General features: G+C 43.7%; 1 protein-coding gene across 1 annotated transcript; it reads left to right on the forward strand.

Annotated features, from left to right (window-relative positions):
• Positions 1 to 5384: 5384 nt before the first annotated feature.
• Positions 5385 to 28258, forward strand: LOC117668291 (class I histocompatibility antigen, F10 alpha chain-like). The gene is made up of 9 exons (XM_060685058.2): positions 5385 to 5612; positions 10208 to 10483; positions 12715 to 12990; positions 14860 to 15141; positions 17539 to 17631; positions 19043 to 19084; positions 21996 to 22037; positions 23239 to 23281; positions 24407 to 28258. The coding sequence occupies exons 1-8, from the start codon at positions 5543 to 5545 to the stop codon at positions 23265 to 23267; spliced, it is 1110 nt and encodes a 369-aa protein (XP_060541041.2). The 5' UTR covers positions 5385 to 5542; the 3' UTR covers positions 23268 to 23281; positions 24407 to 28258.
• The last annotated feature ends 22321 nt before the right edge of the window (positions 28259 to 50579 follow it).

A 50579-nucleotide genomic window follows, 5' to 3' on the forward strand; every position in this document is an offset into this window, starting at 1 on the left:
GACTGGCCCCGCCTCCATCTATTCTCTGCCTCCCAAGTCCCAGCTGATTGGGAAGAAATGGGGATTTTGCAGTAACCTTCCCCTGGAGTGAGGTGGGAATGGAGATTTTACAGTATCCTTCCCCTGGAATGGGGTGGGAATGGACATTGTACAGTATCCTTCCCCTGCCACGCCCACCAAGCCATGCCACACCCACAGAACCTGTAGTAAAAAATTTTGAAACCCACCACTGGAGCGTACATCTTACTAGGCACCAGAAAATCGAAATGGGAAAGAAACACTATTTGCCTAGAGCAGTTTAACAATTTAAGAAGTGTGGATTTCAGCTCCCAGAATTTTCCAGCCAACATGCTGGCTGGGGCATTCTGGACACTGGAAGTCCACAGTTCTTGAAGTGGTTGAGAAACAGTGGCCTAAAGTCTACGGAAGTTCTCAGTGATCCAGATCATGGTTGTCCCAAAGGTGCTTTTTTTTTCCTGAGGCAACTGGACTTTCTGCTTTTTTTCCTTTGAAGACATTTGGCTTCTCATCTTGAGAAGCTTCTTCAGCTCTGAGCTGAAGTTTTTTGGATGAGAAGCGAAATGTCTTCAAAGGAAAAAAAAGAAAATCCAGTTGCCTCTGGAAAAAAAAACACCTTTGGGACAGTGGCCTAAAGTATGGATGGAGTTTCAGTTCCATCACAAGCCTTGTGTCCCCATCAGAAGCTTCGCACCAGGGAGAAACCATACAACTGCTTCAGGGGTGGGTTCTAAAATTGTTTTCTACCGGTTCTGTGGGCGTGGCTTATTTTGTGGGCGTGGCTTGATGGTCATGTGACAATTCTTTAGGATTTAGCAGAGGTACTGGTCTACCAGGCTTTTAACTGCTTGCAGAGCTGTACCGGTCTACCCATTTGTTTTTGGAGGCACCAGTCTACCCATTTGTTTTTGGAGGCACCGGTCTACTCATTTGTTTTTGGAGGCACTGGTCTACCCATTTGTTTTTGGAGGCACTGGTCTACTCATTTGTTTTTGGAGGCACTGGTCTACCCATTTGTTTTTGGAGGCACCGGTCTACTCATTTGTTTTTGGAGGCACCGGTCTACTCATTTGTTTTTGGAGGCACCGGTCTACCCATTTGTTTTTGGAGGCACCGGTCTACTCATTCGTTTTTGGAGGCACCGGTCTACCCATTTGTTTTTGGAGGCACCGGTCTACCACCACACTGCCTTTTAACACTGATCAGCTGTGGGGCGGCCCTTTGAAATCCCGCTGCAAGAGTTTAAACAGTTTTTCCCCTTCTAGCCACAGCTGGGACTCGGGAGGCAGCAATAGATTGGGGGTGGGGCCAAATAAAAGGTAAGAATAACGCAGGGGGGGCTCAGCTCCCAGCTCCCAAACAAAGAGAACCGATTTGGTGACATCATATCGTCACTGTTACTGGCTCGGCCAAACCGGGAGGAACCCACCACTGGGTGGGTTGCCCCCGGTTCGGACCGGTTCGCAAGAACCGGTAGTAAAACCCGCAGGAGGCCCCACCCACCACCCAATGTCATCATCGGCGATCTGCACATGTGCAGAAGCTAGGCACGATCCCGTTGCGAACCAGTAGTAAAGGTAAGTAGAACCCACCCCTGAACTCTCTACATGGGGCTCCCCTTCGGGTGTATCCGGAGGCTGCAGTTGGTCCAGAATGCGGTCGCGCATGGGATTATGGGAGCAACAGGGCGGTCACATATAACACCTCTCCTGCGCGAGCTGCACTGGCTTCCTGTGGTCTTCTGGGTGCGCTTCAAGGTGTTGGTGACCACCTTTAAAGCGCTCCATGGCTTAGGGCCGGGGTATTTGCGAAACTGCCTTCTGCCGCCGATAGCCTCCCACCGACTGGTTCGCTCACACAGAGAGGGCCTCCTCAGGGTGCCGTCGGCCAGACAGTGCCGGCTGGCGACTCCCAGGGGGAGAGCCTTCTCTGTGGCAGCACCTGCCCTCTGGAATGACCTGCCCCCTGAGATACGCACGATACCAGACCTCTGGATTTTTCGTCGGGCCCTGAAAACACACTTATTCCATCCAGCTGGGCTGGCTTGATCCCATCCTCTCAGTTTTTAATTTGAATTCGGTTTTAATTGGTTGTTTTAAACTTGGGCCAAAATTATTTAATTGTTTTTTTAAATGTTTTTTAAATATTATATGCTATGTTTTATCTTGGCTGTACACCGCCCTGAGTCCCGCAGGAGAAGGGCAGTATAGAAATAAAATAAAATAAATAAATAAATAAACTGCTCGGATTGTACCATGAGTTTGTGGGTAAAATCGAGTTACGAGACACCACACTTGGAGAAAACCATGCATGATTTAACTGTGGAATGAGGGAGATTTGACTTTACGTCGGAGAACCCACATGGGCGAGAAGTCTTATAAATGGTCTGAGTGTTACAGTACAGGTTGTCCTCGACTTATGACCTTAACTGAGTCCAACATTTCTGTTGTGAAGCGAGACATTTGTTAAGTGAGTTTTGACCCGTTTTACCACCTTTCTTGCCCTGGTTGTTCAGTGAATCACTGCAATCGATAGGTTAGTAAGCCGGTTATTGAGCGACTCTGGCTTCCTCATGGGTTTCGCTGGTCGGAAGGTCAGAAAAGTTGATTGCCATAACCTAGGGCATAGCAATGGTCATAAGCATGAACTGGTTGCCAAGCGTCTGAATTTTGACCACCTGACCTTGGGGATGCTGCGAAGGTGGTACCTGAAAAATGGTCATAAGTCACTTCTTTCAGTGCCATTGTAACTCTGAATGGTCACTAAATGAATTGTGGTTAAGACGAGGATGACCTGTAATTTGGTCAGGGAATAAACCTGCCCTCACACCATAAAAGAACCACTTCAGAAATCTCCCCAAGAAAATTGCAGGGACTAGGCCAAGTGAGAGTCAAAAAGCACAAACGAAAGGTGCAACGTACACACAGAAACACCCCTCACTCCACCTTTCCTTCAGCAGTATGCAAACACTTAACGACAAGGGGTAAGAAAGTGAGATAGGAGATAGGATTGGTTTTGCAAGGAAAACAATTTTTGAGAGATGTGGGTTTAAATGTTCAGGAGCACAGTGTGTTGTGGTCCACCAGCAACTTGCGGAGCTGGCAGCGGAGTCGGACAGCGATGAGGCTGAGGAAGAACAGGGTCCAGTCCTGGAGGCTGGGGAAGGCCCGGATGAGGGCTCTGCGTCGGAGGCAGAGATGGGGCCAGGGCCATCGGGGAGTGATGTGTGGACTTCAGAGCCTCTAGACACAGTGGTTCTCAACCTGTGGGTAGGGACCCCTTTGGGGGGGTCGAATGACCCTTTCACAGGGGTCGCCTAAGACCATCGGAAAACACATATTTTCACTGGTTTTAGGAATAATTTTATGGTTGGGGGTCACCACAACATGAGGAACTGTATTAAAGGGTCGCAGCATTAGGAAGGTTGAGAACCACTGCTCTAGAGGCTAAGAGTAGAGAGGCAGAGGAACAGGAGGAGCCTGTTCCTAGTGCATGTATGAGAAGAGCTGCCAGAAGGCAGGAGCAGCTAAAGCAAAAAGGATCACTCGGGAGTAGGGCCAAGAGATGATCGGCCCCTCCCATAAGGCTTAAAAGACCAGCAACGGCTTCCCAGTTACCTCCTGGGAAGGGGCTTTGTGGTATCCGAAGCAGAACAACTGGATTCTGGAATAGCTTTGTACCACATAGTATCGACCTCGTTCATTCACAAAAGACTCTTTTTTCTGTATTTTGTATTCAAAATGGACTGCGATAAATATTTGTTTATATACTATAGGTGTCTCTCTCTGTGTGTATTCAAATGTTGCAGGTCCAATTGGCAAAAGAAAGCTCAGGACCATATTGGTTGGAAACATGAGGAAGAGGCCTTCATCCTGCAGTGGGTAGACAATGGCTAAGAATGAGGATGATGATATAAATATATATAAAACCATCATTTTAGCCAGTCTATCCACTACAGGGTGAAGGCCTCTTCCTCACACCATATGTATATCTATCTGTATATATAAAAGCCTGAGTGGCATAGGAGGCTAATGCCTCCTAAGGCAGCATTTAACATCCAGCTGCCTGCAATTACTGCGAGTTCAATTCTCACCAGGCTCAAGGTCGACTCAGCCTTCCATCCTTTCTAAGGTGGGTAAATTGAGGACCCAGTTTGTGGGGGCAATAAGCTGACTTTGTATAAATATACAAAAGTATGAAGGCTATTGCTTAACGCATTGTAAGCCGCCCTGAGTCTCCGGAGAAGGGCGGCATATAAATCAAAATTTTTAAAAAAAAAAAATACCACTCACTCATCACAAAATCTCCAGAACTGTAAAGTCTACAAACTTGAAAATTGGCACGTATGTTCCTCTTGGCTTCTAGGTGATTGCTAAGAAAGGATTTTTCGAAATGACCATCAGATCATTAGTATTTCTTATATTATTATTAACACACTCTGATGCTAAGGAGTTACACATTCTACATAAATTTTCAAGCTTTTCAGTGTCAATGGATCAAGCCCGATCACAAAGTTTCATAGTGAAGCACAAGTATTCAGCTACTAGTATATATATATGTATATACACACATATATTGGGATTGCCCACCGAGCTCAGGACAGCCCCCGACCTTCTTTCCTTCCGTCGCGAGCTGAAGTCGTGGCTCTTTCGTCAACTCAACTGATCCGTTTGGGGGTACACTGTCATAATTTTAAATTGTTTTTAATAGGGTCGCTGATTTTATTTCATTGTGATTTGTATCGCAATTTGTCATTTTGTAAGCCGCCTTGAGTCCCCAGGGAGAAAAGCGGCATATAAATTGCAATAATAAATAAATATATGCACACACGTGTGTATATGTGTGCGTGCACGTATGTACATGTACATATGTATATGGGTACATATTTATTTTGAAAGCGGGCATCAGACTTTCATTTTTTTTAACGTCTGCCAGTGTGCTCACAGAAAAAAAAGTGACAATAAAGGTTATCTTATTTTCAAATTGTAGCCGCTGACAGCCTTCAAACAAAAGCTCAACTTGAAAGGAAGGCGCCTGCAACCCTGAGCTGCAAATTTTCCCCCTTTATTGAATATCTTCCCTTGGTTACTAAATTTATCCCCTCTTTTCTGTCCCCAAAATACAAGGAGTCTCGGCTTAGCCCAACGCTAAACCACAAAAGGGAGTTTGACACTAAGGCCGCTTAGTATGCTGTGCCAGGGCCAATGCCCGCCCGTCTCGTCTGAACGCGGATCGTGTTACTTCTTTTACCCCCCCCCCCAATTCTGATCTGCGCAAGGCAGTTTTTCCCTTCTAGACTCCAGCAGGCCACACCTCTCGCGGTGTTCACCACTCCTCCCCCATAGCCCCGCCCCCTCGTCATTGCGTCACGCATGACAGCGTTCCAAGCGTCGACTCGTTAATTATTCACAACTCAGAGGGATTTTCCCGCGTTCCAAGCTCGTCGGGGAATTCCGGTTCGGAGCGCCTGCGCAGTCGGGAGCGTTTCGTTGCAAGCAGCAGCCCAGCGGGACCCGCCGAGGCGATGCGGCCGCGTTGGGGGCTCCTCTGGCTTCTCGGGGCCGCCGCTTCCTTCCTTCTGGAGGGCAGCCGCGGTGAGTTCCGTCCCGTGGCGTAGTTGGAGGAGCGGGGGCGCAATTAGCTGAAACTGGGGTCGGGAGAGGGTGGGTGGGTGCGTCACAAGGTCTTCAGGATGGGAGGCGCAACCCGCGATCGGACCACCGTTCTAGAAGATTTTCCCACCCCCCCCTCCGCTCCCCGGAAATCGCTGAAGGCGAGAGTAGAGGAGAGGAGTAGAGTGTGTAGAGGAGAGGAAGAGGAGAGGAGAAGGAGATGAGAGGAATAGTAGAGGAGAGTAGGAGAGGAGAGAGTAAGAAAGTAGAAAGTAGAGTAGAGGAATAGAGGAGTAGGAGAGGAGAGGAGTAATAGAGTAGAGTAGAGTAGAGAGTATGAAAGTAGAGAGTAGAGTAGAGGAATAGAGTAGAGGAGTAGAAGAGGAGTAATAGAGTAGAGTAGAGTAGGAGAGGAATAGAGGAGAGGAGTAGGAGAGGAGAGGAGAGGAGAGTAGGAAAGTAGAGAGTAGAGTAGAGGAATAGAGAAGAGGAGTAGGAGAGGAGTAATAGAGGAGAAGAGGAAGAGAGGAGAGGAGGAAGGAGAGAATAGGAAAGTAGAGAGTAGAGTAGAGGAATAGAGTAGAGGAGTAGAAGAGGAGTAATAGAGTAGAGTAGGAGAGGAATAGAGGAGAGGAGGAAGGAGAGAATAGGAAAGTAGAGAGTAGAGTAGAGGAATAGAGTAGAGGAGTAGAAGAGGAGTAATAGAGTAGAGTAGGAGAGGAATAGAGGAGAGGAGGAAGGAGAGAATAGGAAAGTAGAGAGTAGAGTAGAGGAATAGAGAAGAGGAGTAGGAGAGGAGTAATAGAGAGGAGGAGAGGAGGAAGAGAAAGGAGGAAGGAGAGAATAGGAAAGTAGAGAGTAGAGTAGAGGAATAGAGGAGAAGGAGAGGAGTAATAGAGGAGAGGAGAGTAGGAGAGAGGAATAGAGGAGAGAAGTAATAGCGGAGAGGAAAGTAGGAGAGTAGAGAGTAGGAAAGTAGAGAGTAGAGGAATGGAGGAGTAGGAGAGGAGAGGAGTAATAGAGAAGAGTAGGAGAGTAGATAGTAAGAAAGTAGAGAGTAGAGGAATGGAGTAGGAGAGTAGTAATAGAGTAGGAGAAGAGAGGAATAGAGGACAGGAGAGGAGAGGAGTAAGAGAGGAGAGGAGGACTGTAGAGAATAGAGTAGAGTAGAATATAGAGTAGAACAGGACAGGACTTCTAGTCCGTCCCCCTGCTCTGGCAGGAGAGCCTGGCCTATACCATCTCAGACAAGTGACCGTCCAGTCTCTTCTTTAAAACCTCCAGTCATGAAGGGCCCACTCTTTGCTTGGATGGGATCACTGAATTCATGAAATAATTAATTGTACCAATAAAGGAGAATATTTGTAGCTCAGGGTTGAAATGAGACGTCCTTGGCGCTCTCTGAGCTGGCTTGTTTTCTTGCAGACGTTTCATTACCAGGACTTGGTAACATCATCAGTACGAATCCTAGCACTGATATTCATGTCCTAGCACTGATGATGTTACCTTGTTTGGGTAACGAAACGTCTGCAAGAAAACAAGCCAGCTCAGAGAGCATCAAGGGCCCCTCAATAATTAATTTGTGTAATTTATGACAGTTGAAAATGCCCTGTTTGATTTCCTGGTGTTTTCCTTTCAAATCACGATGTCTTTTATTTTTTAACTCTTGTGTAGTCATTTCTTGAATTCTTGAAATGTTTTAAAATATATATTTTTTTAAAAAGAAAAGAGTGGACAAGAAGGGAGATTGCTATTATGGGCAGTTTGTCAGTGGGTGGGAGGAATGGACTGTCTCTTTGCAGCCTTTCCTAAATAAGCAGAGCTAAACAGGCCGTGGACATCTAATACTTAGTTTCACTTTTTTTAAGTTATTGCGATTGTGCGCACGAAGCAAACCGGTGGAAATAGCACTTAAAACCCACCTGTTGTACATCAATTGCAAATCCTTTTTGAAGCAAAATAGCTACACTTTTAGTTTTTGTCAAAGTATCTGTGAGGTAGACCAGTCCCATCCAATCCTTGGTTAATATTTATTTTTTCCCATTAAACGAGTTTCTATAAGCAGTGTCTGCCTTTAACTATTTTAAATATGCCAAGTTTACATTTTTTATTTTTTATTTTTTTGCTTTCTTGCATTACTTTTACTGTACATTAGCTTTATCTATTAATTTGTTTGGCCCATTTATCAATATTTTCACAGTTCCAATTCATTTTGTAGCCTATACCATTTAACAGACATATCTAATGATAAAGCTTTCTATATTTACCATATTTTTCAGAGTATAAGAGGCACCTTTTTCCCTCCTAAAAGAGGATGAAAATTTGGGTGCGTCTTATACACCGAATGCCCAGCCTCTGAAACAGAGGGGATTACAATATAGCAGTGGTGTCAAAACCCGATTTCATTGAGGGCCGCATCAGGAAAGCTGGGTGGGCATGGGGGTGGTAGGCTTGGCCAGCTTGACATCACTCATGTCAGGGGCACTTGTGGTGGCCCGGGCGGGGCTGGGGGGGATCCATTGTTTCCAGCAGAGGAAGGCGAGGCCAGGGAGAGCACCAAATCCTTGTCCTCCAGAGCAGAGGTCTCCAACCTTGGCAACTTTAAGACTTGTGGACTTCAACTCCCAGAATTCCCTTCAACGCCCTTCAATTCTGGGAGTTGAAGTCCACAAGTCTTAAAAGTTGCCAAGGTTGGAGACCCCTGTTCCAGAGGAGCCTTGCCGTCTACTGGTGGACAAGTGCTAAGGCAGGACTTTCCTTCCTTCCTTCCTTCCTTCCTTCCTTCCTTCCTTCCTTCCTTCCTTCCTTCCCTCCCTCCCTCCCTCCCTCCCTCCTTCCTTCCTTCCTTTTCTTCTTTTTCCTTCCTTCCTTCGTTTTCTTCTTTTTCCTTCCTTCCTTCCTTCCTTCCTTCCTTCCTTCCTTCCTTCCTTCCTTCCTTCCTTCCTTCCTTCCTTCTCTTCTCTTCTCTTCTCTTCTCTTCTCTTCTCTTCTCTTCTTTTTCCTTCCCTCTTCATTTTTCTTTCTTCCTTCCCTGCTTTCCTTCTTTTTCCTTCCTTCGTTCCTTCCCACCTTTCCTTTTTCTTTGTCTTTCCTCTTTCCCTTTCTCCTTTCCTGTCCCTTCTTGGATGCTCAAATGCAAAAGGGGAACACATTTCTTCTTTTGCTTTGTTTTGCTTTTAGTTTGTTTTGCTAGCCCTATGCACGCGTACCCCACCCCACCCCACAACCATGGCGGGCTCCATTTTCGCCAACAAAGGCACCGCGGGCAGGTCCTTTGCCATTTCCATGGCTGTCCTGCAGGCCAGATTTAAGCACCCTGCGGGCCAGATCCGGCGCACAGGCCTTGTGTTTGACACCCCTGTAATATAATAAAGCCAGAACTGAAGATCGCATGCCAAAATTTCCTGGTTAACTTTCCCCAACCAGTTGTTCTCCATCCCTGGCCCCTGCTTGTCCCAATTATATTTGAGTAAACCAGGGGTGAAATGCTCCCGGTTTGGACCAGATCGCCCGATCAGGTAGCGATGGCGGCGGGTGGTTCGGAGAACCGGTAGCAAAAATCCCTGTGCACCCCACCCCCATCATGCCCAGCTGAGCCACAGGATCATCAGAGGCTTTTTTTTTTTTACTTTTAAAAGCATTTTTTCTACAACCTCTTCCGACGAAAAAATGCTTTTAAAAGTAAAAAAAAAAAGCCTCTGATGATCCTGCGGCTCAGCTGGGATTGTCAGAGGCTTCTCAAAGCGTTTTTTTCTGCAACCTCTTTTTTTTTTTTTTTTTTTTGATTTATATGCCGCCCTTCTCCGGAGACTCAGGGCGGCTTACAATGCGTTAAGCAATAGCCTTCATACTTTTGTATATTTATACAAAGTCAGCTTATTGCCCCCACAAACTGGGTCCTCATTTCACCTACCTTAGAAAGGATGGAAGGCTGAGTCGACCTTGAGCCTGGGGAGATTCGAACTTAGAGTAATTGCAGACAGCTGGTGTTAATCACAATGCTTTTAGTCTGCTGAGCCACCAGGCCCAATCTTGGCCGAAGCGGTGGTAAAAAAAAAATGCTTTGAAAAGTCTGACGATCCCAGCTGAGTAGCCTGATGGTAGAGAGGCATTTTTTAAAAAGCCTCTCTGACGATCCCAGCTGAGTTGCCTGATCGGCAGAGGGTTTTCAAAGCATTAGAAAAAATGCTTTGAAAAGTTTTTTTTAAAAAAAAAAGTTGGCCACGCCCACCCACTCTCATTACCCCACCACCACCAAGCCACACCCACAGAACCGGTAGTAACGAATTTTATATTTTACCCCTGGAGTAAACCGTTTTTGCAGCAGTCTTGCATTCGTCTCTCAGGGTAACGACCTTGAAGACTCCGGAGTGTCTCTTGAGAGGCCCACTTCTTCCCGCTTCCCTCCCTCCAGAGTTCACAGCAGGCTGACAGCCACAGAATGCGAAGCTCAAGGGTATCATGGCAGCTCTTGACAGCCCCTTATTGCACCTCATGATGCAACTCCTCCAGAGTCTCAGTCTGCAACCCGTTTCCAAGCACCCCCCTAACTCCACCCTGCTCTTGTTTCTCCCTAGGCTCCTCCCCCCGCATCATCCGTGTGAGCTACTCTTCTGCGACTGAGGTTTGTCCGGGACTGCCACTCTTCTCCGCCGAGGGTTATGTGGACAATCAGCTCATCACTCGCTACGAAAGCCACACCAAGAAGATGCATCCTCGGGTACACTGGATAAATACACTGGAGAAGGACGATCCCAAATTCTACAACACGTACATCCGGATTTTGCAAAAAGACCAAGAGGACTTTCAAGAGAATGTGCAGATGCTCCAGAAACGCTATAACCAAAGTGGAGGTGAGTGAGCAGTGAGAGGGAAGTGGATGCTATCCTGATTTTCTGGATGGATGTTCTGATTTTTTTTTTGCCAATGTGTAAGACAGAGCATTTCTTAGATGAGATTTGAAGTTGCTACTTGTTTGACCAATCTGACACATAGTCAAGGTCTGTTGTGACTCTGTCCTCCGAGCCTATCTTATCGGAGGAAGAAGGCTCCGAACATGAAGGAGAGGAGTCGGCCAGGCCTCCCTCTCCAGGCCCCTCCTCTCTGGCAATGCCTCAGGTGCCGGCCAAGGAAGAGGAGATTAGCCAGGAGCCAGGTGTCTCCGATGATAGCAAGGGAGGCGATCTGTCATTCCTGGATCCACGCCAATGAAGGCGTGATAAACGGTTGCAGCAGTTGAGGAGGCATGCCAGGGATTATAACTGAGTCACTGGACCACACCCCAGAGACTATATAAGAGAGTGTGGTGGCTATTTAAGACTCTGTGACGGACAAAAACTAACTCTGGCTAGTCACTTTGAACAACGCCTAAATCTGCCGAAGGTTTCTTGTTTTGAACTGGACTATTTGCAAACTGTGTGTATTGCTGTTTATCTGGTGAAGGGATATTAAGTAAAAGCACTTGGCAGTCAGTGCTCGTATTGCTGCCAAGTTTCTGATAACAAACTGTGTGTGTGCCAAGTGCTTCCTTTAACCCTCGGCTGGCTGTGTATGTGTGTGGAGACGGGGACAGAACAAGGTCTTTTTGAAGGGTAGCAGCATTGTCGGTGGTTTTGAATAGCTTTACATCATCAGCAAAGAGAACACAGTTACTTTTAATATGATCACAAAAGTCATTTATGTAAAGTATAAAGAATGCTGGTGCTAAAACCCTGCCTTGGGGAACACCGCTGTTAACAGGTACAGGATTTGATAGAGTGCTTCATATTTTGTTGCCTGTTAGACAGGAAAGCAGCTATTCATTTATGCAGGAGTCCAGAAATGCCATAAGATTTTAGTTTTAGAAGTAGTTTGTCGTGTACCACTGAATCAAAGGCTTTACAGAAGTCTACATAGATTGCGTCTATTGCTTCGCCCTGATCGAGATGTGTAGGTTATATGTTTTTGCAGTGTAGTAGTTGCAGATTACAGGATAATTTTTTCATGAAACCAAATTGTTTATTGGAGAGTAGGTTGTTTGTCTCTAGGTGGAGGGTAGTGGATTGGTTAATGATAGATTCCATGACTTTGCAGGTGACGCAACATAAAGAGATTGGTCTGTAATTTTCAACTATGTTGGAGTCTCCCTTTTTGAAGATAGGGATGACCGTGGTTAGTGACCATAGGTTGGGCAAGGAGCTGGTTATTTATTTGAAATTATTTCTTATTTTTTATTATTATTTTTTATTATTATTTTTTCTAATAAATAATAATTTATTATTATTTGAAATAATTATTTGAAAGTGATCTCAGGAAAGGCAACCTTGCTCCAGTGCCAGGAGATTTGGGCCTCCAAGTAATCCTGTCTTAATTAAGGAGACTTGGACACTGAAATAATAGAAAATATGTGTAGCTTGGATTTTGGCAGTGGTTTGTTCTCCAAGCTTGTTTTGAATCTTGGACACTGCACAAGGAATTTCCCAGCCTTGTGCCAGGCTCCAAATAATGCACCCATCACAAATCGAACTCCAAGGCATTGCTCCTCCTCAAAGAACAAATTTATTTAGATACGTCATCTTGGCACTACTGGTGAAAAGCCAGTACTAAAATTCCCGGACTTTTCACCCCAATATAAGTTTCAGTTTCTCAAGTTTCCAAAACAACTGTTACATTGTCCAACCAAGGTGGGAACTGGTTGCTTGGCAACATCTCCTCCTTCTCCGGTCAGCCAGCTGTTGGAATGTGGTCGACTCATCAGTTAGGAATGCTGTTTTGACTGAAGGCTCCATCCCCACTTCAGCTCCAAACTGTCAAACTGAATCCATGTCAGAATGCCCAAGGATACAAACAATCCTACACCCCAATCAATTTCAGGCTTGACACCTCATTTATAGTGAGTTCCTTCATAGTGAGGCTGAGATCTTGTCTTACAGATCCCACGTTCTGTCTTGACCTCGGCTGGTCTCCAAGATCTCTTCCTGTAATCCCTGTCTTCCTTGCTTTCTTGTCTTAGCAGTCACAGATTCTGGAGCCCCCCGCAGGGAGCGGCTTTCCCCGATCTCCCAAGAGAGCTTTTCCTCCTTAACTCTGGTGATGCTTCTTTCAGGGTTTCACATTGTCCAGATGATGATCTCCTGTGAAATACGGGAAGACGGGAAAAGGAGCGGTCGCTGGAAATACGGCTACGACGGGCGGAATTTCCTCGAGTACGACATGGAGACCGCCATCTGGACCACAGCCGACAAGGAAGCTCAGGGAATCAAGCGGAAATGGGAGAGTGAAACGGCCATCAAGCAGCGCTTCACGGGCTACCTGGAGAGCACCTGCCAGGAGTGGCTGCAGAAGAATGACCACTACAGATCGAAGTCGTTCTTGAGGAAAGGTACGGAGAAAGTGTGTGGGAGCTGCATCTGCTACTCCACATATAGCTTCGGTGTGTTCAGGCCTTGTAAGGTTTTATCCTGTTCATTGCTTGCCTGGCCTTCAGACGTTGTGGGCAGTTCATCACTGGAGGTTTTTAAGAAGAGACTGGACAGTCACTGGTCTGAAATGGTACAGGACAGGGGTGTCAAATTCAAGGCCCGAGGGCCAGATCCAGCCTGCAGGGTTCTTAGATTTGTCCCATAGGGCCACCCTGGAAACAGTGAAGGTGCCTCTGCCTGTGAAAAGGAGCATGGGAGGGCAGCATGCAGCTCTCCTGAAGTCCGTTTTCACTGGCAGAGGGTTGCAGGAGGTCGGCGCAGCCAAAAACAGAGCTCTGGAGCCTGTTTTCGTTGGCAGAGTGTTCGGGCACCACCGGCGCAGTGGTGAAATCCTACCGGTTCTGTCCGGTTCGTGCGTACTGGTGGCGGTGGCGGGTAGTTCAGCAAACCAGTAGCAGTGGCGGCACGAGGCTCCGCCCACCTGCCCAGACGTCGTTACTTCCTGGTTTTTAACCATCTGCGCATGCACAAAGCCTCCTGCACATGCGCAGAAGGTCAAAAATCAGGTGTGACACACACGTGCCGAACATGCAATTCTGAACCGGTAAGGAAGGTAAGTAGATTTCACCCCTGCACCGGCGTCCCCAACACAGGTGATGTCGAGCTGGCCACGCCTACCCCGGCCACACCCACCCTGGACCCCAAGATCAAACACAATCCTGATGTGGCCCTGAATGAAATTGGATGTCAGCGTTCCAAATTAGGCTCTCTTCCAGCGCTGACATGAACGAAATGAAGCAGAGAGCAGAAGCGTTGATTTATTGCTGAGATGAACTTTTACCTAGTTTTCTGCATGCAACAGATAGTGTTACCTGGGTGATGGAGGGTGGGGGGCACATTCCTGTGAAAAGAACGTGCCGGGACGTAGAGATGGATCTGCATGATGGCCAATGGGACATTGGGGTTGGAGAGCGGAAGAGGAGGGGGTTGGAAGGAGAGGCCAGTTTGGCTGCAACTTGAATCAGGAATGTCGGATTTTTTCTATTCTTAAATAAAAGTGATTCATTAGAGACTTTGCGTTTGAGAATGAAGTTTATTTAAGATAGCACCGAAGCCTGACATTGAGTTTGACACCGCTGGTATAGGATCTCCTGCTTGAGCTGGACTAGAAGACCTCCAAGGTCCCTTCCAGCTCGATTCTGATTCTGATTGCCTTTGCTCACCAGAACATTGTCAAAGGACTCTGGGACACTGCAACAATCATAAATCTGAGTCAGTTGTCAAGCATCCAAATGTAAAACACGTTACCGTGGGGATGCTGCAACTGTCGTAAGTGTGAAAAATGGTCATGAATTACTTTGTTCTGTGCCGTTGTAGCTTTGAATGGTCACTAAATGAACGGTTGTAAGTCGAGGACTACCTGCATTTAATAAAGCACTTTTATGTTTGTTTTTCTGGCTGAAAGAAACTGTTCAAAGCAACTTGGGTCTATTTGGTGACTCTTAGTTCTGGTTGCACGTGTGATAGCAATAGCACTTAGACTTATATGCCGCTTCACAATGCATTACAGCCCTCTCTAAATGGTTTATAGAGTCAGCTTATTGCCCCCAACAATCTGGGTCCTCATTTTACCCACCTTGGAAGGATGGGAGGCTGAATCAACCTTGAGCCTGGTGAGATTTGAACTGCCAAATTGCAGGCAATGGGCAGTCAGCAGAAGTGGCCTGCAGTACTGCACTCTAACCACTGCTCCACCGCAGCTCATGATGCACAAGTCATGATGATTTCTGGGGAGGCTCAGTTTTGATCCTAAACCTCTTTCTTTTCAGAGCGTCCAGTGGTGGTGATGAGCAGCAGGACGGAGGCCGAGGATGGGATGGAGACGCACGTCTGCCGAATCCATGGCTTCCACCCCAAGGAGATCGATGCCTCCTGGAGGAGGGATGGGGAGGTCTGGGAAGAGGAAACCTTCCGTGGGTTTCTGGCCCCCAATGCAGATGGGACCTACTACTACTGGATCAGCATCCAGATCGATCCCAAAGAGAGGGACCGCTATCGTTGCCACATGGAGCATGACAGCCTGCCGGAGCCTCTGGACTTGGAACTGAAGGGTGAGAAGTTGCAGGGAGGGAAAGGCTGGGCTGTTTTTCCGACTGGAAGATTGTGGGAAAGAAATTGCGCCCAGATATTACCTTATTTTACCATTGTTTCCTTTTATGGTTTGTGGATGTACATTGAAAAGTCCACGGAACTTCCATGGAATTACTGTACGGACGCTCAGATAAATCTATCTATGTATCAGCCAGCCGTTGAATATTTAACCATACCATTCCATGAAGGATGTTCCATGAGTGAGATAAGCTGACTCAAATTTATTAGGATATTTGGGTTAAAAATTTGAGGATCACCTTGTCCCTGGATGAGCATATCTGCTGTTCTGCCCCAGCTACGGACCCCAAAGAACGCAGCACACACAAAGTCCGTTCAAACCTTAGTTTACTGAATAAACCAGTTTTTTACAACAACGGCTCTTAATTAATTGCATTAACAGCTGCCAAGAATTCAAAGAATAATAACTGAAAACTTACTATGGTTGGCAGAATGCCCAGAAGCAATTTGCAGAAAGCTGATAAGATAAGCAAGACAAGACACGAAGGTATGTGAACGAAGTTGTTCCCTGCAAATTGCTTCAGTCGGTGTTCCTCCTTAAATAGGCTAAAGGAGTGGCCAATTAGCCCCAAGCCTTACTCTCGAGGAGACCTCCTCCTGAGGAGCCACTCCTGCTTTTTGGCAGCTCTGTGCGCCTGTGCATCGAGAAGTGGCTCCTCCTCTTCGTCCTCTTCACTTATGGGAGCTTCTGGAGGTTCTGAAGGCCCTGGCTGAATCCCCACCTCTGGCACCCCATCTTCTCCAGCCTCCTCATTGTCCGACTTGAGTGCCAGCTGCACAGGCTGCTGGCGCAGCACCACACCAGCCTCCTCGCTGTCTGAATCAGCTACTAGCTGCACAGGCCGCGTACGGGCCATAACAACATCTGCGAGTATACAGGTAGTTCTCGATTTACGACTGCAATTGAGCCCAAAATTTCCCTGGCTGAGTGAGACGTTTCTTTTAAGTGAGTGTTTGCCCCATTTTATGACCTTACTTGCCATACTTGCTCAGTGAATCACTGCAGTTATTAAATTAGTAATACAGTTGTTAAGTGACTCTGGATTCCTCATTGACCTTGCTTGTCAGAAGGTGATCACAGGACACAGTGACGGTCATAAGTATAAGTCAGTTGCCAAGCACCCGAATTTTGATCACATGATCATGGGGATGCTGTAATGGTTGTAACTGTGAAAAATGGTCATAAGTCACTTTTTTCAGTGCCGTTGTAGCTTTGAATGGTCACTAAATGAAGTGTTGTTAGTCGAGGACTACCTGTGTAGGATTTTTGCAAAAATAAGGATGGGAAAGCTTATAACTATTTGTAGACCTGTTATGTGAGCGGAGAAGAACCTATCAGCTTTTTTTAAAAAAATCATCTTTAAACTCCATCTTTCAGCATTCGGCCGGGTTGGATCAGGAGTGAAATGCTCCCTGTTCGTATCGGATCGCCTGATCCGGTAGCGATGGAGGCGGATGGTTCAGAGAACCGATAGCAAAAATCCCTGCCCCCGCCTCCCTCCCCAATTGCCCAGCTGAGCTGCTCAATCATCAGAGGCTTTTTAAAAAACTTTTACAAGCATTTTTTCTACAACCTCTTCGGCCCAAAAAATGCTTTTAAAAGTTAAAAAAAAAAGCCTCTGATGATCGTGCGGCTCAGCTGAGATCATCAGAGGCTTTTTTTTAAAAAAAGAAAGCCTCTGCTGATCAGGCAAGTCAGCTGGGATCGTCAGAGGCTTTAAAAGCATTTTTTTAACAACCTCTTCAGCCGAAGAGGTTGTAGAAAAAATGGTTTTAAAAGTAAAAGAAAAAAGAAAAAGTTGGCCACACCCACTCAGTCATATTACCCCCCCCACCAAGCCACGCCCACCGAACCGGTAGTAACAAATTTTACATTTCACCACTGGGTTGGACGCTTTTATGTTCAATGTTAGATATATCTGACTTTTGGAGGTTTTTTTCTTTTTCCCTTTTTCTTTTTTTGCACACCCAGATTTTATTTCTTCATTTTCATTGTCGGGGTTGGACGTTTTTTGGTTTTTCTGTTTTGTATTTTATTCTTGTTAATAAATGAAAATTAATATATTAAAAACAAAGATATTCTGCTTGCTGCTTTCCTCCAAACCCAATCTTTCCAAAGCTAGAAAGCCCTTTTCCAACCCTTTAGCTAAAGTTACCATTCAGAGTGAATAGATGGTAGAATATGTGGGAAAAAATGTTTATCCCTTACGACGTAAAGACATCTGACATTTCTTAACTTGGCAGATCTCTTATTTTTCACATTCTTTTGAGATCTTTTCGCCCAATAAGCAGATATTTTGTGGTTCCCATTGAGTGATTTGCTCTTTCTCCCAATCCAGTTCCAGAATCCAGTTTTAACCTGTGGCTTATCATCGGCGGTGTTGTGGGTGTCGTTGCGGCATGTGGAGTTGCTGGGATCTTCCTATTTCTCAGTAAGTGTCCTCTTCTGGGTGATTGAAAGAAGATGGGCGATTCCTCCCATGTGTCTTCCTTTGGAGAGCTAGCTAGCTTGTTTGCTTACTTGCTGCTTGCATATTTGTTTCTTTATTCATTTATTTATTACCTCCCTTTATTCTTTTCACAACTAACTCAAGACAGTAAACATATCCAATACACCTTCCTCCTATTTTTTTCCACCACCACCACAACAATCCTGTGAGGTGGGGTTGGGCTGAGAGAAAGTGACTGGGCCAAGGTCACCTAGCTGACTTTCACAGCCAAGGTGGGACTTGAACTCACGTATGGTCTTCTGCTTTCTAGCCTGGTGCCTTAAGCACTGGACCAAACTGCCTCTCTTCTTCTTCCCTGTTTTTCCCAGCCCTCTTTGTGGAACATCTGAGATCTCAGCCTCTTGCTGGAACTTGTTCTGTCCCCGTACCACGCACATACCCAACCAGCCAGCCGAGGGTTAAATAAACTCTTCAAACACTCAACGTCAGTGATAAGGAACTTGGCAGCAACTCCGTGGCTGCCTGCCAAGAACTTTTACTCCGATAACACAGACAAAAATACACACAGTTTGAATAGTCCAGTTTGTAATTAAATCCACAGAGATTAGCTTTGTCCGTCACAGAGTCCGAATGGCCCCCACACTCCCTTTTATAGCCTGTGGGGTGTAGTCCAGTGACTCAGCTTAATCTCTGGCACGCCTTCTTTTCTGCTGCGCATGCTTGTCTCTTCGACGCTGGCGTGGGTCCAACCACAATGTTTCTTCATCACTATCCGACGGCTTGGAAACACCTGGCTCCTGGCCAATCTCTTCTCCTTCAGGAGACACCTGAGGCATTGCCAGAGAGGAGGGTCCTGGAGAGGGAGGCCTGGCCGTCTCCTCTCCTTCATGTTCGGAGCCTTCTTCCTCCGATAAGATAGGCTCGGAGGATGGAGCCACAACAGAACTCCAGCCTCAATTCAGTTGAGTCTGAGGTTCGGACAGTCCAGTCTTCTTCTGTGGGGTCCAGGACAACTCGCTGCGGCCAACTCGCCATGGCCAACTTCCCGTGGGACAAGAGTTACAGTAAAATGGAAGAAATGGAGGGATAGAATCATTAAAGAAAGGATGCCAAGGGAGGGACAAAATGAAGACGAATGATAATTATTTTAAATAGTTCAATTGTTGAATTGTCCTGTGGTGGGCTGGCCATGAGCGAGTTATCCTGCAGCGAGTTGGCTGTGGTGATTTGGCTGCAGCAAATTGACTGTGGTAAGATGGCCGCAGTGAGTTGGCTCATTCTGTTCAAAGTGAGCTCATTGAAGCTGATGCCTTCCTGTCATTGATTGGCTTCTCTTGTGGTTTTCCCCTAACAAGGTTTTCTTCTGCTTCTTGCCTCTCTTTTTACAACCTAGAATTCAAGAAAAGAGATGAGGAGCCAAGGAATGAAACTACTCGTGAGTAGAAATATTACAAATGTTTGATTTTTATGTTTTGAATCTGAGAATCAAGTCAGGCTGTGACTTGAGAGCAAACACGAGCAAAGATGTCAGAGAGAATGATGGGCAGGTAGGGTAGGGGGACAGTCCAGGTTCAAAATTCTCTCAGAGGGATATAAAAGTATTATGGGCTGCTTGGAACCCCTCAGGTAGGTTTCAATGAAAACATTCCTACTCTCCCAGTTGCTGCTTTCCCCATTTATTTATTTATTTATTTATTTATTAGATTTTTATACCGCCCCCTCTCCCGAAGGACTCGGGGCGGTGCACAGCCAAAGTTAAAAACATACAATATAAACAATTAAAATACGTTTAAAACAGAATTAAATCTAAAATGGCTCCCCAATTTAAAATGCCTTACCCATACCCCTATAAAAAGACGAATTTAAAATTTAAAAATTTAAAATTTCCACATTTAAAAAGGGGGAAGATTTAGGCCAGGCCAGCTTGATAAAATAGAAAAGTCTTAAGTGCGCGGCGGAAGGTGCGCAGATCCGGGATCCTACGTATCTCCGGGGGGAGCTCGTTCCAAATCGTAGGTGCCCCCACAGAGAAGGCTCTCCCCCTAGGGGCTGACAGCCGACATTGTTTGGCCGACGGCACCCGGAGGAGCCCCTCTCTATGGGAGCGTACTGGCCGGTGGGAGGCTATTGGTGGTAGCAGGCGGTCCCGTAAATAACCAGGTCCTGAGCCATGGAGCGCTTTAAAGGTGATAACCAGAACCTTGAAGCGCACTCGGAAGACCACCGGGAGCCAGTGCAGCTCGCGCAGGAGAGGTGTCACATGGGAACTCCATGTCGCTCCCATCACCACCCGCGCGGCCGCACTCTGCGCCAGTTGGAGCCTCCGAGTGCACCTCAAGGGGAGCCCCATGTAGAGAGCATTGCAGTAATCCAGACGAGAAGTAACGAGGGCATGAGTGACTGTGTGTAGGGAGTCCCGATCTAGATAGGGACGCAACTGGCGGATCAGGCGAACCTGATGAAAAATCCTCCCGGACACGGCCGTCACATGCTCTTCTAACGACAGCCGTGAATCCAGGAGGACGCCCAAGTTGCGAGCCCTATCCGTGGGGGCCAATGATTCGCCCCCAATAGTCAGCGATGGCATTAGCTGACTATATCGGGACGTCGGAAACCACAGCCACTCGGTCTTGGATGGGTTGAGCCTGAGCCTGTTCCTCCTCATCCAGATCCGTACGGCCTCCAGGCACTGGGACATCACTTCAAGGGCATCGTTGGGGTGATCCGGGGTGGAGATGTACAGCTGGGTGTCGTCAGCGTACTGATGGTACTCCACCCCAAAACCACGGATGATCTCGCCCAGCGGCTTTACATAAATGTTGAACAAAAGGGGCGAGAGGACCGATCCCTGCGGCACCCCACATATGAGGGGCCTCGGGGTCGACCTCTGCCCCCCTGTCAACACAGACTGCGACCGGTCGGAGAGAAAGGAGGAGAACCACCTTAGTACAGTGCCTCCCACCCCCAACTCTTCCAACCGGTGCAGCATGATACCATGGTCGATGGTATCAAAAGCCGCTGAGAGGTCTAACAGGACCTATCTCTGTTCCTCTCTTTGGAACAGCATAACACCCGATCACCGAGATTCAATTAGCCCCAAACAGAAGTGAAATGCTCCCGGTTCGGACCGGATTGCCTGATCCGGTAGCGATGAGGTGTGTGGTTCGGAGAACCGATAGCAAAAATCCCTGCCCCCTCCCTCCCCCCCCCGCCATGCCCAGCTGAGCCACACAATCATCAGAGGCTTTTTTTTTTTTTTACTTTTAAAAGCATTTTTTCAACTTCTTCGGACGAAAAAATGCTTTTAAAAGCAAAAAAAAAAAAAAGCCTCTGATGATCGTGTGGCTCAGCTGGGATCGTCAAAGAGATCGTCAGCTGATGATCCCAGCTGAGTTGCCTGATCGGCAGAGGCTTTTTTTCTTTTAAATGCCTTTGATGATCCAAGCCGAGTTGCGTGATCATCAGAGGCTTTTAAAAGAAAAAAAGCCTCTGCCGATCAGGCAACTCAGCTGGGATCGTCAGAGCCTTTTGAAAGCAATTTTTTACAACCTCTTCGCCGAAGAGGTGGTAGAAAAAATGGTTTTAAAAGAAAAAAATTGGCCACGCCCACCCAGTCACATTACCCCCCGCCCCCACAAGCCATGCCCACAGAACCGGTAGTAACAAATTTTAGATTTCACCACTGGTCCCAAACCTGCCTTCCATTTGGAGCAGGGCTGTCAAACTCCCGGCCCATGGGCTGACTGCGTCACATGCTGGCCATGCCCACACCTGGTTTAGCAAAGGGGTGGAAAGTCCCAATACGTCATGTGACACCGCCGTGACATGAGTTTGACACCCCTGCATTAGAGAGTATTAAACTCCTATATTTTCCCCCAAGCCTTGGGAGACTCTTTTGAGGCACCAGCTTTTGTGAAATGCATCTTTTGAAGTGGGGTCCTGGACAATTTGCTGCGGCCAACTCTCCATGGCCAACTTCCCATGGAACAACTCGCCATGGCCAACTTCCCGTGGGATAAGAGTTACAGTAAAATCGAAGAAATGGAGGAATAGAATCATTAAAGAAAGGATGCCAAGGGAAGGACAAAATGAAAGGCGAATGACAAAAACTAAAATCATTTTTAAATTATTTGAAGTAATTCAATTGGATTGTTGAATTGTCCTGTGGCGAGTTGGCTGCGGTGATTTGGCTGCGGCAAATTGACTGTGGCAAGATGGCCGTGGCGAGTTGGCTTTAGCGAGTTGTGCCATTCCATTCAAACTGAGCTCATTAAAGCTTATGCCTTCCTGTCATTGATTGGCTCCTAACAACGCTTTTGCTCTCTTCTTGTCTCTATACAACCTAGGATTCAGGAAAGGAGATGATGAGCCAAGGAATGACCCTTCTTGTGAGTAGAATTATTACAAATGTTTGATTTTTATGTTTTGCATCGGAGAATCAAGTCAGGCTGTGACTTGAGAGCCAACACGAGCCAAGATGTCAGAGAGAATGATGGGCAGGTAGGGTAGGGGGACAGTCCAGGTTCAAAATTTTCTCAGAGGGACATAAAAGTATTATGAGCTGCTTGGAGCCTCTCAGGTAGATTTGTTTGTTTATTATTACCATTACTATTTCTGAAAACTAACTGTATCCAGACAACACGCTGTCTATGTAAACATTGAAATTTTTATGTTTAATTTTAAAAAATCTATTAAAAAAAAAGTAACTGATGAGCGTGTTTTTTTTTTTAAATAGTTTTTTTAATTATTTTTTTTTTAAACACAAACATACAATACATCTTTTCGGAACGAAGCATTGATCCGGTCATAAGTTATTCAATTTCTAACTGATCTTTAACAAAAAAAAAATTGTTCTGTTTTTGCCATAATACTTTCCACACATCTCCACTAATTACTATCTTATAAAATATATATTAAAAAACCCCAAAAAGATTAACTCATATTAACCTACTCAAAACAATTACCATTCTATTAGTTCACCCTAAATCTTAATTTTCAAATAACACAACATAATACTATACACAATTACTTCCCTAAATTCTGTCTATTAACAATACCTTTATCCAAAAACCTGTTACGTACATCTTATTTAATAAATCATAACCCTATATCATTTCAGTTTTCTTTTCTTTTTGCTTAAATGAATGTATTCTTAAAAATATTCAAATCATTCCAATTGTTATGGATATTTAAACAATATTTTAACCGTTAATCCCAACATAATCATCTTTGTTTTTGCTATTTATCTCAGCATAATCATCTTTATTATAACTATTAATCCCAGCATAATCATTTTATTTTTACTGTTAATCCCAGCATAATCCTCTTATTTTTACTGTTTATCCCAGCATAATCATCTTTATTTTAATTGTTGATCCCAGCATAATCTGATGAGCGTGATGTTGACCCCTGTTCCTTTTCTGGTCTCTTGTGAATTGCAATTAAATAAATTGGGGGGCACAGAATCAAGTTTGTTTCCTGGTGACCGTAGAATCAAAGAAGCTCCTCTATCTCCTTAGCTTGGTTGAAGCTCTCCAGGAAGATATTTCAGTCCTCTTAGCCTTCTCTTCATCTTCTTTTTTTTTATAGGTGAACGTTCACTTATGACCAGTTGCTGAGCAACCGTTTGAAGGTACAATGGACCTCCTAAGGGGTACTTACAACCTGCTTCCAAAATGCCGAGGGCTGCCCACCTCTCCGTAAAATTTATGGCTGTTTGCAGCTTCCTGCAGTCACAGGACTGTGTTTTACGAGATGTTTTTGTTGAAAACCAGCATTGACTTGCAGTTTTCAGCAAAACCAACCCATAGTGAACAGTTTGACTGCCGAAAAAAAATTGTAAAATTGGGTGGGTCAACACGGGGCGACCTGTTTTTACCATCATCATGATAATGGGCAGTCTCAATTATGGACATAAGTTGAAAACTCCCTCTACCTCCCTCCCCCTTGTCAAGCCAAAACATTTTATTTTGTGCCTGGTTAGGTGGCTCAGTGGCTTAAGACACTGAGCTTGTCCATCAGAAAAGGTCGGCAGTTCGGCGGTTCGAATCCCTAGTTGTTGTGGCCCATACGCGGCCTGTGCAGCTAGTAGCTGATTCAGACAGCGAGGAGGCTGGTGTGGTGCTGCGCCAGCAGCCTGTGCAGCTGGTAGTCGAGTCAGACAATGAGGAGGCTGGAGAAGATGTGGTGCCAGAGGGTTAGGATTAGGGTTAGGGTTGTCTTGCTTATCTTATCAGCTTCCTGCAAATTGCTTTTGGGCATTCTGCCAACCATAGTAACTTTCAGTTATTATTCTTTGAATTCTTGGCGGCTGTTAATGAAGTTAATGCCTGATCAGCAGAGGCTTTTTTTCTGTTAAAAGCCTTTGACGATCCCAGCTGAGCCGCACGATCATCGGAGGCTTTTTTTTTTTTTTTACTTTTAAAAGCATTTTTTCGGCTGAAGAGGTTGTAGAAAAAATGCTTTTAAAAGTAAAAAAAAGCCTCTGATGATTGTACAGCTCAGCTGGGCAGGGGAGGGCAGGAATTTTTACTACCAGTTCTCCGAACTACCCGCCTCCATCGCTACCGGATCGGGCGATCCAGTCCGAACCGGGAGCATTTCACCCCTGGACTTCGGCCTACTGAGTTGTCCACATCCAGGAACAAAACTACGGGTAGATGGTTTTTGTCATTGTGACTCTGTCACTTTGACGTGCTTTGCTTGACCCTCCTGCAGAGATGAATTGACCTTTGCTTGTCCTGTGTTTTCTCCGCAGACTGAAGTGAAGTGAGATGGAAGCACAGGAAACGTTCCCGCATGGCTCTTCGTTCGTGTCAAGATGATGACTTCCTAGCTGTGTATGAGCCATTCGGAGTCCAATTGAATTGATGAAATGTTTGCAAATATATTCAGATGCTTGTAGGCTTTTTAACTGCTAGGATATTTAGCAAGTAGCAAAAGTTAGGCCGAGTTCACCACAGTGTGGTAAACAAAATAAGCCTGTGTCCACGTAGCTGCTGCATCAGAAGAAATATATAGTTTAAGATGAAGGCCTGCTTGATACAGCAAGTTTAAAACGAATAGCCGAGTTGGTTAAGGCACTTGGCAAACACAATTTAAGCTTAACTTAGCAAAATCTGTGAAGTGAGTCTTAAGGTTTGAGACCTTGACAAAGTGGTGACAACTGAAGAAAAGTTAGGAGGAGCTTCTGGCCTGGGATATGAATCCATTCTGGTTGCCTCCAAGTCTTGCATTTAGAATGGTGTTTTTCAGTCTTGGAACTTTAAGATGTGTGGACTTCATCTCCCAGAATCCCCCAGGACAGATTCTTGCCCAGGTTAAACAAAAAAATGATGCTTTAGAGCAGGGCAGTGGTGAAATCCAAATTTGTTTACTACTGGTTCTGTTGGCCTGGCTTGGTGGGCGTGGCTTGGTGGGCATGGCAGGGGAAGGATACTGCAAAATCTCCATTCCCGCCCATTCCAGCAGGAAGGATATTGCAAAAACTCCATTCCCACCCCACTCCTGGGGGAAGGATATTGCAAAATCTCCATTCCCTCCCCACTCCGGGGGGAAGGATATTGCAGAATCTCCATTCCCTCCCCACTCCTGGGGGAAGGATATTGCAAAAACTCCATTCCCACCCCACTCCTGGGGGAAGGATATTGCAAAATCTCCATTCCCACCCCACTCCTGGGGGAAGGATATTGCAAAATCTCCATTCCCACCCCGCTCCTGGGGGAGGATACTGCAAAATCCCCATTCTCTCCCCACTCCTGGGGGAAGGTTAGTGTAAAATCCCCATTTCCTTCCCACTCCTGGGGGAAGGATATTGCAAAATCTCCGTTCCCACCCCACTCTTGGGGCTAGCCAGAGGTGGTATTTGCCGGTGAACTGCTCAAATTTTCCGCTACCGGTTCTCCAGAACCTGCTGGATTTCACCCCCGGAGCAGGGGTGAGAGACTATGGCCCCTTTATGACTTGTGGACTTCCCCTCCCAGAATTCCTGAATCGGCGTGGACCTCCCCAGGGTACGTACAATCTGCTTCAAAAATTCTGAGGGCTGGCCACCTCCCCCACCTCCCCATGGCATTTATGCCTGCTCGCAGCTTCCTGCAGCCGCGTGACTGCATTTTACAATGTGGCAAGATCCCATCTGGGTCAGTCACCTTCACGTCAAGATTAATGACTTCCTGGCTCTAACTGATCTATTCCGGACTGCAATTGAATTGATGAAATGTTTGCAAGTGTTACTTGGATGACTGTAAGCTTTTTAACTGCTTGGGTGTTTAGCAAAACGTAGGCCGAGTTCAACACAGTGTGGTAAACCCAACAAGGCTAACGACAATTTAGGTCGGTCATGTTTATGGTAAGATGACTTCCTGGTTGGCTCAGGAATTCTGGGAGTTCTGGTCCGCCAGTCATAAAGGAGCCATGGTCCCTCCCCACCCTTCTTTGAGAAGACGAAGGGGGTCATATTGGCCATCGACTTCAGGGTAAACCACAAGTGCCTCTGGAGCCTCATTCTTGCCGCTTCTCCATTGGGGATTCTGATTGTGTGGAGACAAGAGGGGCACCTCCGAAATATTGGGAAAATGTTATGGGCACAGCCCCAAAATTCAGACACCTTCCTTTGAAAGAATTCACTGATAACTGACAATGTTCCTAAGAATCTTAATATATATTAATGGAAATGTGATCTCTCTTGCACTGCACCCTAGCAATACACTGAATTCTTTTCTGGCTTTTTTCTTTAAATTTACCTTTTAGATCATCCTCGCTTCACCAAATGCCATCATGTAGGCTGGTGACCCCCAGGGGGAGAGCCTTCTCTGTGGGGGCACCTACCCTCTGGAATCAGTTGCCCCCAGAGATAAGGAGAATCCAAGACCTCAGTGCCTTCCGCCGTGCCCTTAAAACCCACTTTTTCCAGTAAACCGGGCTGGCTTAGGAAGAAATTTTTAAATTTTTTAAATGTTTTAATTGGTTTGGTTTTTTAAATTTTTGGGCCAAATTTATATATATTTTAATTGTTTTTAATATTTGTATTTCATGTTTTTAATTCTGGCTGTGCACCGCCCTGAGTCCTCAGGGAGAAGGGCGGTATATAAATTGGGGAAGAAAAAAAAAAATTATTATAGATTGCTTCTGCATTCTCTCCCACCCAGTGGTGAAATGTAAAATTTGTTACTACCGGTTCTGTGGGCGTGGCTTGGCGGGGATAATATGACTGAGTGGGCGTGGCCATTTTTTTTTTTAACTTTTAAAACCATTTTTTCTACAACAACTTCGGCTGAAGAGGTTGTAAAAAAATGCTTTTAAAGCCTCTGACGATCCCGATTAGGCAAGCTGACTTGCCTAATCGGCAGAGGCTTTCTTTTCTTTTTTTAAAAAGCCTCTGATGATCCCAGTTGAGCCGCGCAATCATCAGAGGCTTTTTTTTTTTTTACTTTTAAAACCATTTTTTCGGCCAAAGAGGTTGTAGAAAAAATGCTTTTAAAAATAATTTTAAAAAAAAGCCTCTGATGATTGCGCGGCTCAGCTGGGCAATGGGGAGTGGGGGGGGGGCAGGGATTTTTGCTACCGGTTCTCCGAACCGCCCGCCTCCATCGCTACCGGATCGGGCGATCTGGTCCGAACAGGGAGCATTTCACCCCTGCCCCCACCCCACCCCATTGGCCCAGCCCCAGTTCCTCCCTGCTACTCTCCAACCCTATTTGGATGATACTATGATTAGTTACGAAATGTGAATAACACCAAGCGACTCTAGTACAGGTACTCCTCGACTTACGACCACAACTGAGCCCAAAATTTTCATTGCTAAGCGAGGCAGTTCAGTGAATGTTGCCTTATTTTAACAATCTTTCTTGCCAGAATCATTAAATGACTCACTGCAGTTAAGTCAGTAACATGATTGTTAAGTGAATCTGTCTTCCACATTGACTTTACTTGTCAGAAAGCCACAAAAGGGGATCAAATGACCCCGGGACACTGCAACTGTCATAAATATGAGTCAGTTGCCAGCATCTGAATTTTGATCACATGACCATGGGGATGCTTCAATGGTTGTAACTGAAAAACGGTTGTAAGTTCTTTTATTCAGTGCTGTTGTAACTTAGAATGGTCACTAAACAAATGATTGTAAGTAGAGGACTACCTGTATTTTAGAGCCCCAAAGACTGATAAGCTCAGGACTGTCTCGGTATTTAAACAATATCGAGAAAATAAATTTATGGCCCTTTTCAGTGAAAGGAAAATCTGTCTTGCCACCTCTGAGCCGACTGCGTCTATGTAGGCAGTCTATAGTTTGTATGAATAAGTGCAATGAAATATGGGACTCAACGTTGTGGGTTTAAAAAATAGTTCTATAAAAGTGTCCAGATACATTTCTCTTGAATAATTTTGCACTACAGAATGTCATTAGGAAATGACACACTTTTCCCTTTGCAAGTATATGTAGAATTATAACGTGTGACATATTTTATTTATTGATTTTTGTTCCAGCTCTTTTTATTTACATTTTTTTTCCTTCTCTTCCACAATATATGCACCACTGTTGCTATTGTTTTTGTGTTTTGTTGTTTATTTTATGAAAATAAAAAGTGCACACTGCCAACCTGCTCCAGTATATTAGTGTCATGTGGATGCTTAACTCAGAGCTGTCCCCTTTCAGAACGTGTTCCCCAATTAAGAAGCCTGCTGCCCAAGAGGGTGGTTGTGGAAATTTGTGTGTTTAAGAAAAAGGCCCCACACACCCAATCTTGGCTCCCTCCCAAGGTTCATCACTATATATCTTCTCATAGGTCCCTGGGGCTGTTGCTTTGTGAGCCATTGATGGTACTGTAGAATAGAATTTAGAATAGAATTTAGAATAGAACAGAACAGAACAGAACAGAATAGAATTTAGAATAGAATAGAATAGAATAGAATAGAATAGAATAGAATAGAATAGAATAGAATAGAATAGAATAGAATAGAATAGAATTGGAAGAGGGCTTGGAGGTCTTCTAGTCCCAACTCCTTGCTCATGCAGGAAACCCTATACCACTGATGGCTAACCTTTTTGCCATTGTGTGCCAGGAGTGGGGGAGCGTGAGGGTTGGGGCTTTTTCACACGCATGCGCACCCACACCCATAATTTATGCGCCTCGCGCATGCGCGCACAACCCCCTCCCCACTCCCCCTACTCTTGGCGTGTGATGGCCTGGTGGGCCTGATAGGCCTGTTTTTCTCTCTCCCCAGGCTCCAGAGCCTTTCTAGGAGTTTGGGGAGGGCGAAAATGGCGTCCCCCCCCCCCCCCGGAGATCCTCCGGAGGCTGGAAACAGACTGTTTCTCTACTTCTGGTAGGCCCAGAAGGCCCAAAAATCAGCTGGCCATTTCGCACATGTGTGCTGGAGCTGAGCTCACGTGCCCACTGATATGGCTACGCGTGCCATAGGTTCACCATCATGGCCCTATACCATTTTAGACAAATGGTTGCCCAGTCAAGTTTTTAAGAGACTGGGTGTTGGAACATTTACAACTTATGGAGGCAATAGAGATTCTCGGTCATCCAGGTCATGGTTGTCTCAAAGATGCATTTTCAGGAGGCAACTGGACTTCCTTGTTTTTTATTTGAAGACATTTTGCTCCTCATCCAAGAAATGTCTTCAGCTCTGACTGAAGAATTCCATTCCCCTCCATCCAGTCAGAGCTGAAGCTTTTTGGACGAGAAGCGAAACATCTTCAAAGAAAAACAAAGGACGTCTAGTTTCCTTCTGAAAAAGCACTTTTGAGACAACCATGACCTAGATGACTGAGAATCTCTATACACTTTTCATCTATGCAATTTGGAGTGAAAACCCCTCGAATGGTGTAGGAGTATGAACAGATTTCCAGGGGGAAAAAATAGACTACAGGAACCATTTGCACTACTCAGGTGACCCTGAGGACACAGATAAACCTCCAAGTGCTTCAACGTCCCTCTAAAAGGATGCCAATGACCAGCCGTCCGCAAGGAATATAAATCCTTCCATTCCCCACCATCCAGTCAGAGCTGAAGAAGCTTTTTGGATGAGAAGTGAAAAGAAAAAAACAAAAGTCCAGTTGCCTCTTGAAAAAGCACCTTCGTGTTCTGGAGGCAATTTGTCCCACTGATTAATCATTCTAACTCAGGAAATTTCTCCTTAGTTTTAGGTTGCTTCTCTCCTTGATTCGTTTCCACCCATTGCTTCTTGTCCTGCCCTCAGGTGCTTTGGAGGATAGCTTGACTCCCTCTTCTTTGTGGCAGCCCCTGAGATACTGGAACACTGCTATCATGTCACCCCTAGTCCTTCTCTTCATCAAACTAGACATATCCAATTCCAGCAACTGTTCTTCATATGTTTTAGCCTCCAGTCCCCTAATCATCTTTTGTTATGGAGGGTTGGTAGACCGCAACCTTATCTCTTTACAATTCACCAAACAGACAAGTCTCGGAAGAGTTTAAACTAAACTGTTTTTATTTACATAAATAAAAACAAAGTCGATTAAAAGAACATTAGTAGTCAGTTTCCTTTTGCAGGGTCCAGTCAGCTCTTTCTGACATCGCTCTGTGCGACTGGAGTCCGGGTCTTCCTTCCTCAGGAGGAGGTTTTAGTGACTTCAGCTTTGCCTCTGACCCCGAACTGAGTTGCCTGCTGGCTAGCAGCTCTTTATATATTGTCCCAGTGGCAGTTATAAAAGCCCGGGAGATTCAAAGCTAAGAGCTGCGCTCTGATTGGCTTATTCAATTATCTAAGCCAAAGGTCATTAATAGGCATAGCAACTGGGAGGGAATTTTTTCTCTCATATCTTTGCACTCTTTCTAGTATCTCAACATCTTTTTTTACATTGGGGCGACCAAAACTCGATGCAAGCATTCCACGCGTGGCCTTACCAAGGCTTAATAAAGTGGTATTAACACTTCACCCGCAACTCCCAAGAGGCAAATTATCCCATTGATTTAATTCTTCTCACCGACCGAAAATTTCTCCTCATTTCTAGGTTGGATCTCTCTTTAACAAGCTTCCACCCATGACCTCCTTATCTTACCTTCTGGCACCCGAGAGAAAAACTGGGTTGCGCTTCCTTCTTTTGCTGAGAAATGAAATCAGAGTCAATATAGGTGTGACCACTTGAGTCATTCTGGAAAGTTTGCCCTGAAGGTGAAACCCAAGTTGTCATCACACCCTCTAAAGTGACTTCCAGGTGGCTCTTCTGCCCAGTAAATTGCCTTTTATGGATCTATTGAGTTTTTTTTTCTTAATTAAGGGACATAGGCCACGCAGAGTCCCCTTTATGTGAGATGGGGGGGCTATACAATTATGAATACATACATTTAGGAAATGTTTTCTAAATAAGTAAATACTTCTTTAGAAAAAAGAAGAGATTGGATAGCCATTTTCTCGAATGGTTCCGGGAGGGTTTCCTGCTAGAGCAGAGGGTTGGAGTAGAAGACCTTGTAGGAAGAAATGTCCATCTGGGTTCAGCTCCAAGTGGGGAAAAAGACACTGGAAACATGGAGACTGCTTGGAAAGTTGGTTTAATGGTGGACAGGATCACATGGCTTCAGTTCCTGAACAGAAAAGAGGCGAGATACAGTGAATCCCCGGATTTTATGCTCTCTCTGGCTTTGAACTTCCTCGGGCCCCGAAAGAGTATCCTGATTGGTTGTCAGACTCCCAGGGGGTGGGGGTCTTAGCCAGCCTTGCTGGCTGATGGAATCTTCCCAGGTGCCATGTGGTGAGTTTCTGTTGCTAGATGGGTCCCATTGTGTTGCAGATGATGGTCCTTTGACAAAGGATTGGGTTTCTGCCTCTGGCCCATTAACAAAGGGTGTGGGGGCAGGAAGGTGGGAGCTGCTTTGTCTTTAAAACATGCTTCTCCATTTCTTATTCAGGGAAACATAATATTCTGCCTTTTTAATATTTCCCAAAATATTTCATTCTTCTAGGAAAGAGATGGGTGCTAACTTCCTACAACCTCCAGGGTCCCTTCCAATTCTGTTTTTCGGTTATTCCTGGAAAGAGTGTCCTTCATTCCCCAAAGTGTTGTGTGTGCCAACATCGTCCTTAAAATTGCTGCCTGGAGGCAACTTTAGGTATGCCTAGCAGCCATTGATGTAACGAACAGACCAGTGGTAGGTTTCAAAATTGTTTACTACCGGTTCCGTGGGTGTGGCTTGGTGGGCATGGCAGGGGAAGGATACTGTAAAATCTCCATGCCCACCCCACTCCAAGGGAAGGATACTGCAAAATCCCCATTTCCTCCTGATCAGCTGGGATATGGGAGGCAGAGAATAGTTTGGGGGGGGGCAGTCAGAATTTTTACTACCTGTTCTCCGAACTACTCAAAATTTCCACTACTGGTTCTCCAGAACTGGTCAGAACCTGCTGAAACCCACCTCTGAAACAGACCTATTATTCTGTATTATTTTGCAAAAAAAAGCAGATTTTATTTATGGCCAAAAACAAAACACTGGGTGGGACTATATCCAGAACATACAGATACAATGCATGCGAGGAGACAGCCACACCTTGGGGAAGGTATGGCGTCCTTTTATACCCTCAGAGACGTCAGCTTAGTACCCAATTCTGGCCTCCTAGTTTAGGTTTGAGTATTCCTTGTTGCCCTGCAAAGGAATAGAAGCCTCCCAATTAGCGTTATCTTTTCCTTGAGCATTCCTTTGTTCTCCCAATTGCTCATTTGGCCCCTGGTTCTGCAAGGAAGGAGTTTATATAGATCAAAGGTGTAAGCTAGAGCTGAAGTGTAAATTATCCCTCGGATGATGTCTGCAGTTCCAACTGAGATACGTACCATGCTCTTAGATGGCACAAGAAAAACAGGAAGAAGATGGATATGGGTTCAGATCAAATGGCAGGAACATGTTTGACAAATACCAGATACATTACAGAGGCCTAATAACAGAATATGTTTGTTACAGGAGATACAAACATAAAGGCATAATATATGTGATACAAATACAAAGGCATATATGTATTACAGGAACCTAATGGTTACAGAATCTAGTATACCAGTATATCATATTCTAGTATTCTTTATTATATCCTTATTGTTTCCCTTCATTCTATTGGCTGAAACAGACTTCAGCTGTCAGTTCAGGTTCTTGTGGAAACTGCCCAGGGATCTGAAGCTGCCGTTGGAAGAAATATCCTTTTGGATATTTCCAAGTGGGGAAAAAGACACTGAATTCATGGAAGTTGCTTGGAAAGAAGGTTTATAGATGAACAGGATCACATGCCTTGGAGATCTTGGGCGAAAAAAAGGGAAGAGATGCTGAGAGTCCCTGGGTTTTATGTCCTCTCTGAACTTTGAACTTCCTGGGGCACAGGAAGAGTATCCTGATTGGTTGCTGTCGGAAGTCGTAGCTAGCTTTGTAGGTTGTCTGTGTGCTGAGTTTGGTTGAATCTTGCTGGGTGATATGCAATGAAGGGCAATTAAATGGCTCTGCCTGAAGGAGGTAGATCTTTGTTATGTAGAAGAGACTGGCCTTAATGGCCCATTAACAACGGTGGGGGGGGGGCTGAGTTTCTGCCTCAAATATTTCATTTTTGTAGGAGAGGGGTGAGTGCTAACTTCCCTCACTGTCATTGGCGGAGCATGCTGGGAGAGTCCGGGGTTGTATGGGAAACACCTGAGTGGTAAAGGCCCGTGAGGTCTAAGCTTGCAAACAAGTCTGACCAGATGGGAAAATGCAAAATCTCTAAAGAGATCAGCGCCGATTGATCTCCCCTGCTGTTCCAAGCCATTTCTTAAACCGGTTTCAAGAAATTCCGGCCCAGATTGCAGTGAGGTGGAAAACAGGGCTGTGATAGTGCTCAGTGTGGACTAGGACCATGCGAAACCCAATTTCTTGTTCCATATTCCTTGCTCTTTTCAATCCCTGCTGGGAACCCTAACCCAGTTGACTGGCTGCTGTGCTACCAGATTGGCTGCTTTTCTATTTTAGGGACTGCTCCCTCCTCCCCATTCCCCATATTATTTCTTTCCCAAGTGTTTGCACACGTACACGCCTTCAGATACACGGATCTCCGCCTCCCCCCCACCCCCAGCCTCTCCTTTGACACTAATACAGGCCTTTTATCTTTTATCTATTTTTAGTTTGCTGGGAAAACTGCAATGCTACAATAAACAAATATAGAGAATCTGGAGGAAGGCAAATTTTCCTTGCTATCATTGGATACATAAAAGGAAGCTAGGAGGAAGCCAAATGGTTGTTTATGTCATCACCATTTACGGGAAACAGAAAGCTTTCTGAGAAACGGAAAGTGAAATGAGAAGAAATGCTTCTCCCTAGACACCAGAGGGCGTTGTTTCTGCTTCTGAAACCCAATGGGAGGTGAAGTTTGCAGCTCCTAACAGATTAACAGAGTCCGGAAGGGACTGTAGGAAGTTAGCACCCACCCCTTTCCTAGAAGAATGAAATATTTTAGGAAATATTAAAAAGGCAGAATATTATGTTTCCCTGGATGATAAATGGAGAAGCAGGTTTTAAAGATGAAGCAGTTCCCACCTTCCTGCCCTCCTCCCTTTGTCAATGGGCCAGAGGCAGAAACTCAATTCTCTCCCATCTTTGTCAATGGACCATCATCTGCAACACAATAGGACCCATCTAGAAACAGAAACTCACCACATGGCACCTGGGAAGATTACATCAGCCAGCAAGGCTAGCTAAAACTCCCCACCCCCTGGGAGTCTGACAACCAATCAGGATACTCTTTCTGGGTCCCAGGAAGTTCAAAGCCAGAGAGAGCATAAAACCCGGGGACTCACTGCGTCTCATCCCCTTTTTCTGTTCAGGAACTGTGATCAGGAGTGAAATGCTCCCGGTTCAGACCGGATCGCCCGATCCGGTAGTAATGGCGGCAGGTGGTTCGGAGAACCGGTAGCAAAAATCCCCCCCATGCCCAGCTGAGCCACACAATCAACAGAGGCTTTTTTTTTTAATTTTTAAAAGCATTTTTTCTACAACTTCGGCTGAAAAAAATGCTTTTAAAAGTAAAAAAAAAAAGCCTCTGATGATCGCGCGGCTCGTCAAAGGCATTTAAAAGAAAAAAACCCTTTTTTTCTTTTAAATCCTCTGACGATCCCAGCTGAGTTCCCTGAAAGCCTCTGCCTATCGTCAGAGCCTTTTGAAAGCATTTTTTAAACAATCTCTTAGCCAAAGAGGTTGTAGAAAAAATGCTTTTAAAAGTTAAAAAAAAAAAATTGGCCACGCCCACCCAGTCACATTAACCCCCCACCACCACCAAGCCACACCCACCGAACCGGTAGTAACAAATTTTAGATTTCACCCCTGCATGTGATCCTGTCCACCATTAAACCATCTTTCCAAGCAGTCTCCATGTTTCCAGTGTCTTTTTCCCCGCTTGGAGCTGAACCCAGAAGGAGATTTCTTCCTACAGGACCTTGTAAGTCCCACCCAAGCAGGAGACCCTACACCATTTCTGACAAACGGCAGTCCAAACTCTTCTGGAAAGCCTCCAGAAAACTCCTACGGAATTAATCCTAATCGTTTTGTTGCAATGAGACGAGAAGCTTCTTGGATGAGATGAGAAGTGACACGTTTTCAAAGACAGACCAGAAATTCCAGTTGCTTCTTGAAAAAGCACCTTTGGGACAGTCATGATCTGGATGACGGAGAATTTGCAGAGACTCTGAGCTTACTTATTTTCTTGCAGACGTCTCATTACCCAAATTAGATAACATCATCAGTGCTAGGAAGGAGGGCCGTTTTCTGTCAGTTTATATTCTGGGGCCTTGCCCTGAAAGGGTTGGAGGGGGTGATCTTAGAAATTCCTTGGCTGGGCTTTTTGCTGTTGGCTTTTTGGGAGTTTCTTGATTGGGGTGTTATTTATTTCTTCATCATTATGTTGGAGTTCATCTATGGTGAGCTGGGTGTTGATTGCTGGTGGGGTAATCCCTTTACTGTACCCATAGGAGGAGTGCTGGGATTCCCCCTCCAGAGCCCCAAATCCTCCCAGCACTTCTAGTTACGAATTGGCAATACGCTGTACTTTTTATTTGCATGCATTCAACACCAAGCAAAGAACAGTTCTATCTTAATGCAGTATTTGTCATGCAAGAAACGGCATATAAGGGCGGCATATAAATCAAAAAAAAAAAAAAAAGAAACAAAATATGGAACTCCAGTACTTTGCCTCACGGGTGAAATCTAACATTTGTTACTACCGGTTCTTTGGGTGCGGCTTGGTGGGGGTGTAATGTGACTGGGTGGACGTGGCCAACTTTTTTTTTTTTTAGTTTTAAAAGCATTTTTTCTACAACCTCTTTGGCGGAAGAGGTTGCAGAAAAAAAATGCTTTTAGAAGCCTCTGATGATCAGGAAACTCAGCTGGGATCGCCAGAAGCTTTTAAAGGCATTTTTTTCGGCCGAAGAGGTTGTAGAAAAATGCTTTTAAAAGCCTCTGACAGCTTCCGGTGGCTCCGCGTTCCCCGAACGGATGCTCCTTCAGGAGCTCCAGCCCCGTGATTCCGTTTGCCGCTAGAACAAAACCGCTTGCCACTAGAAACTCTCCCCCAGGGAAAAAGGGGGAGAGAAGAGCAGAAGGGTCTGGGTAGAGCTCCCCTAGACCCCCAGGCTTTTTTTTTTTTAAGTTTGGGGCTTGCAGGGTGAGAGCTCCCTGAAAGCCCTTCAGTGGATCCGGGACGATTCTGCTTTATGCAGAACAAGGGGTCGCGACCACACCAGCAGTGCAATTTTAAGGATTAAGAGAAAATTTGAATCTGGATGCTGGCAGAGCAAAATCAGGAGAACAAAAAATGCAAGTATCAAACTTTTAAGTCCGTTTAAATCAAAGAAAAAAAAGATGGCGCTTAAGGGCGGCAAAACGAAACTTATAAGTGAAAGTGATTGTTAAAGCTGCAACATTGTAAAAGCTACTGGATTACCTGGCAAGAAAAAGGATTTAAAGTGCTAGTGAAATGAAAAAGACAATGGTATTGATTCCAACTACTTTATACTTCTAAATTGTGTGAAAATTATTGGATTTATTGACCTGATAGCTGAATAAATTTAAAGTGGAAATTGAGCTATGGCTGACATCAAGGATGGAGAGAATCATTACTATATGAGCCAGCAAATTCACAAGTTGTGACTGTAAAGGTTTTACAAGAACTTTTAAATTTCTATACTTCTGCTATATTGGAATCAATTGAAAGGACTATTCAAAATTATAATCTGGAGAACAACAATGTTTTGCTGGCTGGAAAAGAGGAAGAAAATCAACTTATTTCAACTTTGGAGCAGGGAAAAGAAGCAGTAAGGATCATGATGGAAGTTGGCACACTGAAAAAAGAGATTTTGGCAGAAGTTTCTCTTTTTTTTGGAATTTTTTTTATTTTTAAACAAAACTTAAAACATAAAACAATTATCATCCATTACAATTACAGAAAGTGTATTGATTGGTTACAAATCTTTTGTGCTTAATCCTCTATCCAACATTTTCTTATTTAACAGTTTATTACATTGTTATTCTTATTTACCAATTATTTAACAGTAAATTGTCCTCTATAAGGGGGAAAAAAACCCCTTTATATGTTTTATTATCTTATCCATTTCATATTTCATATTTCATTTCCATTCTTTCTTGTCTAACCATTGATAAAATAAATCCCATATCAAATAATAATGTTTATCTTCTTGTTCCTTAATTTCAAATGTCAATTTACTCATTTCAGCACACTCCAAAATTTTCTTGATAACGTCGTCATCCGTGGGTATCTTCTCACCTTTCCAGTTTCTAGCAAATACAATTCTAGCCGCCGTTAAAACATTCACAATTAAACATTCTCATTTCTCTATTGTATATTTCTGGTAAAATCCCCAATAAAAATATCTCTGGTTTAAAGTCAATATGTTTCTTTGTCATTTTTTCCAACCATTTGTGGATTTTAGTCCAATATCTTTTAGCTTCTGCACATGTCCACCACATATGGTAATATGAGCCCGAAGTCTGATGACACTTCCAACATTTCTCCGATTTATTCTTGTACATTCTGGCTATTCTTGCCGGGGGTAAATGCCACCTGTAAAACATCTTATACAGATTTTCCTTATATGCTGTTGATATTGTCATTTTATAATTCTGCAACCATAATTTTTCCCATTTCTCTAAGTCAATCCCATGACCCACATTTTCCCCCATGCAATCATTGTTTCTTTAACTTGTTCTTCTGCCAATTTTACTTCTAATAAATGACTATACAATTTTTTAATTACATGGTCATCAGAACCTGTTAAGATTTTATCTAAGTTTGTCAAGTTACTATAAAAACCCTCCTTTTTAGAATCTTCATCATATCTAGACTGTATTTGCATATATGAAAACCAATCCATTTCAAGCTCTTGTTCTTCTAGTTCTTGCTTCGACTTAAGTTCACCCCTTTCATTTAATAATTCACCATATCTAACAATTTGTTCCTTCCTAAATGTTATTGCGTGTGAGACTGCTTCAATAGGTGATAACCAGACTGGAATTTTTAAATAATAACATTGTTTGATCTTCTCCCAGTTTAATAACAAAGACTCTCGTATCATATGTCTTCTGAAATAACCCTGTACTTTTATACCACATAAAAGCATGCTAAAGTCAACAATCTAATATTCCTTAGCGTTATCCATTCTTTAATTCACATCAAGTTACAAGCTTGATAATATAATTCCCAATCCGGCAAACCAAAACCTCCTCTTGATCTAACATCTTGCATCAATTTTAGTTTTATCCTTGCCTTTTTACCCTGCCATATATATTTTAACACCATTTTATTTAAATCTTCAAAGTATTTTTTCCCCAACTTAATGTTTTGGCAGAAGTTTCTATGCAGTTAACTGAAAAGCAGCAAATAGACTCTTTCCCGCAGATTGTTTCAAGGAAGGAAGTGACTGATTATATAAGCAGGAAGAGTCGAAATGGAGGTTTTGAACTGAAGGAGATAACTTTTAGAAGATAACAATTTCCAAAAATGCATCAGCCTCAAATCTATATTCAAATTTTTTTGAAAATGAAGCAGGGGGAGGAGCAATGTTGAAGAAAGTACTATTGCAGAAGAAGGACTGGAAAAAATATAAAAAGAAAGGAAGAATTGAAATTAGTTTCTTTTGGGGAGGATTTTAATACTAAATTTGAAAAGTCTACTGAAATTAGTATTTTTTAAGTTTAAGTAAAAATGTTTAACTAAAAATGGATAGCTTTTTAAAAAATTATCAAGGTATTAACTTTAAACTTAATTGATAACTTTCTGAAAGTTTGGAAACAGATATTTTGAAGGATGAACTCAAGAGTTAGAAATAATTTAACTCAATGGATTAATAGTATTTTTAAGGTTATATTTTGAAGAATATTCTATTGAAGTGTTTTTCTTTAAAAAAAAACCTTACTGAAGTATTAAAATGGTTAATTTAAAATTGAATGGATATAAAATAATATTTTTTTTCCTTAAGATATGCTTTAAAGAAAGTTTTATAATGTTTAAATTAGAATTCTAAAAGGGGAGGCTGATGAACAATTTTTAAAAGAGGAGTTAAAGAGTGTGAGGGAGTTTTGAATCTTGTAGTTAGTATATTTTAGCTTATGTTTGTTTAATGCTATACCCTGTTTTTGCTCTCGGAAGTCGGGGGTGGGGATGGGGAAGGGGGGGTGTTGAAGGTTGTGTGGGGATAAAATGGTTGTCTAATTCTTAATAAAATTAAAAGATAGTTTAATAAATAAATGTATTATTAATAAATGTATTAATAGAGAAGTAAGAAAAGTGGGGGAAATGTTATAATAAAGGAAATGATAATATTGAGATATGATAAATATTGGAAGAACAGAAAGAAGACACAAAAGATGTATTCAGAAGATATATTGACTGATTGATTATGTATTGTTTGTTTGTTTGTTTATAAAAATAAAAACTTTTTGAATTAAAAAAAAAAGCCTCTGACAATCCCAGCTGAGCCGCGCAATCATCAGAGGCTTTTTTTTTTTAACTTTTAAAAGCATTTTTTTGGCCGAAGAGGTTGTAGAAAAAATACTTTTAAAAGTAGAAAAAACAGCCTCTGATGATTGTGCGGCTCAGCTGGGCATGGGGCGGGGGGCCTGCAGGGATTTTTGCTACCGGTTCTCCGAACCACCCGCTGCCATCGCTACCGGATCGGGCGATCCGGTCCGAACTGGGAGCATTTCACCCCTGCTTTGTCTTCATTTGTAACTCCAGTATAATAACACCACAGTAGCTGCTTAATTCAGTGGGGCCTCCTTTTCTCCAGGTCTGGAAGCTCTTGGAGTATAATTATACCCTACAGTAGTAGAATGTTTTATTTGAGCATTTAGAGGTCATCCTTGTCTTACGACCACAATTGAGCCCAGAATTTATGTTGCTAAGTGAGACGCTTCTTCAGTGGGTTTTACGACTTTTCTTGCCACCTTTGTTAAGTGAATCACTGCAGTTCTCAAATGAGTAACCCGGTTGTTAAGTGAATGCTGGCTTCCCCATTGACTTTTTCTCGTCAGAAAGTCGCCAAAGATGATCGTGTCACTCCAGGAAATGGCAACCGTCATAACTATGAACCGGTTGTCCAGCATCCGAATATAAATCACGTGACCTACTGCAACGGTCATAATTGAGAAAAAGGGTCGTAAGTCACTTTTTTCAGTGCCGTTGTAATTTTGAACCGTCATTGAAGTAAACTGTTATAAGTCGGGGACTGCCTGTACACTTTTATTATGGCTCATACCAGGGGTGAAATGCTCCCAGTTCAGACCGGATCGCCCGATCCGGTAGTGATGACAGCGGGTGGTTCGGAGAACCGGTAGCAAAAATCCCTGCGCCCTCCCCCCCCCACCCGCCCATGCTCAGCTGAGCCGCACAATGCTAGGGCTTTTAGCATTTTGCAATGCTAGGGCAAAAAAGATTGCCCGCCACAGCTGATCACCCCGTCCGCTGTTCTACTTATCACATGCCTCTTTTTGGCGTGCACTGTGTGCGCGCAGCCAGCGAACCAGTAGTAAACCAGTTCAGATTTCCCCACTGGCTCAGACCCCATGTCTCCTTTTGTCGTCTTGAAAATTAGTTCGCCTTCTTACACTCTTTTATTCACAGGCCTTGAAAGCAGCTCACGTTTAACAGCGGCTAGAATTCCGTTTGCTAAAAATTGGAAAAAATGAGAAAATACCAACGCAAGATGAAGTCATCAAGAAAATCATGGAATGTGCTGAAATGAGCAAATTGACATTTGAAATTAGAGAACAAGAAGATAAACAATATTACAAGATATGGGACTTATTTTATCAATGGTTAGATTAAAAAAAATATGGAAATGAAAGTGATAGAGATTTTAATAATACGAGAATTCTAGAATTCTATAAAATGTAACATAAAGAAGTATTACTATCAGACTGATTTAGTGATGAAATGAATGTTATAATATAAATTAATTCAAATCTTAGAATATTTTGCATAAAATGAGGGAAGAATAGCTATGCTCAAATGATCAACGAGGACCATAATACATAGATATATATATTAGATTGATAATATAAGAATTTAGGTAAGCTGTTACCTATGAATATAGTGAAGTTGCACAAAAAACTTGTAACCAACCGACACACTGTGTGCAATTGAAGAGGGTTTTATGTTTTTATGTATGTTTGTTTAAAAATAAAAAAGGGGCTTTTGCCTGCCAAAAAAGAAAGAAAGAAAGTAGCTTATACAGAGAGCGAGATAAGGGAGTTTCCTGTTAGATAAGGACTCTCAGAAAATGTAGAGGCCCTGGCAAGGAAGGCAGGAAGGAAGTTCCTGATATTTTTAATATTAAGAATAACGAATATTTTAATATCTTATCATACATATCTTGACAGCTGCAAGACTACTGTTCACGCAAAACTGGAAATCAGACCAACTCCCATCCAAAGACAAAATAGTTGCAAAAATAACAGAGTGTGCTGAAATGGACAGATTGACGCTGGAACTCCAGGAAAAGGAAGAAAGCGAATACTATCTTGTATGGCACCAATGATATCAATGGCTGGAAAGGAAAATCAGCAAAAATGTAGAGGACAGAAATTAGGGTAAAGACTTGCATAAGGAGATGAACCCATAAGAAATGTAAATTTGTAGTGTAAAGTTATAACATTGGAATTAGACGTTTAATAATTACTCTTTATTAAACTATATAAGCTCAATGACATATATTCTGTTGATGACAAAAACGTGTATGTAAAATGTTAGGTGGATTTGTAGGTGGTGGGTTTTTTGTTTGTCTTTGTATTGTATTGTATTGTATTGTCTTTATATCTGTGTTTATATTTTAATAATAAAAATTTTTTTTAAAAAAAGAATAATGAATATTTTAATCTGTACTGGTGTGTGTGTGTGTGTGGGGAGGGCTTCCTATACTGCATTTTCACCTGGGTTGCATTTCCCCCCCTCAGAAACCTCTGCTGAGAAATAAAACCCGAGCCAACACAGGTGTAATGACTTGACTCATTTTGGGAGGCCTAACCTGAAGGCGAAACCCAAACTCCTATCGCACCCTCTGAAAGTGACTTCCTGGAGGCTCTTCTGCCCAGTAATTTTATTGTTTTTTTATGGATTTATTGGTTTTAATTAAGTGGTGTAATGCCACCCAGAGTTCCCTTTCTGTGAGATGGGCGGCTATACAAATCTGAAGAAATGAATACATTTAGGAAATATTTTCTAAAACAAGTAAATATTTCTTTAGAAATAGAAGAGATTAAGGGTCCTTGGAGCTCTCTGAGCCGGCTTGTTTCCTTGCAGACGTTTTATTACCCAACTAGGTAACATCATCAGTGTCAGTAAGGAGTGCTGTTTGCTGTCAGTTTATATTCTGGTCTCTTGTCTGTGTGGGTGGGGGCAGTCTTAGAGATTCTTTGATTGGGCTGTTTACTGATGGCTCTCTGGCAGTTTCTTGATTCAAATATTGTTTACTTGATGGTTGGTCTGATGTAGGGGTGGGCTTCTCTGGGTTCGGGAGAATCTGTAGCTATGATTCTGTGCAGTTCAGAGAACCCTCTCACCCACACCACCCCACACCTCCCAGGAGTCCCCACATAGCCCATTTTGGATGCAGATAAGTACAGGGTGTGCGCAGAGGCTCGGGGAGGGTGAAAAAAAAATGGGCCTACTGGATGTTCGGGAAAACCAGAAGTTTTCGCCCTCCTGGAGGCTCAAGAAAAGCCTCCGGAGCCCGGGGAGGGCAAAAACGCCCCCCCCCATGGTGCAGGAGACCGACTACGCCATACTCACCATGGCCACGCCCACCCAGCAACAGGGCAGAACAGGGGTGAAATGCTCCCGGTTCGGACTGGATCACCCAATCCGGTAGCGATGGAGGCGGGTAGTTCGGAGAACCAGTAGCAAAAATCCCTGCCCACCCCCATGCCCAGCTGAGCCGTGCGATCATCAGAGGCTTTTTTTTTCTTTTAAATGCCTCTGATGATCCAAGCTGAGTTGCCTGATCGTCAAGCTGAGTTTGACGATCCAGGCTGACGATCCAAGCTGATGATCCAAGACGATGCCTGACGATCCAAGCTGAGTTGCCTGATCGGCAGAGGCATTTAAAAGGAAAAGAAAGCCTCTGACGATCAGGCAACTCAGCTGGGATCGTCAGAGGCTTTTGAAAGCATTTTTTTACAGCCTCTTCGCTGAAGAGGTTGTAGAAAAAATGGTTTTAAAAGTAAAAAAAAAAATTGGCCACGCCCACCCAGTCACATTACCCCCCCACCACCACCAAGCCACGCCCACATAACCGGTAGTAACAAATTTTAGATTTCACTCCTGGAGCAGAGAACTCCTTGCTAACATCTTTGAATACCAGCCCTGCTGTTCTGAACATTAGGGTACATACACGACAATTTCTTAGGATCTAAATGCCATCTATAAAACATTTTATAAAAATTTTCCCTCAAATTCTGCGACTGTGTGAATTTAACATTCTGGACCCAAATTTTTTCCCATGTTTCCAACATCACTGGTTCTGCAAAATTTTGTGCCCACTTAATCATACAATCTTTAACCAATTCAGTTTCTGAATCCCTTTCTAACAAAACATTATAAAGCCTTTTAATATGCATTGGACCTTTCTCTTTTATATGTCTAACCAATTCTTCCTCATGCAACATAATACCAGTTTTTTGGTCCTCTTTCCATCTCAATTGAAGTTGATTATACTGTAACCAAGTTAAATTAATCCCTTCATCCAACAGTGTCTCAAATGTCTTCAATTGCCATCTGCCCGCATCTGTAAAAAGAACTTCTTTATATAAAACCCCCCCTGCCTGTTCTGATGGTAACCTTGGAAGTTAATATATGCTGATCTGGGTGCTGATTGCTGGTGGGGAGCTGCTAAGTGATGAAAATGAAAGCAGTTTGAATACCCTTTGATGCTTGACAGAGTCCAAAAGAGAACAAAAAGACTCCAAGCATGGAGTCTTAGTGACTTATCACACTGGAAACAGAGGTTTTGGCAGAGGCTTCTATGCAACTAATTGAAAAGCAGCAAATAAACTCTTTCCTGCAGACTGATAAACTTTGCCGTGACAATCTTTGGCTTTACAGACAGAATCAATCTTTAAGGAATGAAGTGACTGATAATGCAAGCAGGAGTCGAAATGGAGGTTTCAAATTAAAGGAGATAATTTTAAGAAGAGAACGAATTCCAAAGATACATCAGCCCCAAATCCATATTCAAAAATTTTCGAAAATAAAAGCAGGGGGAGGAGCAATGCTGAAGGAGAAAGTATTATTGAAGAAGAAGGACTGGAAAAAATATAGAAAGAAAGGAAGAAGGGAAGATTAATTTCTTTTGGGGAGGATCTTAATAATAAATATGAAAAGCTTACTGAAATTAGTATTTTTTAAGTTTAAGTAAAAATGTTTAACTAAAAATGGATAGCTTTTTAAAAGTTATCGAGGTATTAAAATGGTTAACTTTAAAGTTAATAGATAGCTTTCTGAAAGTTTTGAAATTGATATTTTGAAGAATGAACTCAAGAGTTAGAAATAATTTAACCCAATGGATTAATAGTATCTTTAAGGTTATATTCTGAAGAATGTTTTATTGAGGTATCAAGAGATTTTAAAAGGTTTAACCTAAAATAATATTTTTTTTCCTAAAAAGATATGCTTTAAAGAAAGTTTTAAAATGTTTAATTTAGAATTTTAAAAGGGGAGGCTGATGAATAACTTTTAAAAGAGGAGTTAAAGAGTGTGAGGGAGTTTTGAATCTTGTAGTAAGTTAGTATATTTTAGCTTATGCTTGTTTAATGTTATACCCTGTTTTTGCTCTGGGAAGTCGGGGGTGGGCTAGGAGGGGGGGGGTTGAAGATTGTGTGGGGATAAAATTGTTGTCTAATTTTTAATAAAATTAAAAAATAGATAAATGTATTAATAGAGAAGTAAGAAATGTGGGGGAAATGTCATAACAAAGGAAATGATAATATTAAGATATGATAAATATTGGAAGAGTAAAAAGAAGACACAAAAGATGTATTCAGAAGATATATTGAATGATTGATTATGTATTGTTTGTTTGTCTGTTTATAAAATAAAAAAACTTTTTAAATAAAAAAAAATATTTGCATTCAGAGATTGGATCATCTCAACGATGTTTGCTTAGTTGGGTTTGTCAGTCATAACCTCGACAGGCTGGTCGGTTGTCTCTTTTGCATAGCCTGTAGCAGTGGTGGGTTGCCCCCCCGCCCCCCGTTCGCACAACCTCTTCCGATGAAAAAATGCTTTGAAAAGTAAAAAAAAAAAAAAAACCTCTGATGATCATGCTGGGATTGTCAGAGGCTTTTCAAAGCGTTTTTTTCTGCAACCTCTTGGCCGAAGAGGCGGTAAAAAAAATGCTTTGAAAAGTCTCTGATGATCCCAGCTGAGTTGCCTGATCAGTAGAGGCTTTTCAAAGCATTAGAAAAAATGCTTTGAAAAGTTAAAAAAAAAAAAAAGTTGCCCACGCCCCCCCACCCAGTCACGCCCCACCAAGTCATGCCCACAGAACACTAACAAATTTTACATTTCACCCCTGTTGTTATGCAACTTTGGGAAGGCTAAGCCCACGCTTCTTTGCAGCAAGCAGTGGTTATAAGTTATTTGGCAATAGGGTTTTATCCGGTGGTGGGATTCAAGGAATTTAACAACCGGTTCTCTGCCCTAATGATTTCTTCCAACAACTTTCTTGCCAAACTGCTCAGAAAGTTAACAACCGGTTCTCCCGAAGTGGTGCAAACTGGCTGAATCCCATCACTGGTATTATCCCTTTTACAAAAGCACCTGGCTACCTAGCAGCACGTACATTATCTTCATCCATCTCAAAAAAGCTACGCAGGGTGTCAAACAGGATGGGAGGCCACCTGGAGAAACCGGAATGCAGTATAACCTGAGAAATATTTAAAAGCTCAGAAAAGGGAAAGCTAATTCTCTATGCTACTAATAAAACTCCCTGAATTATCAGAAACTGAGTAAGCATGATTCAGAGGAAATACTCAAGATTCCAGATCTTTTCTGTTTCTCTTTTCATTCTTATTCATCTTTTATATATTTCTGTCTGTCTCATCTCTCATCTCTCATCTCTCTCTCTCTCTCTCTCTCTCTCTATCTATCTATCTTCATCATCATCTATCTCTCTAGCTTCATCATCTATCTATCTATCTTCATCATTTATTTATTTAATTATTTATTAAATCATCATTATCTATTTATTTAACTATCTTCATCTATCTATCTATCCATCATCATCTATCTTCATCATCATCATTATGTATTTATCTTCATCATCTATCTATCTTCATCATCATCTATCTTCATCTATCTATTTATCTATCTATCTATCTATCTTCATCTATCTATCTCTATCTTCATCATCTATCTATCTTCATCATCTATCTTCATCATCATTATTTATCTATCTTCATCATCTATCTTCTTCATCATCTATCTTCATCATCTATCTTCTTCATCATCTATCTTCATCATCTATCTATCTATCTATCTATCTATCTATCTATCTATCTATCTATCTATCTATCTATCATCATCTATAAAAACCATGACACAATAAAAAGATTTTTGCTTTTTATAAGCTTTTCTGATATGTCATAACTCTGGGTGGAATTGGGCATTTCCCCCCCCCCCTTATTTTTGAATATTTGCATTTTATTCTTGAATCTCAAAGGGTTCAGATCATTTCTCCTTTTTTAAAAAGTAGGTCTAGGGTTTCCTGCTTAGATCAGGGGTTTGGACCAATGGTGAAATGTAAAATTTATTACTACCGGTTCTGTGGGCGTGGTTTGGTGGAGGGGGGTAATGTTACTGGGTGGGTGTGGCCAACTTTTAAAAAATGCTTTTAAAAGGTTAAAAAAAGGCTCTGACAATCTCAGCTGTGCCTCGTGATTGTCAGAGCCTTTTTTTTAACCTTTTAAAAGCAGGAAGTAACGACCCCCAGGCGGGTGGGAGGAGCCTCGTGCCGCCACCGCTACCGGTTCTCTGGCCTGATTTGCCAGTTGCATTCCTTTCTGGATCGGGACACCTTTCGCACAGTCACTCAGGCACTCGTCACTTCGCGCCTGGACTACTGCAATGCTCTCTACATGGGGCTCCCCTTGATGAGCACCCGGAGGCTCCAACTGGTGCAGAATGCGGCTGCGTGGGGGATTATGGGAGTGAGGGGGCGCTCCCATGTGATGCCTCTCCTGCGTGAGCTGCATTGGCTTCCAGTGGTCTTCCGGGTGTGCTTCAAAGTGTTGGTTACCACCTTTAAAGCGCTCTATGGCATAGGACCTGGGTATTTGTGGGACCGCCTTCTGCCGCCAATAGCCTCCCACCGACCAGTACGCTCCCACAGAGTGGGACTCCTCAGAGTGCCGTCAGCCAGGTAATGTTGGCTGGCGACCCCTAGGGGGAGGGCCTTCTCTGTGGCTACACCTGCCTTCTGGAATGATCTGCCCCCGGAGATATGAAGGATATCGGATCTCCGGGCCTTTCGCCGTGCCCTAAAAACTTTTCTTTTCCATCAAGCAGGGCTGGCGTAAACCCACCCCCCTTTTTAACCTTTTTTTAGCTTTTAACATATCAATGGGTTTTAGGTGGGATGTTTTAAATTTTTGGGCCCAAGTTGTGTAATTCTTTTAATAATTTTTAGATTTTGTATTGGTATGTTTTTATTCTTGGCTGTTCACCGCCCTGAGTCCAGCAGGAGAACGGTGGTATACAAATTGAATAAAATAAATAAATAAATAAATAAATAAATAAACTACCTGCCACAATTGCTACTGGATCGCTCGATCCCGTCCGAACCAGGAGCATTTCACCCATGGTTTGGACCTCCAAAATCCCTTCCGACCCTGTCATTCTGTATTCTCTATATGTCTGTCTGTCTTATATATGATAATCATAGGTGGCACACAACAACTCAGCCACATTTATAAAATCAAATATAAATATAAACCACAAAGTCCTATTTGAAGATATGGGAAACTGAATGTCTGCCCCTCCCCCAAAGGTCCAACCTCAAAGCTTCCAGGATTTTAAACTGAGACCAGTTCCTTGACGTCCAATTTGCTGATGTCTCCCAATATTTAATCCTATTTTCTGAACCTCCCACAGAGGATCCTTTATTCCTTGCAGGGGGAAATACAGTTCCCAACCCCTTCTGGTAATCCCCAAATCCCTTACAGAAAGACCTGAAAAAAAACAGTGCTGTCAATCAAATCTATCAAATCCTGTACCTGTTCATAGTGGTGTTCCCCAAGGCAGTGTTGGTCACTGCGTTTTTGTATTTACCAGATGAGCTATTATTTTTGGGCTTTCAGACTTACCGTAGCTTGCCAAGTTTCTTATCAGTAAGCTAACTGCGCATGTCTACATTCTTTTTCTTTCTTCTAAAACTTTTCTTTGTTCTCCTGCCAAGAGAGGTCTGGCAGGAACGTTGCCAAGATGTAACTAATTAGGCTAGTGAGATGTTTTATTTTCTTTATAACAAATAAATGAGTTTTTTTTTCTTAGAAAATATATCTTCGGGTTTATTTTCTTGCAAAAGTATACACAAGGAGGATGCCACGATCCAACTCTAACTCAGGTGATTACCCCCAGGAAGGTAACGGGGCCAACTGCCGCTCTAACAGTGTTTTAGGTCCAACCCTCTTCATACTTTACATAAAAACCTTTGCGATCATATTAAAAGTCCTCTGTTCGCTGATGATGTTAAACTATTCAACACCACCGACAATGCAGCTACCCTTCAAAAAGACCTTGACTATGTGTCAGATTGGTCTAACAAGTGGCAACTTGTTAGCAACTTCAAATCTCAATCCCAACAAATGCTCTGTCTTACACATTGGCAAAAAAAATAAATAAATCATAACACAAAATACAAGCTTGTAGATGACCCTCACTCTGTCAAGGACCTTGGAGTACTTCAAGATCTAAGTGCCAGAGCCCACTGTAACAACATTGCCAAAAAGGCATTAAGAGTTGTTAACCTAATCTTGCGTAGCATCTTCTCTGGTAATATTGCACTACTAACCAGAACATACAAAACATTTGCTAGACCAATTCTCGAATACAGCTCATCTGTCTGGAACCCGCCCTGCATATGGGACATTAATACAATTGAGAGAGATATTATGCAATTTCGGAAGGCTGAACCCACCGCAACACGGTGCCCCCTATTCCCAACCCCTCCAAGCATGATACCATGGTCGATGGTATCAAAAGCCGCTGAGAGATCTAATAGGACCAGGACAGAGGAACAACCCCTGTCCCGAGCCCTCCAGAGATCATCAACCAATACGACCAATGCTGTTTCCATGCTGTATCCCAGCCTGAAGCCTGACTGGTACAGATCCAGATAGACAGCTTCATCCAGGTACTGGGGCAGTTGTCGCGCCACCGCACTCTCAACAACCTTTGCAACAAAGCGGAGGTTGGAGACTGGATGATAATTTGCTAATACAGCTGGGTCCAGGGAAGGCTTCTTGAGGAGGGGCCTCACCACCACCTCTTTCAAGGTGGCAGGAAAGACACCCTCACTCAGAGAACCAATTATAATCCCCTGGAGCCAGCCTCGCGTAACCTCCTGGGAGGCCAGCACCAACCAGGAGGAACACGGGTCCAATAAACATGTTGCAGCGCTAAGCCTACCCAGAATCCTGTCCACATCCTCGGGAGCCACAGAGTCAAACTCTTCCCAGATAATACTCTTAGGACCTACCCCTGTCTCCTCCCCTGGACCTACCCAGTCGGAGTCCAGCCCTTCCCAAATCTGAGTGACTTTATCATGCAAGAATTGCACAAAATCCTCAGCCCTACCCTGCAAGGGATCTTCGGGCACTCCCACCTGGAGTAGGGAGCGGGTCACCCTAAACAGAGAGGCTGGGTGGTTCTCTGCAGATGCAATAAGAGCGGAAAAATAACTAAATTTTGCCGCTTTTATCGCCACTAGGTAGGTCTTGATGTAAGACCTCACCAGTGTTCGGTCAGATTCGGATCGGCTAGTCCTCCAATCGCTCTCCAGGCATCTTTTCCAACGCTTCATCTCTCTCAGCTCCTCGGAAAACCAAGGAGCCAGTTGAGATCGGCATCGGGTCAGAGGCCGCAAAGGCACGACGTGGTCCAAAGCTCCGGGGGCTGCCCTATTCCAGGCAGCCACCAGGTCTTCAGTCGAGTTGTGAGCCAGGGTCTCAGGAAATGGCCCAAGCTCCGTCAGGAACCTCTCTGGGTCCATCAGGCGCCTGGGACAGAACTACCTGGTCGGTTCCGTCTCCCTGTGGCGAAGGGAAGCGGCTTGAAAGTCTAGTTGAAGGAGCGAATGATCCGTCCATGACAAGGGCTTGATGACTAAGTCCCCTATTTCCAAATCGTTCAACCACTGACCAGAGACAAAAATCAAGTCCAGAGTATGTCCC

This window comes from Pantherophis guttatus, chromosome 2 (assembly GCF_059756535.1).
Source record: "Pantherophis guttatus breed Tessera chromosome 2, ASM5975653v1, whole genome shotgun sequence".
Lineage (NCBI taxonomy): Eukaryota > Metazoa > Chordata > Lepidosauria > Squamata > Colubridae > Pantherophis > Pantherophis guttatus.

What these genes read in the sequence shown, in the direction of transcription:
- LOC117668291 (XM_060685058.2), top strand. Translation starts at nt 5,543, where the DNA reads ATGCGGCCGCGTTGGGGGCTCCTCTGGCTTCTCGGGGCCGCCGCTTCC. An exon ending in GAAGTCGTTCTTGAGGAAAG is followed by an intron (nt 12,991 to 14,859) that starts GTACGGAGAAAG and finishes CTTTCTTTTCAG; the next exon opens with AGCGTCCAGTGGTGGTGATG. An exon ending in TGGGATCTTCCTATTTCTCA is followed by an intron (nt 17,632 to 19,042) that starts GTAAGTGTCCTC and finishes TTTACAACCTAG; the next exon opens with AATTCAAGAAAAGAGATGAG.